This window comes from Callithrix jacchus, chromosome 5 (assembly GCF_049354715.1).
Source record: "Callithrix jacchus isolate 240 chromosome 5, calJac240_pri, whole genome shotgun sequence".
Classification (NCBI taxonomy): domain Eukaryota; kingdom Metazoa; phylum Chordata; class Mammalia; order Primates; family Cebidae; genus Callithrix; species Callithrix jacchus.
This window is the reverse complement of record NC_133506.1, coordinates 106,227,584-106,291,811: the sequence shown is the minus strand read 5'-3', so window position 1 is coordinate 106,291,811 and position 64,228 is coordinate 106,227,584. Positions and strand designations below refer to the sequence as shown.

Below are 64,228 nucleotides of genomic sequence, written 5' to 3'. Positions count from 1 at the left end.
CTTTCTTACTTTGTCGTCCAGGCTGGAGTGCAGTGGCACGATCTCGGCTCACTGCAACCTCTGCCTCCTGGGTTCAAACAATTCTCCTGCCTCATCCTCCCAAGTAGCTGGGATTACAGGTGCCTGAAACCACGTCTGGCTAATTTTTGTATTTTAGTGGAGACAGGGTTTCACTATGTAGGTCAAGCTTGTTCAAAACTCCTGACCACAAATGATCTGCCCACCTTGGCCTCCCAGAGTGCTAGGATGACAGGTGTAGGTACCGCGTCCAGCCTTTGACCCCATCTTTTACATTTAAAAAATAAAAATATAAGCCGGGCGCAGTGGCTCATGCCTGTAATCCCAGCACTTTGGGAGGCTGAGGTCAGGAGTTCGAGACCAGCCTGACCAATATGGTGAAACCCCATTTTAAAAAATAAATCAATAAAAATAAAAATATAAGAAACATTTTAAAAATTAGCCAGGCTTGTTGGCTGATGCCTGTATTCCCAGCTTCTTGGGAGGCTGAGATGGTAGGATTTCTTGAGTCTGCAGTGAGCCATTGATTGTGCCACTGCACTCTAGCTTGGGTGACAGAGCAAGACCCTGTCTCAAAAAGCAAAAAACTACCATCCTGGTCAACATAGTAAAATCACGTCTCTACTAAAAATAAAAATAAAAAATTAGCTGGGCCTGGTCGTGCATGCCTGTAATCCCAGCTACTCAGGAGGCTGAGGCAGGAGAATCACTTGAACCAGGGAGTTGGAGGTTGCAGTGAGCCAAGATCACGCCACTGCACTCCAGCCTGGGCGACAAGAGTGAGACTCCATCTCAAAAAAAAAAAAAAAATTAAAAGACAAAAAACAAAAAACTTGATGGGTCTGGCATTTTAATTAATTCTTCCCTAAATCCTAATAAAATAACAGTAAAGTTGCTTTTTTTTTTTTTTTTTTTTCAATTTTATTTTTTGAGGCAAAGCCTCACTCTGCTGCCCAGGCTGGAATGCTGTGACTCAATCATGGGTCACTGCAGCCTCAAACTCCCAGAAAGGGAGAGGAGTTAATAGCGAAACTTTAGACAGATGCTGGAAAACAGACTGATTTTGCCATGAAGTAGTAACTAAGCCAGCAGCAAAGAAAGCTTACAAGCAACCTGATTTACCCTGAAATTAATAGCATCATGTACAACTGGGGCAAAAGTGGTACTAAAATTAGGATTATTTGAAGTGAGACTCCAGATCTCTTTATTGACTCTGTATATCTTGGCAACTGATCTCCCCCAACCCATCAGAATACTGGAGGTTTCTTTGTTGGAAATGGAAAACAAGTTTTTAGCTTAGAGAACACCTGGGTACAGTTGAGGGCAAGAGTACTGCATTGAAAACACAGATGAAGTGAAAGTTTAGGGCCAGGCAAGTTGACTCATGCCTGTAATTCTAGCACTTTTGGAGGCTGAGTCTTGAGCCTAGGAGACCAGCCGGGGAAACATAGTGGGACCCCACCTCTACAAAACATACAAAAATAGTCCCAGCTCCTTGGGGAGGGTTGAGGTGGGAAGATTGCTTGAGCCTGGGAGTTTAAGAGTGCAGGAGTCCTGATCATGCCACTGCACTCCAGCCTGAGTGACAGAATGAGACCCTGTATCAAAAGAGAAAAAGAAAAAAAAGGCCGGGCTCGGTGGCTGATGTCTGTAATCCCCGCACTTTGGGAGGCCCAGGCAGGAGGATCATGAGGTCAGGAGTTTGAGACCAGCCTGGCCAACATGGTGAAACCCTGTCTCTACTAAAAATACAAATATTAGCTGGGCGTGGTGGCGTGCACCTGTAGTCCCAGCTACTCAGGAAGCTGAGGCAGGAGAATCGCTTGAACCCAGGAGGCGGACGTTTTAGTGAGCCTAGATTGCGCCACTGCACTCCAGTCTCAGCAACAGAGCAAGACTCCATCACAAACACACAAAAAAAGTGAAAGTTTAAGGCTGGACGAGGTGGCTCATGCCTATAATCCCAGCACTTTGGGAGGCCGAGGTGGGTGGATCACGAGGTCAAGAGATCAAGACCATCGTGGTCAACAAGGTGAAACCCCGTCTCTACTAAAAATACAAAAATTAGCTGGGCGTGGTGGTGCGCGCCTGTAGTCCCAGCTGCTCGGGAGGCTGAAGCAGGAGTATTGCTTGAACCCAGGAGGTGGAGGTTGTGGTGAGCCGAGATCGTGCCATTGCACTCCAGTCTGGGTAACAACAGTGAAACTGTGTCTCAAAAAAAAAAAAAGCGAAAGTTTATATACTGAGTGGTAGTTTCCAGAACTCCAGCAACAAGGCTTATACTTTCCAGGTGAGAGACTGGAAGACTCTTCTCTGGGGAATTTGGTTAGTGAGAAAAGACCTCAGTATATGAACATCAGTATATGAACCAGTGAGTTGGCCAGATCACTTCATAGTGAAACTCACAGTTGGTAAGTCCCAACTGTGTACATGGAAACTCTAGTCAACTTCTTAGCACCTCACTCTTTTTTTTTTTTTTTTTTTTTTTAATTTCTTGAGATAGGGTCTCTCTCTTGTAACCCAGGCTGGAGTGCAGTGGCTCAATCATAGCTCACTGTAGCCCTGAACTCCTGGGCTCAAGTGATCTTCCTGTCTCAGCCTCCTGCATAGCTGGGACTACAGATGTGAGCTACTATGCCATGCTAAGCACGCGCTCCTAAATGTCAGCAGAAAGCAAATAAATCTAGGTATTTAAATAAACATTTTGGCCGGGCACGGTGTCTCACACCTGTAATTCCAGCACTTTGGGAGGCTGAGGTGGGTGTATCCCGAGGTCAGGAGTTCGAGACCAGCCTGACCAACATGGAGAAATCCAGTCTCTACTAAAAATACAAAATTAGCCAGGAGTGGTGGCGCATGCCTGTAATCCCAGCTACTCGGGAGGCTGAGGCAGGAGAATGACTAGAACCCAGGAGGCGGAGGTCGTGGTGAGCTGAGATCATACCACTGCACTCCATCCTGGGCAACAAGAGCGAAACTCTGTCTCAAAAAAGAAAGAAAGAAACTTCCTAACATGAAAGAATCCAAAATAAAAAGGGGGCGGTGGGGACAACTATTGAAGCTCTTAGGTAGTATAAAAAAAGGATTGAATCCAAAAAAGCACCCTTGGCCAGGTGTGATAACTTACATCTGTAATCCCAGCACTTTTAGAGGCTGAGGCAGGTGGATCACCTGAGGTCAGCAGTTCAAGACCAGCGTGGCTGTCTCAACTAAAAATGCCAAAATTAGCGAGGTGTGGTGGCACGAGCCTGTAGTCCCAGCCACTTGGGAGGCTGAGGCAGGAAAATTGCTTACCCAGGAGGTAGAGGTTGCAGTGAGCTGAGATCCCACCACAGCACTCTGGCCTGGGTGACAGAGCAAGACCTTGTTGGTCTCACTGGTCTCAAACCCTTGATCTCAAGTGATCCGCCCACCTTGGCCTCCCAAAGTGCTGGGATAACAGGTGTAAGCCACCGCACCTGGCCCCAACATAGATTTTCTTTTCTTTTTCTTTTTTTCTTTTCCTTTCTCCCCTCCCCTCCCCTCCCCTCCCCTCCCCTCCTCTCTTCTCCTTTTTTTCCTTCCCTTCCCTCCCCTCCCCTCCCCTCCCCTCCCCTCCTCTCTTCTCCTTTTTTTCCTTCCCTTCCTTCCCCTCCCCTCCACCCCCTCCCCTCCCCTCCCCTTCTCTTCGAGACAGAGCTTTGCTCTATCACCCAGGCTGAAGTGCAGTGGTGCCATCTCAGCTCACTGCAACCTCCGCCTCCCAGGTTCAAGCAGTTCTCATGCCTCAAACTCTCGAGTAGCTGGGATTACAGGTGAGTGCTACCACACCCAGCTAATTTTTTTGTATTTTTAGTAGAGACAGGATTTTGCCATGTTGGACATGGTGGTCTCGAACTCCTGGCCTCAAGAGATCCACCCACCTCACCATCTCAAAATGCTGGTATTACAGGCATGAGCCACCATGCCTGGCCTCCAGCATAGAATTCTGCACTCCTCAACTTAGCCATGTCACGTTGAAGGCTAAGGATGCCGTGACTCAACAAAATAGGGCTTGCTTCTCATAAAACAGTTCAATGTGGGCAATTCAGTGTGCTCCATGGATCACACAGGGACTAGGGCTAGCAGTGCAGCTCTGCCATCCTTTAGGGTCTTATACTCAAAAGTGTAGTCTCCAACCAGCAGCAGTAGCTTAACCTTACCTAGAAAACTGTCAGAAATGCACCATCTCAGTTCCCATCCCAGGCCTTCTGAATCTGTATCTATGTTTGAAGATCACCAGGTGATTTGTAGTCAGGTTTGAGAAATACTGCTCTAGGGAATTGTTGTTTGCCTTGTCAAAACTGGGTTGCTGCCCTTCTTGGGGCAGCTAGCAGGAAGGGGAAAATGAAAATGAGGAGGCTTAGGGGTCTGGCTAGTAAGTGGCCCATCATTTCTATTCACTTACCATTGAAAATTTAGTCATGGCTGGGCACTGCTGTGGCTCACACCTATAATCCTAGCACTTTGGGAGGCCGAGGTGGGTGGATCACCTGAGGTCAGGAGTTCAAGATCAGCCTGGCCATCATGGTGAAACCCCATCTTAAAGAAAAAAAAAAAATTAAAAAAAAAAAGAAAATTTAGTCATATGATCTTACCTAACTCCTGGGTCCTGGGAAATCCATTTTGTACCAAAGTGGCCAGCTGTCATTTCACTACCAAGGAAGAATAGATCTTAGAGGATATCTAGAGTCTCACAAAGTCAGTACCTGAATTACTAAGGTAGAATAAAGACTTCTTTTGTTTTTGAGACGGAGTTTTGCTCTTGTTTCCCAGGCTGGAGTGCAATGGTATGATCTCAACTCACCACAACCTCTGCCTCCTAGGTTCAAGTGATTCCCTTGCCTCAGTCTCCTGAGTAGCTGGGATTACAGGCATGTGCTACCACACCCAGCTAATTTTATATTTTCAGTAGAGACAGGGTTACTCCATGTTGGTCAGGCTGGTCTCGAATTCCTGACCTCAAGTGGTTTGCCTGCCTCGGCCTCCCAAAGTGCTGGGATTACAAGCATGAGCCACTATACCCAGCTGAATAAAGACATTTTGATATGTACAAGGTCTCCACATTTTTCTCATATGTGTGCCCTGTTTCATGAAGTTCTTAGAGTTAAACCCAGAAGAGGAAGATATGAGATCCAGGATCTAAGGCCAATTCATGAGAGGTGAATGGAAACCCCAGGAGTATGGTGAAGGGAAATCCAAGGGCCAGGCATGAAGAATAACCAGTTGAGAATGGAACCAACTAGAAGGATCCCGGAGAGATTTCGTCAAGAAGATGAAAGAGATGAATATCTGTTTGGAATGAATTGAGAGGATAAATAGATTTTTGAGGGAGAGTATGGGACTGATAACAGATAAATGTTGAGAATAAGCAAATTAAATGAAATTATTCAGGGAAAACAAAGTTTTATAAGGGGAGAAGAGTAATTATAATATGTCACATAACTCAGCTATGAATAACATTTGCATAGGCAATTAGATACTGAATATTGAGTGAACCCCAATTGATACAATTATCTTGGGAATATAGGTGGGATATAGGGGAGGATGGAAAGTATTTCATGATGAGGGGGTTGCAAAAGGGAGCTCTATTTTCACCTTATGTAGTGGGAAACCAGTAGATGATGCTTAAAACAAAAATCAAGTTGTGCGTGGTGGTTCATGCCTATAATCCCAGCACTTTGGGAGGCCAAGGTGGGCAGATCACCTGAAGTCAGGAGTTTGAGACCATCCTGGCCAACATGGTGAAACTTCATCTCTACTAAAAGTATAAAATTAGCTGTGCTTGGTGGTGGGCATCTGTAGTCCCAGCTACTCGGGAGGCTGAGGGAGGAGAATCACTTGAACCTGGGAGGCGAAAGTTATAGTGAGCCGAGATCACACCACTGCATAACAGAGCGCGATTGTGTCTCAAACAAAAACAAAAATCAAGAAGTCACAAATAAGCACCTTTAGAGATAGGGAGATAAATGCCAAAATAAATATCTAAAGGTGGTGAAAGGCTGGGCATAGGCAGAAGCAACATAAGGAGACCCCATCTCTACAAAAAAATTTAAAAACTAGCTGGGCATGGTGTCTTGCACCTGTAAGTCCCAGTTACTTGGGAGGCTGAGCTAGGAGGATCTCCTGAGCCTGGGACATCGAGGAGGCTCCAATGAGCTGTGATCCAGCCAGTGCATTCCAGCCTGGGTGACAGAGCAAGACCCTGTCTCAAAAAAAAAAAAAAAAAAAAAAAAGAGGTGAAAGTAGTTTCCTCTGAGGAGAAGGAAATTAGAGGGGGAAGAGTCTGCTTTTTATTGTAATAGGTCTTATAGGACTATCTGATTCCTCAAACTATGTGTGTATGTAACTTTGAAAACAATAAGAAAAGAAGCAATGAAAAGTAAGAGAGGGCCGGGCATGGTGGCTCACGACTATAATCTGAGCACTTTGGGAGGCTGAGGTGGGCAGATCACCTGAGGCTGGGGGTTCAAGACCAGCCTGACCAACATGGAGAAACCTTGTCTCTACTAAAAATACAAAAATTAGCTAGGCATGGTGGGCAGGTGCCTGTAATTCAAGCTACTTGGGAGGCTGAGGCTGGAGAATCACTTGAACCCAGGAGGCGGAGGTTGCAGTGAGCTGAGATCATATCATTGCACTCCAGCCTGGGTCATAAGAGCAAAACTGTCTCAGAAATAACAAAAACAATAACAAAAAGCAAATAAGAAAGGAAATAAGTGTAGAGGAGAGAGTTTTTTTGATTGTCTCCTTTCCTTCTTCCTCTTTTTTTTCTTCCTCCCTCCCTCCTTCCTTAAATGGAGACTTATGTGGGCTTCTTTATGGAGGAAGAGCCATAGACACAGGTTGGAGAGGGGTGTGGTTTGGTGAATCAAGGTCTCAGTGGAGGTGGGAGGAGAGTGATCTGAGCACAGGTGGAGGGATCAGCTTTGAACTGGAGAAGGCATCTTAACCTTGGTTGTGTAGGAGCATTGGTGTAGATGTCATTGTCAGTAGGAGGTGGGAAATTGAAATCATTCATCTTTCCTTGCCTAATCTCTGTGAAAAACAGAAGTCACTTTGAGCATGAGGAAGGTAGAAAATGAGTGCATAGGTAGCCTGTTTGGGGGTCTCTTCATTCAGAGTTTGCGTTTTAACATTGGGTGCCCAGCTTGGGTTAGAGACCATACATGTTAGCAGCTCGAGATTCATACCCAGTGTCTGGTACCTAGAATATATTCAAAATAGTTTATTGGCTGGGCTTGGTGGCTCATGCCTGTAATCCCAGCACTTTGGGAGGCCAAAGCAGGTGGATTACACGAGGTCAGGAGTTCAAGACCAGCCTGGCTGACATGGTAAAACCCCTTCTCTACTAAAAATACAAACAGCCAGGCTGGGTGGCATGTGCCTGTTGTCCCAGCTACTGGGGAGACAGGCAGGAGAATTATTTAAACCCAGGAGGCGGAGGTTGCGGTAAGGCGAGATTATGCCACTGCACTCTAGCCTGGGTGATACAGGGACAACTCTGCCTCAAAAAAAAAAAGTAATTTAAAAAATTTTGTTGAATGATTTTTCTCTGGTAGTGAGCATCAACCCGTGTGTTCAGAGTAGAGAAGGGACGGGAGATGGTTGGATGGATCCAGGGTGTGGTTTGAGAAAAGGATTGTGAAAGGCGAGGTGGAGTGTGCTGATGAGATAGGGGTTGGTGTGATGACCCTGAAGTACAGGGTGGAAAGAAAAGGAAGTGTCAAGTAGTGAGAAAACAGAAGGGCCAAGAGCTTTGTGATAAAAAACTGAAGAAGCTGGTTTTTTGTTTTTTAAAGTGGGCTGGGTGCAGTGGCTCACACCTGTAATCCCAGCAGTTTAGTCTCGAGGTCAGGAGTTTGAGTTTTTTTGTTTGTTTGTTTTTACTGTCAAAGGTCCTGTTTATTCTGGCAAACCGGAAAGAAAAAGTGTAAATAAAAAAAGAGACATATCCATGCACTCAAATCCTGGGGGTGGGGGTGTGGAGTGAGGGATGAGGAATGGGTGGGAAGCAAGGAGGGAGGGATGGAAGGACAGAGTGAGAGAGGCAGAGTCAGGGAAAGAGAACTGGAGAACCAGAGCCATAAAAAGAAAGACATCCACAAAAAGGCGGAAAGAAAGAAGTGATGTTTTAAAAGCAGAGATCAATAAAGGAGAAGAGTGGATATTGAGAAAATGGAAATACACAGGCAGAGAACAAAAGCCCGGCAAAAAGTGGGGGAGAGATGGTGTGACAGAGAGAGATCACCCTTGAGGGATACAGGCGGAATGAAAGGCCCACCCCACCGCCCCCAGAGGCCCCCCAGGCAGCAGCCTGAGCCATGGCAGTGGCTCAGGGGTCCCCAGAGGTGCTGATGACGTGGGACAGGGTGACATTGTAGAGCACCTGGTGGCCGTTGTTCCAGGTATAGAGGGTGCGCTCCCGGGGATCGTAATCCAGGATTGAGATGTGGGAATACTGGTTGTGGAAGGGCACATCCGTGTACTCGTAACTGGATGTATCCGTGAAATAGGCGAAGTAGCTCTTGGCCCCGGCCAGGTGGGAGTTGGTCACGTAGAGCACACCGCAGATCATGAAGGCCTCGCCAGCACTGTGCTTGGGGTAGCCAGTGTCCCAGGACCGCATGACCTCGAGGGTGTGCGGGTCCAGCCGGCTGACCACGATGTTGCCCGCATTTTGGTTGGTGGTGTACACGGCCCAGAGCCCACTCTCATCTACCATGAAGTCCATGTCGGAGAAGCCGCCTCAGGAGTAGGGGAAAGTGTTGTTGTAACCGGCGCCTGGAAGGCTCCTTTGCACCAGCACGGAGCGCAAGCGGAAGTGGTATGGCCAATATGGCGAAAACCTGTCTTTACTAAAAATACAAAAAATTAGCCGGGCGTGGTGGAGCGCACCTGTAATCCCAGCTACTCCAGAGGCTGAGGCAGAAGAATCACTTGAACCCACGATCTCGGCCGAGATCGCAGTGAGCCGAGATCGCGCCACTGCACTCCAGCCTGGGTGACACCTGGGTGACAGAGTGAGACTCTGTCTCAAACAACAACAGTAATAAAAATTGGCTATTGTAACTGATGACATGAAAATAAAAAATTTTCCTAGTGTATGAACCTAAAACACAAAAAGAACTTTTTGTTGTTTGAGCCAGAGTTTTGCTCTTGTTGCCTGACCTCAGGTGATCTGCTCACCTCGGCCTCCCAAAGTGCTGGGATTACAGGTGTGAGCCACCATGCCTGGCCCCAACATATAATTTTTTTTTGCTTTTTTCTTTTTCTGGAGACAGAGACTTGCTCTAGCACCCAGGCTGGAGTGCAGTGGTGCCATCTCAGCTCACTGCAACCTCTGCCTCCTGGGTTCAAGTGATTCTCCAGCCTCAGCCTCCCGAATAGCTGGGATTAGAGGCACCCCCGACCAGGCCCAGCTAGTTTTTTGTATTTTTAGTAGAGATGGGGTTTCACTATGTTGGCCAGGCTGGTCTCAAACTCCTGACCTCAGGTGATCCACCCACCTCAGTCTCCCAAAGTGCTGGGATTACAGGAGTGAGCCACTGTGCCTGAAGGAAAAAAATTTTTTAAAAATGTATGTATTATCAAAAATACAGGAAGCCAAATGTTTGGAACTAGACAGAGGTGATGGTTGTACAATATTGTGAATATACTGAATACCATTGAATTAGACACATTTATTTATTTATTTATTGAGATAGAGTTTCGCTCTTGTCATCCAGGCTGGAGTGCAATGGCGAGATCTAGGCTGTACTAGAAATATAAAAATTAGTCGGGCATCATGGTACGCACCTGTAATCCCTCAGGAGGCTGAGGCAGGAGAATGGCTTGAACCCGGGAGGTGGTGCAGTGAGCTGAGATCATGCCATTTTACTCCAGCCTAGGTGACAAAACAAGATTCCATCTCAAATAATAATAATAATAAATAATTTAAAAAATAGAGCAGTTTCTCAAAGAGTGTACTAATTAAAAATCCAGATTTTTGGATTCTTCTTGGGAACTTCCAACTTAGAATCTGGAATGGTAGAGGAGCCAGACTCTGGATATTTACCATGGCACCCCGAGGGTTCTGATTCTCTTGAAAAAATGTTAGCTCCATGGGCTTAGAGGTCAAGGAGCAGGTGCACAGGAATCAGAGGGATGCTGGAGATGGTTTTAGAGGGGATGGTTATTCCACATGAGACAGTGCAGGGTCTGCAGGGGAGGCTGCTGCTGTGGCGGGGTAAGCAAGGTCAGTGGCCTTATGGTAGCACTTGAAGCCTGTCAGTAAACAGCGATTTAACTAGGTGGCATGAGCCATAACATAGACTAAAGGTCGGTGCAAGCCAACCCCATCTGCCTCAGCAGCCAGAAGGAACTACTCTGCTTCTGGCTGTCTCTGTCCCAGTCTCTCTGGCCTCTTTAGGTCCCCACATGTGCTGTTTCCTCCTGCCTACACACGGCACTGCCATACCCCAGAATGCTCATCCCTGCAGAATTCCCAAACTCCCCTTTTCTTTCACTTCTCTGCTTAAAGGTCACTTTCTCAGGGAAATCTTCCCCAAACCAAGCCTAGGTCAGAACTCCCTGTCACACATCCTCTTAGCTCCTATACTTCTCCTCTGAAGCATATTGTAGTTAACTAGGGAGGCTGGGCGTGGTGTCTCATGCCTGTAATCCCAGCACTTTGGGAGGCCGAGGTGGGTGGATCCCTTGAGGTGAGGAATTTGAGAACAGCCTGACCAACATGGTGAAATTCCATCTCTACTAAAAATACATAAATTAGCTGGGCGTGCTGGCAGGCACCTATAATCCCAGCTACTCAGGAGGCTGAGGCAGGAGAATCACTTGAACCTGGGAGGTGGAGGCTGCAGTGAGCCAGGATCGTGCCATTGCACTCCATCCTGGGCAACAGAGCAAGACTCCATCTCAAAAAAAAAAAAAAAAAAAAGGATGGGGGATGAATAAATGTTTGTTTCATTATACTGGTATACTATACCTGGGACCTTCTAGGGACTCAAATCAAGATTATTTATGGAATGAAGGAGTTTTTGGAGAAGAGTTGGGCTTCAGGAGTAGGAGCAGATGATGAAGGTGAGAAATGCTAACTCCCTCCAGCCCAGCCTGGGACTTCGGTCAAGCTTCAGGGAGTCTCTGATGAACATCCCAGGAGCAGCACTAGGATGTGGTCCTTAGGACATGGGCCCAGGGCAGCATGACGTTCTTGCTGCCCAAGCCTCGGCTTCTGTGTTGGAATGTAGGTACCAGACTTCACAGAGACATCATGTGGCTGGTCTGGTGAGGCCTGTGGTTGTGGTCCCACCGAGACTTACAGTTGCTGCTTGAGCAACTATAATGAGCAGTGGAAATGAACACGACTCGGTTACAACAGGTCACAAGGTGGTCATGCAAGTCCGCCGCAACAGGGCAGAGCCTGCCTGCCAGCTCCTGTGAGCACCTCTCTGCAGGGGAGTTAGTTATTATGACCCCTGTAAATGACTAAGTTTACTTTGTGGCCTTAACAAGCCTAACCTTTGAGTTTGGACTAGGTCAAGTTTTGATATTCACACAGGCACAGCACAGTCATCCATTAAACATTTATTGATAGCCTCTGTGTCAGGCGCCTTTTGGCTGCAGAAGAGACTGGGTCCTCCCCCACAAGCTAACAGAATCATGGATAAACACACTGTACGCTCTCTAAACACTACAGAGAAAAAACACACACTCATGCCTAGTAAAAGATTTATTTTCTTCTTTATGCACAGAAACAAAGAAACGGCCTTGTCCTGAAGGGTCTCCTCTTGAAGGAATGGAGGCAGAGAGAGTGAGCATGGGAGGTTTTGGTGTGAGCTTGAATGTGGGAGTTTTGTCTCCCCCTTTCCCTCCTATCACTCTTCTTTTCACTGTACCCTTCCAGAAAAATTAGGTATACACAGCTTGCCACCCACTGCGGGGCTGGAGAAGCAGAACTGCAGTCAAAAAATTAATGCCCACATTCAGCAAGAGATGGGTCCAGTGCATATCTTGGGGGGATGGGAGAGAGAGAGTGAAGGGGTTGGTTGAAGAAGCTGCCAGGTGGAGGGGAAGGGAAAAGAGGCTGGGACAACCCCCCAGTGACAGTGGGGTCTTGGTCCTGCCCCTACCTCTTCCAGCACCATCCACTCCCTTCCTCCAGCCCCCCTTCCTAGCAGAGCTGGTCATCATAGTCGTCATCCTTCATCCCCTTCAGCCGAAGCCGGGCAAAGTCCTCAAATACAATGTCATCATCTGTGGCATAGCTTGGTGGTGGGAAAGAGGGGTGTGAGGTGAGGGCATCTGACTCTTCTCTCAGCCTCCCACTCCTTGCCCTCCCCCAGGCTGGGCCCCTGGGACAGAGGTGTTAGAACAGTGGTGGGACCAGAGATTTTTTTTTTTTTTTTTTTTTTGAGACAGAGTCTCGCTGTCGCCCAGGCTAGAGTGCAATGGAGCACTCTCGGCTCACCGCAACCTCTGCCTCCCAGAATCAAGTGATTCTCCTGCCTCAGCCTCCCAAGTAGCTGGGATCACAGGTGTGTGTTACCACGCCTGGCTGATTTTTTGGCATTTTTATGTAGAGATGGGGTTTCACCATGTTGGTCAGGCTGGTCTGGAACCTGACCTCTTGATCTGCCCGCCTCAGCCTCTCAAAGTGCTGGGATTACAGGTATGAGCCACTGTGCCCCTGGCTGGGACCAGAGGTACTTAGAGGAAGGCACAAAGAAGAGGCAGGAAGAGGCAGCCTCCCAAGGCTAAGGCATCTTGATTTGATGCTACAATCCCCTTCTCCCCGCAAAAAGCAAGGAAGAGGTACGAGGGCAGATGTGAATGTTCCAGGAATCTTTGTCCAAAGAGGGTCAAAGTAGGGGAATGAGTTTCTTACTTGGTATCAAATTCGATGAGGTTGGTGTCCACAGGGACGTCTGTTTCTGGAGCGGCTGAGGGGACAGGAAGAGGGGGTGTGGGGGTGGGTGCTGGAAGGGCCAGCTTTCCTCCACTGGCCCTGCTTCAGGCCCTCCCTCTGAGGGCTTCGGGTGGGTGGTGTGCTCACCTGTCTGGGGTCTAGGGAGGGGGATGTGGTCGTGGGGCTTGGGATGCATGAGAACAAAAGGCAGCTCCACAGAGACATCCCTGGGAAGGGAAGAGGCATCATGAAGAGGACTATGATCCGAACTAGAGAGAGCCGCTGTGACCCCCACCTGGGTTCCCCCATGACACTCACCCGCCTCGAGACACTACCAGCTTCACCTTGACCCTGTAGGACACCAGGATTCCCAGCACCTCCTTGTTGGCACCCTCCTTCACGCTGCCATGGAGAGTGGCAGAGTCAGACCAGGGCCCATCACCCTGTCACCTGGCACCTCACCTTGGGGTTCCCATGGGGACTCTGAGCAGGACCACAAACGTGCACAGACCCCTAGGGTCCCCAGCAGCACAGGCGGTGTGGTTATGGTACAGTGTGCACAGCACTCCCTGCTCGGGGCCTCCTGTGGCTTCTCTCGCACTAAAAGCTGACGTCCTTCTCCTCTAACAGTCCTACACTGTCTGGCTCTCCATTAGCCCCCTGATCCCACCTCTTCCTCCTCCTCTCCTGGTACTTAGTTCTCGATAAGTTACCCTCCAGACCTGCTGTGTGTGGCTGTGCAGTGAGAATCCTGAACAAAGGCACCGACCGGGAGAGGTGAAATCCAGCCCTTTGTGAAGCTGGGGACCTCCAGGGCTGCCTCCGGGTGAGGGTGCGAGGGCACTTCACCATTCCTCCAGGACCCCAGGCTGTCCCACCCGAGTCTCTCTGCCCAGAACCTTCCTTTTCTGCTCATCCACACCGCTTACTTCTGCTCGGTCCTTACTCCGAGTTCACCTTTGCATCTCCCTGCCCCCATCCCTCCCTTCTCTGCCTGGCTTTCTCTCCATACTTGTCACTAAACCTGCTGTACAGTTACCACTGATCAGATTTGTCTATCCTCCCTCCCCTGGAATTCAGAGTTGTTTTGTCTCTTGTGTTCACTGATACATCCCTGGCACCTAGGACATAGCCTGGCACACAGCTGGCACTGACCTCTGACCCCTGGCCTGTGGGGGACCCACCCCAGCCCCACCCTCACATGGTGCTGGAAGCCAGGTTGGTGTCCTCGTGCTTGAGCTTCCCATCCAGGGCAAGACCCCGCTTCTCCCGGTTGTCGCTGAGCAGCGGGGTTATGGTGTACACCTTACAGAACGTGGAGCTGGGAGATACCTGGTCACTAAGGGTGGGGACAAGAGAACAAGATTTTTGGAGGGGCCAGGCTGGGTGTGGGGGCAGCCTGTCACCCCCGAGCAGCATCTCCCCCTCACTACTCCCTTCTCTCTTTGGGCACAGGTCACAAAGGAGTAGGTTTTGGCTCAACATGCTCAAGAAAATTAGCAGCCCAGGGCTGCCTGGCTGTGGAGAGAATAACCTTTTAAGTGGAGATGGTGGCCGGGCATGGGGGCTCACGCCTATAATCCCAGCAGTTTGAGAGGCTTTGGTGGGCAGATCACTTGAGGTCAGGGGTTCAAGACCAGCCTGACCAATAGGGTGAAACCCTGTCTATACTAAAAATACAAAAATTAGCTGGGCATGGTGGCACGTGCCTGTAATCCCAGCTACTTGGGAGGCTGAGGAGATTTGCTTGAACCAGCACCCAGGAGGAGGAGGTTACAGTGAGCCGAGATCACGCCACTGCACTCTAGCCTGGGCTATAGAGTGAGACTCTGCCTCAGAAAAATAAATAAATAAATAAATATTCCTGAGGTCAGCATCATTTTTTTTTTTTAAACTTTACTGTGCTGAGAGGTCAGCATCATTAAAAAAAAAAAAAAAAGCCAGGCATGGTGGTGAGTGCCTGTAATTCCAGCTACTTGGGAGGCTGAGGCAGGAGAATTGCTTGAACCTGAGAGGTGGAGGTTGCAGTGAGCAGAGATCGAGCCATTGCACTCCAGCCTGGGCAACAAGAGCAAAAACTCTGTCTCCAAAGGAAAAAAAAAAAAAAGTGGAGATGGCTCAGGAAGGATTCTCCCCCCACCTCACTTTCTCCTGATCCTGCTCTTCTCCCCTAGATCAGGGCCCAGGTCTCTCCAGATACTCACTCTTGTTCGAGCTGAGCCACAGGACACTTGTACTGGGCGGTGCTGAAGAGGCAGATGTCGGCGTACTGTCTCACTGTGGGGTGGGGCAGGGTCAGGCAGCTCTGGATGGAGTACAGGCCACCACGCCACAATTCCAGACCCTGTGGTGTGGGCCCCCCCATGCTCCCCCCAAAGCAGTAAACACTGAGGCTCCGGTATTATTCTGGAACAACCTAAATTCTTTGAGCCCCGGTGGGTCTCCCGCACTAGGAAATGGCCTGGGTTGAGATCAAACCAGGAGCCACCTTCCAGAACTCCCTCCCCGAAGACCCCCTTCCAAACCCCACCTCCTACCAGAGACTTTGATCTTCTTGACGGTCTTGGTGGAGTTGTTGGTGACGTGGACATTTACACTGAGGGGCTCCCCATGGTAGTACAGCTTTTGGGGGGAGGGGGTCATGTGAATTGGTCCTATCATCAGTGTGTCCCCAAACACAGACACATTGTTCTGGCCCCCTCCCCTCAAACCCAAGCCCACAGCAGCTCTCCACACCCAGCCAAGGCAACCTCCTTTACAAATGTCATCCTGACATGTGGCTTCACCCCTCCCCCAGGGTCTAGACTGCACCGTGGCATCTGTGTCACCCTCTCACACCCCACCTCCTTGTCCAGGGAAGCCTCGAGGTGCAGGGACCGGTCAGACATGAGGAAGTGGCGTGTGGTTTCAGCTGAAGGCTGGGGGCCGGGTTTCTCCGGGGCAAACTGCACCTTTCGGATCACCAGCCGCACAGAGTTCCTGAGACGGGGTGGGGGCAGGAGGGGGTCAGTCCTCACACACCCAAACCCCTACTCCTCCCTCCCACGGGGCCTGGGCTCCTGGAAACGGGGAGGAAACCCCCCTCTATGCCACAGAGGAGGTTGTTTCCCTCACCTTTTGTGGCTTTTCTCTTCTAGTGATTTAGCACAGAAGGCTCGAATCTCAAAGTCTACGCCGCAGGCCTCGGGAGGGGGAGAAAAGGCCACATCTCACCCAGGGCTCCCACCAGCATCGCTCCCCTTCCTTCCTCTCCCTTCCCTCCACTTGGGCAGGGACTCTTCTGTCATTGTGGTCTGACGACCTGGGGGACTAAATCATGGTCGTGCAAGGGGAGCCCCATCCCCAGATCCACGCAGGTCCAGAGAGCAGGCGGCAGTGTCACGCATGCACAGTCACCACATCATACACACCCCACTTCCATGGGGGACACTGGCTGACCTTGGCCCCACCCTGGCATCCTGACAGTTTACCCTCTGGCTCAGCGGTGCCTCCAGGCTCCTATTGGCCCCATCCTGCCCTAGGAGCCCTCAGAGCCATTCCTCCCATACCTTCCCCGTATCCTCTGGTCCTGGCTGCAGTGTGACGGAGCATGGCAGATTCTGGGGTATCTGTGGCAGAGGAAAGGGAAGACTTCAGTTCTTCCAGAAAGTCCCCAGATCTTCCTCCAAATCTCAGGAGGCTGGAGAAAGGACTCCTGGGGAGGAGAAAGGAAGAAGGAAGGGGCCCTAGAGACGAGGCAGAGAATCTAGGGCTTCCTGAATGCACTGGGACCCTGAAGGGGGGTGGATCCAGGGTTCCTGCCTCACTGTTTCTTCCAGATCTGCCCATAATGGGTACCTTACCCCCACCCCAGACACAGTCCCAGACCCCTTGCCCTCAGAGGACAGAGGGCGTCCTCACTGTGAAGAAGAAGGGGTGGGCATGCTGGCCCAGCTTCCTCAGCAGCCGGTCCTGCAGGCGGGTGGGGGGCCGGGGCGGGTTGGGCACTGGGGGGAAGGCCTGGTAGGTGGCGATGAACAGGTCTTTGCGGAAGGACAAGCCCAGGACATCCAAGTCTTCGCGGCCATAGCGGAAGGCGCAAGTGAGGGTCACAAACACTGGCAAGGGAAGTCAAGATGAGTGGTCAGGACCTCCCTTCCCCAGTCCCCTGGTACCTAGCAGCCAAGGCCCCTCCCTCTGCAGCATGAGACTTGCTCAAATCCTACTTCTGGCTTCTACCTCCAGCCTCCCTCTCTCTGGGCACCCTTCCAGTGCCAGCCCATTTCACTTCCCTACCCTCTACTTCCCCTGGGTCCCTGGACTTGGAGCCAGTACCTTTGCGGTCCTTCAGGTAGTCAGGGTCCACAAGCACCACGCCATCTAGGAGGGGGACACACCAGCTCACTTCCTGAAAGGGCAGCTCCCCCATGTCCTGGGCCTGGGAACTTCTTCCCCTCTTGGGGAATGAGTTGCCCCTTTCTGGGGAAACTTACCTACAGGGTCCACTTTGTCCAGGTGATCTACGAAGTCCCGCTTGCCCAAGTACACGGTCAGCTGAGGATGTCAAGGGGTCACAGGAAGATTGGGGAGGATGGTGCCAGGGCATCAGAGCCCTCAATACTGACTGCCTTGCCCCAGGATCCCCAAGCTGGGCTATAGGGAGTTTCTCCAGGTTTTTTCCCAGTAGTGTTAAAAAGGAGGGTGGCGGCATTTCTCAGGCTAGCAGACCTTTAGGCTTTTTAACTGCTCCCTAATCTCTGCACACCACTGCCCACCAGCCAGGTGGGCAGGTGTGTGTGTGTGTCCTTAGCCCAACCAGCCAGATGTATGTGTGTATTTGCATCCTCAGGGAGGACTCTGCCAGCTAGGGGTGTGTGTGTGTGTGTGTTGCATGCATGTGTGGTCTGTGAGTGTGTGTCATGAGTGTGTGTCTTTGGATCCTCAGGGAGGACTCAGCCCAACCAGCCAGGTACGTGTGTGTGTGTGTGTGTGTGTGTGTGTGTGTGTGTGTGTTTGGATCCTCAGGGAGAACTCAGCCCAACCAGCCAGCTAGAGAGCAGCTGCCACCCTCACTATGTCCCCTCAAGGGGCTCTAGGATAAGCAGGCCACAGCCTGGGTGGGGGCTGTTAACTCTTCCCAGGGTGGCGCACCTTGGGTTGGCCCCTAGGAGGGCTGTAGGCACATGGCTTGCTTCTGGCCTCCTCCTCTGTGGTCTTGCTTGGGGACCCGGGTCTGCCCCACCCAGCCCTGTGGCTGGCTCAGGTTGAGCAGCCTCTGTGGCAAGGGGCTTCAGGAGGGAAGGAAGTCAGCTCTTAGCTGTCACAGGAAGTGGGGAGCTAGGGGTTGAGGATCATCTTGGGGCAGGCTGGCAATCCTTTAGGGGAAGGCTGGACTCTGTTGGGGCCCAGGGAGGGTGAAAGGGATAAGTGCCATGGAGACTCACCTTGCAGTTAGGACTTGACTTCTTGAAGACCCTAACAAAACAGAAAGGGAAACCCCACTGCTTCCCTCAGACTCAGCAGGCACCCCACACCAGGACCCTGTCCCTCCCAGGCCTGGGAAGCAGAGCTCACCCAGGACTCCTGCCTGAGGCTGCAGGGCTTTGCCCAGCTCTGCCCCTTTCCACTTCTTCCTGTAAAGTCCTTCCTATTTCTAACATGACAGCAAGGAAAAATGCCCCTTCTCTTGTCCACCCTCCTTAGTCCCCTTCCCTCCCTAGTAATGGCCACTGATTGCCCTAGGAACCACCCAGGCTCTTCCCCAGGCACCCGAATGGGCAGGTTGCCGCAGCATCTGGGTAAGACCTAACCATCTTTCCATCGGGTCTACAGCTCCAACAGCTGGAGCATATAAGAGAGCAATGACCCTGGACTTTGACCCTCAAATGGTTTCTACCATAGGCCCTAGCCCAGTTCGACTCTATCCATTCACCTCCAACTGTCCCCATCTCCGACCTTAGCAGCTTAAAAGCCTCTTTGTCTTTTAAGGTCCAGCCTTTAGGAAGCTGACCCAGCCCAGACCCTGGTCACTCCTTGTTTTGGGTTCCTGGCTCAGTTTGTTTATGTTTTACTTGTGGTGTGGCAGGACACAAGGGCAGTTAGCTGCCTCCCTCCTCAGACTGTGAGCCTTAGAGGCCTTATTCATTTAGGCATCTGCAGCACACTGCCAGCCACATGATGATGATGATGATGATAATGCTGGCTAACATTACAGGGTGGGTACTCCATGCCCAGCACTGTTCCAAGTGTTTCAAACGTGTTATCTCTTTTAATAATCTTTTCTTTTGAGACAGAGTCTCACTCTGTCGCCCAGGCTGGAGTGCAGCGATGCAATCTCTGCTCACTGCAACCTCCACCCCCTTGGGGTTCAAGAGATTCTCCTACTTCAGCCTCCCATGTAGTTGGGATTACAGGAGTGAGCCACCACGCCTGGCTATATTTTGTGTTTTGAGACTGAGTCTCACTCTATTGCCCAGGCTGGAATGCAGTGGCGTACTCCTGGCTCACTGCAACCTCCACCTTCCGGGTTCAAGCAATACTCGTGCCTCAGCCTCCCAAGTAGCTGGAATTACAGGTGCCTGCCATCATGCCCAGCTAATTTTTGTATTTTTAGTAGAGATGGGGTTTCTCCACATTGGCCAGGCTGATCTTGAACTCCTGACCTCCCATGATCCACCCGCCTTGGCCTCCCAAAAGGCTGGTATTACAGGCTTAAGCCACCACATCTGCCCTATATTTTGTATTTTTTTAGTAGAGACGGGGTTTCCCCATGTTAGCCAAGCTGATCTCCAATTCCTGACCTCAGGTGATCCGCCCATCTCGGCCTCCCAAAGTGCTGGGATTACAGGCGTGAGCCACTGCACCTGGCCCATTGGGTTAAGCGTATTAAAAGAAGGCTGGGAGCAGTGGCTGATGCCTGTAATCCCAACACTTTGGGAGGTTGAGGTGGGCAGGTCACTTGAGGTCAGGAGATCCAGATCAGCCTGCCCAACATGGGGAAATCCTGCCTCTACTAAAAATACAAAATTTAGCTGGGTGTGGTGGTGCGTGCCTGTAATCCCAGCTTCTTGGGAGGCTGAGGCAAGAGAACTGCTTGAATCTGGGAGGCAGAGGTTGCAGTGAACCAAGATTGTTCCATTGCACTCCAGCCTGGGCAAAGAGCAAGACTCTGTCTCAAAAATAAATAAATTAATTAAATAAAATAAATAAAACAACCCAGTGATGGAGGTCCTAATATCTCTATTTTATAAGTGAGGAAACTGAGGCAGAGAGAGGTCAAGTGTTTTGTTTAAGGTCACAGAGAGAGTAAATGGTGGGAATTCATATAAACCCAGGCAGTCTGGCTCCAAGTCCATACTCTCAATCAATATTATACTATCTGTCTCTGCAGTTGGCATTAATAGTTTGTTGAATTGAAGAGTATTCGCTTTCCAGTTGCTGAAACAACTTCAGCCTGGATTCCACCCATGGCTGGGTAAGGAAGGGTTTGGCAACCCCAGTTAATTGTGGTCTGTTCTTTGAAGCACCACCTTGCTGCTTCTACTCTATTCTGCCTCAGCAGAGATAGGAAAAGGTCCCAGATAGTAAAAAGTGAAATCCTGCCAACTAGCCCATCCCTCCTCCAACTCTACCACCCCATTCCCAGAGGACCCAAATGGGCAGGTTGCTTAAGTGTCTGAGTAAGACCTAACCATCTTCCCATCTGGTCTACAGCTCTGACAGCTGGAGCACATAGGAGAGCAATGACCCTGGCCTTTGGCCCTAAAGTAGTTTCTACCATAGGCCCAGTTTCCGCTACAACTTCACTTGCCCCTTCTTCCCAGAATGTCAAGTTGTCCAAAGCTTGTAAGGCAAAGGGTATGGAGGCCCCCAGGTATTCCCAACCAATAAAGGAGAATAAACATCAATATGGCGGCATCTAGAATAAACACCCTATCTTTTGTTCCAGCTTGGGGGCTTAGTGCCGTGGCATCATCCAGGTTCTCCTGCCTCTTTGCTTCTGGTTTTCCTTTGTCCCAGGGTGTCCTCCCATTAGGAGCCCTGGCACAGGGCTGTGACGGCCACAATCAGTTGGCCCACTGGAGTGTGGCTCTGGCGCAACTGTCCTGGAGCAGCTGCAAGGCACCTGCCCTTTGGATCCTAACCCAGCCACCTTCTGCCAGGCTGGGGAAGAGCAGCGTGCATATACTAGGCTGGACAAGGAGGGGGAGCATGGGGATGACCAGGGAGGTGCCCAGTGGGAGGCAGGGGGTAGCTGAAGCAGACGTCCTTTCACACTTCCTGCTCTTCTGTTTCCTGTGGCCCAGAATTTGATTGGGGTGCAGGAAATTGTGCCAAATCAGCAGTCCCTTTGGTCCATCTGTCCCACTCCCTGAACCACATAATGGAAATCTGGGGCCTCCCACAAGTCAGCAACTTCCCCTTTCTCTGGGGTGTTTAAACCCTAATCCAGGACACCGATTATTTCTCTGATCATCTCTTTCTGATACTCGTTTACTTGATGCACAGAAATCCAGGTTCTCATACTCCATAGGTTGGAAGTGGGGTCGACATGATGTTTTGCAGAGCAAGCAAGAGCTCAGGACCAATCCCCATTCCTGAGCCCCTCTGGGTTGAGGCCTACAGCCCCAACCTTTTCGCCTTTTGCTCCTGCTCCCCGGGACTCAGGCATTCACCCCTTGCCCCTTGGGGGTGTTGAGTCACAACAGGAAGTGGATTTTGCTAGAGACCAAAAAAGAGAACTCAGGGTGTCAGTGGAAGGAAAGAGCCTCGATTGCACAGAAAACATCCGGGGAGTGGACGCGTGCCCAGGGTGAATACTGCCTCCACAACCCACAGAGAGAGGGATACGATCCAGTTTCAGGGAGGGTCGCCACACACACGGCTCCCCCAAGATGAAGCTGTTGCTCCTGGCAACCCAGGGAAAGGTAGAAGTTTGGATGAGGAGCCGCTCGGCCTTGGGACAGGTGTGGTCAGCGCAACTGCCTGGGGGATATTGGACTGGAGGCTTTCCATTGGCTTGGAACGAGTCTAGAGGTGATCCCCCCTTCCGGCATCCAGCCTCCGGTACACGACCCCTCAGGGCCAGCCACCTGCTCCTCCTTCCTCTGTCCCTGCAACGCAGCCTGCACCGGAGAGCCCAGTAGTCCAGCCCCACATCCCTGCGAGAACCCCGACACCGGTTTTCTCATCCCCCGCTCAAGCCTCGCTTTCTGCAGGGGCCCGGGCATTTCCCCCCCACCATTATCCTCGAAGACCTGCGCGTGCGGCCCCGGATGGCTGCCCCTAGGGACCCAGGTGTCCGGCCCCCAGATCCTCTCCGCTGTGTCCTCGTCTGGGACCGTACCAGCACCCGCCCCGAGCCACCGCCCATACCCTGCCGCGTGGCCCCACCTCCCTTACCTGGTGCCGGGTTTCTCCCCCATGGTGCGCGCGCCCGCCGCCCGCTCGGTTCGCGGCTGGCTCGCAGCCTCCTCGCCCGCTGCCAAGATCCCTGCTCCTCCCCGCACCACTGCGCACGCGCGCCCTCCGCGCTCTAGCCTCTTCCCCTCCCTCCCGGCCCGGCTCTGGTCCGGGGGAACCGGGGCCAGATGCGTCAGCCGGATCGCGCGCGCCGCGGCGCAGCCCGCCCTCTCCTAGCAGACACTCGCGCCCATTGGCTCCGCCCCCAGCCTTTCGCGCTGCGTCCCAGGGGGCCCGCTCCCCCTCTTCCCGCCCATCTCCCCGCCCCACCGCAACCCCTTGGAAACCGATTGGACCTCCTTAAACCAATGCACCCGCCTTCCAGGGGATCGAAGTCTTTCGATTGGCCCTGGGCATCCAAAACCTGCAGGGGGTCTCCTCCCTTTGGTTTGCTTTCTCTGTGGCGGCGGGGGCGACGGGGATGTTGGGGCTGCTGGAATGAGCTGGAGAGCCGTCTAAGAAGGAGGAAAGAGGGGATGCACACGTGGGTGAGCGGTTCAGTTACGTGATGCTTGCTTCAGTGCGCGCCGCTCGTCCGCTCGCCTCGGAGCGTGCCGCTTTCTGTGGCCCGGCCTCCCACATCTTTACTGCAGTTTGTCAGCTCCCTCTGATGTCTACATTTGATCTTTGCAGGGTTCCCTGTTCCAATTTCTCTATCAGTCTCCTTCAGCCACTCATCCCAGGTAACATCCACTCACTCTCTCCCATCCACACCCATCTATCAACCCATCCATCCATGCCTATTTTTATTTTTCTTTTATCTAAGTTTTCTTGTCGCCTAGGCTAGAGTGCAGTGGCACGATCTCGGCTCACTGCAACCTCTGCCTCCGGGGTTGAAGCGATTCTTCGGCCTCAGCCTCCCCAGTAGCTGTGATTACAGGCGCTCGCCACCACGCCAGGCTAATTTTTGTATTTTTTGGTAAAGGCAGGGTTTCACCATCTTGGCCAGGCTGGTCTTGAACTCCTGACCTCGCGGTCCACCCACCTCGGCCTCCCAAAGTGCTGGGATTACAGGCATGAGCCACAGCGCCCGGCCATCCATGCCTATTTTTTGCTATTCGCTATGCCAATTGATGGGGACACATAGAATTTACCATGGCCCCTGCCTTCCTAGAATAGTTGAGGAGACACATACACAGGTATTATGATCCCAGGAATGCTATTACAGAGGTCTGAGTCAGAAGACACAGCAGCTAACAGTGCTTGGCCAGGGCAGGGGTGGAGGGAGTGCAGGCTGTCTAGAGTGGAGAACATTTGAGGACAGTGTTTCTGAAGGACGGTCAGTTGAGAAAGGCCATTCCAAAGAGAAAGACAAGGCACATCCTGTTGTGAAGTGTTGGTGAAGAAGCCTGGAACAGGCTGCGGAGGATTTTGTATAGCAGATGGAGTGAGATTGAGGGCCCTGCAGTAGGACACATGGGACCGGTAGTGGTTTTAATTTTTTAATTTTTTTTATTTTTCCGGTAGTGGTTTTTAAAGCAGAGGGGGCTGCGCGTGGTGGCTCACCCTATAGTCTCAGTATTTTGGGAGGCCGAGGCAGATGGATCACTTGAGGTCAGGAGTTTGAGACCAGCCTGGCCAAGAAGATGACATTTAGCCTATAATCCCAGCTACTTGGGAGGCTGAGGCAGGAGAATCACTTGAACCTGGGAGGTGGAACATGGTGAAACCCTGACTCTACTAAAAAATACAAAAATTAGCTGGGCGTGGTGATACGTGCCTGTAGTCCCAGCTACTCGGGAGGCTGGGGCAGGAGAATTGCTTGAACCCAGGAGGTGGAGATTGCAGTGAGCCGAGATTGTGCCACTGCACTCCAGCCTGGCGACAGAGCAAGACTCTGTCTCAAAAAAACAAAAACAAAAACAAAACACACACACACACACACACACACACACACACCCTAAAAATGAGCCAAGTATGGCTGGCTAGTGCCTAGAGTCCCAGGTACTAGGGAGGCTGAGGTAGGAGGATCGCTTGAGCTGGGAGGTCAAGGCTGCAGTGAGCTGTGATTGTGCCACTGCACTCCAGCGAGGGGGAAATACTTTTTCAGCACCAGGTACTGTTCTAGGTGATGGGAATAACATAGTGTAGGAGACAAGAGCCCTTTCATGGAGTTTGTATTTTAGACAAAAGAGAGAGTTAATAAATAAAAGCAAATACATTTCTAGTAATGACATGAATTCTAAGCAGGGAAATGTGATGGAGGCTGATGGGGGTTGGGGTGGGAGCTATCTAAAAAGAAGCCCTCTCAGGATGGCAAGATAGTGTCAGTCACACAGAATCAAAGGACAGTCTCCAGTAAAATCAGCAGCATGTGTAAATCTTCTGATGTGGGAATAGGCTTTGCTGGAGGATAGAAAAAAGGCTAGTTTGGCTCAGGAATAGGAAGAAAGAGGGAAAGTGGTACTTGTGGTATATGTTGAGGTCAGGGAGGTGGGTATGGGTCAGATTGGGTGGATTCTTTTTTTGAGATGGAGTTTCACTCTTGCCCAGGCTGGAGTGCAACGGGATCTCAGCTCACCAAAACCTCTACTTCCCGGATTCAAGCAATTCTCCTGCCTCAGCCTCCCAAGTAGCTGGGAATACAGGCATGAGCCATTACGCCAGCTAATTGTGTATTTTTGGTAGAGATGAGTTTTCTCCATGTTGGCCAGGCTAGACTCCAACTCCCGACCTCAGGTTATCTGCCCGCCTCAGCCTCCCAAAGTGCTGGGCTTACAGGTGTGAGTTGGTGGATTCTTGCAGGCCTCAGTGATGAGATGGGATTTCATTCTCATCACGTTTGGAAGGCACAGAAGGGCTTTAAGCAAGGAGTGACAAGAACTGGTTTACATTTGAAAAGACCACTTTGGTTGCTGTGTGAAGGGACTAAAAGGTGCCAAGAGGGGAGCAGAAGATGGCTTTGTAAGAGGCTATTACTGTAAGAGATGAGGCGAGAGTGGCAGTGGAGGTAGAGAAAAATTAACACTATTGGGTTAATGTATTTTGGAGCAGACTGCCAGAACTTGAAGGGTTGGATAGAAGGCAAAAAGAGGAAAAATGGGCCAGGCACAGTGGTTCACACCTGTAATCCCAGCACTTTGTGAGGCCCAGGCAGGCGCATCATCTGAGGTCAACAGTTTGAGACCAGCCTGGGCAACATGGTGAAACCCCCGTCTGTACTAAAAATACAAAAATTAGCCCAGTGTTGTGGTGGGTGCCTGTAATCCCAGCTACCTGGAGGCTGAGGCAGGAGAATCACTTGAACCCAGGAGGTGGAGGTTGCAGTGAGCCGAGATTTCACCATTGAACTCCAACCTGGGTGACAGAGTGAGACTCCTTTTCGAAAAAAAAAAAAAAAGGAAAAATGATAACTCTTGGATTTGAATCTAACAATCACAAAAGTACACAAAAATAGAGGTATTAGTATGTTCATTACAGTGTTTATATTAGCAAAAAGCTGGAGCAGCGGTCAAGTATTAATTCAGCAACAGAATTATTAAATCATGGTGCACCCACTTCATGGTGTACCACAGTTTAAAAAACAGTGCAAATTAGACCATGAGTGAAAAAAAGCCACACGCAGACCCTAATCTTGTAAATAGACTATGCATTTAAATGTTTGTGCATAGACTAATATTACAAAAGTATACACACTACTGGGGCAGGGCCTTGTGGAGAGAGGCAGTTTTCCTTTTTACATTATGCCCTTCTATATTGTTTGAATTGGCTTCTGCAAGGTGCACATCTTATATCATTTCTGAAATTGCAGATGTAGTTAAAAATGTCTGTGATTTCTGACTCCAAGAATTACCTGGAAAGCTACTGATTCCTCGGCCGTGCGCGGTGGCTCACGCCTGTAATCCCAGCACTTTGGGAGGCCGAGACGGGCGGATCACCTGGGGTAGGGAGTTCGAGACTAGCCTGGCCAACATCATAAAACCCCTTCTCTTCTAAAAATACAAAAATTAGCCGAGTAAGGTGACGCGTGCCTGTGGTCCCAAGCTACTTGGAAGGCTGAGGCAGGGGAATGACTTGAACCCAGGAGATGGAGGTTGCAGTGAGCCGAGATCGTGCCGCTGCACTCCAGTCTGGGCGACAGAGCGAGACTCTGTTTAAAAAAAAAAAAAAAAGAGAGAGAGAGAGAGAGAGTTATTGATTGCTATAGTAAAGGTGTCTTGGGACTCCGCCCGTTAAATGGAAATCGTTCGGACTCTCGCGCCTTTTTTGTCCGGACCACGTGTACCTTAAACATCACGGGACCGCCTCCGACCCGCTTACAACCAGCCCCACCGGCCATCACTCAGGGAACTGAGCGCCTGGTTGCCTCGGCGCCCGGACTACTCTCCCTGCGCATGCTCCTTCCCAGCCTGAGCCCGCGAGTCCAACCCGCCTTCACCCAGTGCGCAGAGCCTCAGCCCCCCTCCCCACGCCCCCTCCCCACTGGGCGGGCGTCGCAGTGTGTTTGCGTCATCGCGCCACGCCACTACTGGAGCCCGGGGGAAGATGGCGGCAGCCGTTCTTAGTGGGCCCACTGCGGGCTCCGCGGCTGGGGTTCCCGGTGGGACTGGGGGTCTCTCGGCAGTGAGCTCGGGCCCGCGGCTCCGCCTGCTGCTACTGGAGAGTGTTTCCGGTTTGCTGCAACCTCGAACGGGGTCTGCCGTTGCTCCGGTGCATCCCCCAAACCGCTCGGCCCCACATTTGCCCGGGCTTATGTGCCTATTGCGGCTGCATGGGTCGGTGGGCGGGGCCCAGGTGAGTCCGTGGCCCTTGTGCCCGCGGTCCTGTGGGGAGGTTGGCGCGGCACCTGTGCTCCGGGATTTCGGTGCAGTGCAAGTGCGATAGAGAGGTTGAGGGAAGGAGAGCTGCGGGCAGAAAGGGGATCCAGTCCGGACGAGATGCACATATTTCTCCTTTATCGGCCATGAGTTTCTCCAGGGGAAAAATGGGCCTTATTTTTCTGTTGTTAGGCTATTGCTCAGCACACAGGAATTGATTAGATTCCAGGCCGGTTCACTCCCTGGTTGTATAATCGAATGCCTCTTTTTCCTCTGGCGATAACTGTTTTGGGGATTCTTTCGACTGACTTAATGACGTATTCAACAATACACATTTACCGAGCTCTTATTGAGGGTTAGATAATATTTTAGGCGCTCTGGTTACAGACGTGATGGCGATACACAAAATGCTGCTAAACAACATGAGAATTGAATGTCAGGGAGCCTCTAACCTTATCTGAAGAATGGCAGATATTTTTCAAAGGAATGGGCGTTTAAGCTGGGACCCTAAAGATGAATAGGTGTTGGATAGGGAAAGAAGATGGGAGGAGCTGCTCAGTCAGAGGAGAGCTCATGTGGGAAGGTCCTGTGGTAGGAAGGAACTGAAAAAAAGGACATCATTCCTGGGGCCCAGATGTGGAGGGGAAGAGAGTGGGTACAGTTGAGACTGGTGGGGTTGGTAGGCAGTGGGTCGGGTCATGCAGAGCGTTTTAGGCCGAGTTAAGGAGCCTTTGGATTGCCGTAGAATGGAATCTAGTATTAATTCAGTTCTGGAATCTAGACACTGAAGTATTCTAAACTCTTTTCTTCCTCATACACCTCCATAAGCAATCTATCAAGTCTTGTTGATTTTATCCTTTGAGTAGTTTTCAGATCTGCTCACTCCTTTCCATCTCTTTCCCATTGCCTCCATTCCAGCTTAAAATCCCATCGTTTTGTCCAAGTGAAGGCACTGATTCTAAGAAGGCATACTATTTCTAGCCCATAATAGTTGCTTCTTTAACAATCTCTCTCCTTGCCTACTAAACCTCCCCAAATTCTTCCCATGCTTCAAGATCCACATACACGAGCTCTTCTGTGTCCACCCTTCATTCCTGGGACCTTTCCAGCTTTATGCTACCTTCCAGGAAGACGGTTGTCACAACCTGCTGGATGGTTCAATAATCTTAGCCCCAGATTTATCAGAGGTAACCCTGTCTGTTTGTCTTTAACATTACTCTGCGTAGTTGAGGGTGACAAAACTATGTCTCTGCTATCTCAGCCCAGTTGCAGAGGCTGGAGCTAATTATATATTTTCTCTTCTAAATTCCCATCTTCTAATTTATGTGTTTTTCATCACTCAATTATATTACAGTGGGGATTTTTTCTGGTTTCTTTATCTCACTATAGTCTCATTTTTTTTTTTTTTTAAACAAGGTTTTACTCTGTCACCCAGGTTCGAGTGCAATGGCATGATCTTGGCTCACTATAACCTCCACTTCCCAGGCTCAAGGAATCCTCCCACCTCAGCCTCTTGTGTAGCTGGGACTACAGGCACGTGCCACCACACCTATTTTTGGTAGAGACTGGGTTTTCCCGTGTTGTCCAGGCTGGTCTCAAACTGCTGTGCTCAGGCGATTTTCTGCCTTGGCTTCCCAAAGTGCTGGGATCACAGGCATGGGCCACCATGCCTGGCCCCCCAGAAAATTTTTTTATAAGTATTTGTGAAATATTATCTGTCCTGTCTATAAATGTATGTTTTCTTTCATCATCTCTTTTAGGACTTCCCCTCCTCCCTCAAAGTCAAGTACATGAACTTAATGTCTTATTTTTCTTAAATGTCTGAAGTCTAGTAAAATTTTGAGTAAAAAAGCTAAGAATAATATGGGAAACTAGGGTCTCCCTTTAATATTTCCTGTGCCACATTTTTAGATACATTCTGCCTTGAATTTTTTTCTACTCATGTCCTTTGTATTGGATCCTCAATACATGGGATTATGTGGAGGGTTTCCTCTGCTTCCCCATAGGTTTTTGTTCAACAAACATGTTATGTTTTAGGTATTGTTCCACGTCTCTAGGTAGATAAATAAGACATGATTCTTTCCCTCAGAGAATTTCTAGACAAGATGAGAAACGAAAGTAAGCAAATAGACCTGGAGCTTGAGAGCAAGACAGATTCACTGTTTGATCCATCCACCTACCCACTTGGCTTTTCCACAGTTACTGCAAACTTAGTAGTTCCAAAATGGAACTATCCTAGCACAGTGCTCCATATCTAGCTTGGAGTATATCATAGCAACAGTCTTTTATTTTTATTTTTTTGTTTTAGAGATGGGGTCTTGCTTTGTTGCTCAGGCTGGAGTGCAGTGGCTATTCACAGGCGTGATCCCACTACTGATCAGCATGGCAGTTTTTATTTATTTATTTATTTTGAGATGGAGTTTCGCTCTTGTTACCCAGGCTGGAGTGCAATGGTGCGATCTCGGCTCACCGCAACCTCCGCCTCCTGGGTTCAGGCAGTTCTCCTGCCTCAGCCTCCTGAGTAGCTGGGATTACAGGCATGTGCCACCATGCCCAGCTAATTTTTTGTATTTTTAGTAGAGACAGGGTTTCACCATGTTGACCAAGATGGTCTCGATCTCTTGACCTAGTGATCCACCCGCCTCAGCCTCCCAAAGTGCTGGGATTACAGGCTTGAGCCACTGCGCCTGGCCCAGCACGGCAGTTTTGACCTGCTCCGTTTCTGACCTCGGCTGGTTCACCCCCGCTTAGGCAACCTGGTGGTCCTCCGCTCTTGGGAGGCCACCATATTGATGCCGAACTTAGTGCGGACACCCGATCAACATAGTGCACTACAGCCCAAAACTCCTGGACTCAAGCCATCCTCCCACCTCAGCCTCCCAAGTAGCCGGGACTACAGAAATGCGCCATTGTTCCCGGCCATAGCAGCAATCTTCTAACTGGGCTCCTTGCCTTCAGTCTTGCCTTCTTTAATCTGTTCTCCACACAGTAGCTGGAGTGAGCTTTCTAAAGTAAAATTCTGATCCTGTTTGCAGCTTTTAAAAATCCTTCAGCTGGCCGGATGTGGTGACTCACACCTGTAATCCCAGCACTTTGGGAGGCCAAGGCAGGCAGATCAACTGAGATCAGGAATTTAAGATCAGCCTGGCCAACATGGTAAACATGGGCTTTCTTTCCTCAGAGCCTTTTTACTTACTGTTCTCTTGGAATCCCTCCCTGTGCAGCACCCCCAGCCCCCATTCTCCTTCCCAGTCTTTTCAATTCTTTGCTTGTCACTGCCTTTGGGATATATTTCTTGACCACCTATGATTGACTGCTCTTTATTCTACTGTCTGTTTATTTATTTCACATATACATACAACCTCCTTCCCCACACTCCACAAGTCTTTGATTTGTTTTTGTATGTAATTTTAGAAACTTATGTAAAATTTCAGATATAAACAAATAATATTTTCACCACCCCACCCTATGCTGCCCTCACCATCCAAATTTAGTTTAACAGTGAACATTTGCCAATGTTATTCATTCCTCCCATACCTTGGCTTTTTTTTTTTTAATGGAACTTTTTTTTCTTTTTCTTTTTTTTTGGAGACAGGGTCTTACTCTGTAACTCAGGCTGTAGTACAGTGACCACATTATGGCTCACTGCAGCCTCTGCCTCAACCTCCGAGGCTCAAGTGATCCTTCCACCTCAGCCTCCTGAGTAGCTGAGATTATACAGGTGTGCCACCACCCCAGCTAATTAAAAAAAAAATTTTTTTTTATAGAGATGGGGGCTCTCTGTGTTGTCCAGGCTGGTCTTGAATTCCCGGACTCAAGTCATCCTCCTGCCTTGGTCCCCAAAGTCCTGGGATTACAAAGGTGAACCACTGTGTTCAGCTTGGTGGATCTCTTTTTTTGTGTGATGGTGTCTTGCTCTGTTGCCCAGGCTTGGTGGACCATTTTAAAGCAAAGCCCATATGTCATTTATCCTGTATGTTCTTTTGAAGGACAGAGACAGTGTCTTGTTCTTTCTTCTATGCCTCAGCCTCCTGAGTAGCTGGGATTACAGGCGTGTGCCACCATAGCCAGCTAATTTTGTATTATTAGCAGAGACAGAGTTTCACCGTGTTGGTCAGGCTGGTCTCAAACTCCTGACCTCAAAAAAAAAAATTTCGTTTTTGGTACAGCTCTACAAAATATGTTTGTGTTTTAAGCTAAGTGTTATAACAAGAGTTAGTTAAAAGTTAAAAACATTTAGTTAGTTATTTTGCCCCGGAAGACCCTACAATAGGACAAGATGTGGAGGATAGTAATTCTGTACTATCCTCCACATCTGTACATAATACTTGATAATAAATGACTGTACTTTTTTTTTCTTTTTTTGAGATGGAGTCTCACTCTGTCTCCTGGGCTGGAGTGCAATGGCATGATCTCGGCTTACTGCAACCTCTGCCTCCTGGGTTTAAGTGATTCTCCTGCCTCAGCCTCCCAAGTAGCTGGGATTACAGGCACATTCCACCCCGTCTGGCTAATTTTTGTATTTTTTTTAGTAGAGATGGGGTTTCACCATGTTGGCCAGGCTGGTCTTGAACTCCTGATCTCATGATCCACCCGCCTCGGCCTCCCAAAGTGCTGGGATTATAGGCGTGAGCTACCATGCCCAGCCAATAAATGACTGTGTTACTGGTTTATGTATTTGCTGTAGTTTTCCTTTTGTCTTTTTTTTTTTGAGTTGGAGTCTTGCTGTGTTGCCCAGGCTGGAGTACAGTGGCACAATCTTGGCTCACTGCAACCTCCTCCTGGGTTCAAGTGATTCTCCTGCCTCAGCCTGCCGAGTAGGTACCCGACACCATGCCTGGTGAATTTTCTTTTTCCTTTTTTAAGCCATCCATCAGCTAATTTTTGTATTTTTAGTAGGGACAGGATTTTGCCATATGGCCAGGCTGGTCTCGAACTCCTGACCTCAAGTGATCACCCCCCGCCTTGACCTCCCAGAGTGCTGGGATTACAGGCATGAGCCACCACACCCAACTACTTTTTGTCATATTTTAGAGTGTACTCCTACTTAAATAAAAAAAATCTTCCTGCCTCAGCCTCCCAAAGTGTTGGGATTATAGGGATGAGCCACTGCACCTGGCCTCTCTTTCTGTTGGATCATTTTCATCAGCATACAGCTCAAAACTTCATTTAAAAAATTACACTCCAAGGGCTAGGTGCCGTGACTCATATCTATAATCCTAGCGGTTTGGGAGACTGAGACAGGTAGATTATTTGAGGCTGGGAGTTCAAGATCAGCCCGACCAACATAGCAGAACCTCATCTCTACTAAAAATACAAAAATTAGCTGGGTGTGGTGGCACAAACCTGTAATCTCAGCTACTCAGGAGGCTGAGGCAGGGGAATTGCTTGAGCCTGGGAGGCGGATTTTGCAGTGAGCCGTGATTGCACCTGTGAACTCTGGCCTGGGCAACAGAGGGAGACTCTGTCTCAAAAAACAAACAAATCACCCCTCCAGCTACTGCCCCATTTGCCATTTGTATACTTCCTTTATGGCAGAAACTCCTTAGAAGTGTTATCTGTACTTTTTGTCTCTCATTCTTCTTTTAACATTACTTTTACAGAAAAGTTGGAACAATATTTGAAAGAATTTCTATATACTCTTCATCCAGATCCTTTTTTTTTTTTTTTTGAGAAGTCTTGGCTCACTGCAACCTCCACCTCCTGGGTTCAAGCAATTCTCCTGCCTCAGTCTCTCAAGTAGCTGGGACTACAGGCTTGCGCCACACACTCAGCTAATTTTTGTATTTTTAGTAGAGACTGGATTTTGCCGTGTTGGCCAGGCTGGTCTTGAACTCTTGACCTCAAGTGATCCATCTGCCTCGGCCTCTCAAAGTGCTGGAACAGGAATGAGCCACCTTGTCCAGCTGGATTGTCCAGTTTTTAAATGAGTATTTATGTTACTCTGATAATGACAGATATCCTAAACTATCATTCTGAGAGTGATAACATAAATACGCATTTAAAAATTGGAGAGTCTGGGTGAAGAGGATATAGGAATACTTTTTTTTTTTTTTGAGACGGAGTTTCGCTGTTGTTACCCAGACTGGAGTGCAATGGCATGATCTCGGCTCACCGCAACCTCCGCCTTCTGGGTTCAAGCAATTCTCCTGCCTCAGCCTCCTGCGTAGCTGGGAGTACAGGCGCGCACCACCATGCCCAGCTAATTTTTGTATTTTTAGTAGAGACAGGGTTTCACCTTGTTGACCAGGATGGTCTTGATCTCTTGACCTCGTGATCTACCCGCCTCGGCCTCCCAAAGTGCTGGGATTATAGGCATGAGCCACCACGCTGGGCCTAGGAATTCTTTCAAATATATTTTCTGGGTCCATTTAGGAGTAAGTTGCAGATATCATGTCCTTTACCTTGACATATTTCAGTGTGTATTTCCTTAAAAACAAGGACATTCTCTTACATAACAACACTCCTTCATCATGATCGGAGAATTAATATTGATACAATAAATTGTTTAACCTATAGATCTTTTTGAAGTTTTACCATCAGTTCTCCTAAAGACATCCATTATAACAATGACAACAACATTTCTAGTCTAGGATTTAATGCAGGATCACACATTACATTTAGATTTTTTGTTTTGCTTTTTTTTTTGAGACATAGGCTCACTCTGTTGCCCGGCTGGAGTGCAGTGGCGCCATCTTGGCTCACTGCGACCTCTACCTCCTGGGTTCAGGTGATTCTCCTGCCTCAGCCTCCCAAGTAGCTGGGGATTACAAGTGCCCGCTAGAATGCCTGGCTAATTTTTGTATTTTTTTTGTATTATTATTTTTTTAATAGCAGTGAGGTTTTGCCGTGTTGGCTAGGCTGGCAAACCTGACCTCAGGTGATACACCCGCTTCGTCCTCCCAAAGTACTTGGATTACAGGCGTGAGCCACTGTGTCCAGCTTGCATTTAATTGTAATGTCTCTTTAGTCTCCTTTAATCTGAAATAGTTCTTCAGTCATTATCTTATGATCTTGATCTTTTTAAAGAGTACAGGATAGTTATTTTGTGGAATGCCCCTCAGATTAGAATCTAATCATGAAGAAACAGCAGACAAACTAGAGATTTATGCGTTTTCAGCAAGAGTACTGCAGAAATTGGCCAGGTGTGGTGGCTCATGCCTGTTATCCCAGCATGAAATTTGGAGACTGATGGGGGAGGCCGAAGTGGGAGGATCACTTGAGCTCAGGAGTTCAAGACTAGCCTGGGCAACATGGCAAGACCCCATCTCTACAAAAAGTTAAAAAAAAAAATGCAGAAATGATGTGTCATTTTTGGTGCCTCATATCAAGAGCGTGTATTCTAGGTTAAGTGAGTATCAGCCAGAGTTGATCATTGTTATAAAGGTATGATTTTTTTCATTTGTAATTAAGTGTCTTGGGGGGAGATAATGTGAATATCTTACGTCTTGTCAACATTTCACCCTCTCGTTTTAACAACTATTGAAGGTTCTTCCCTGAATTACTATGATCGTTGTTCCATTGAACTCATTACATTCAGGCTTTTGGCCTAAACACTGCCAAAACAACCCTTTGCCAGGTGAAATGGTAACTTTTTTTTTTTTTTTTGAGGCAGAGTTGTGCACTGTCGCCCAGGCTGGAGTGCAATGGCACGATCTCAGCTCACTGCAACCTCTGCCTTCTGGGTTCAAGCAATTCCCCTGCCTCAGCCTCCTGAGTAGCTGGGATTACTGGCGTGCACCACCACGCCCAGCTAATTTTTGTATTTTTAGTAGAGATGGGATTTCATCATGTTGGTCAAACTGGTTTCGAACTCCTGACCTTGGTATCTGCCCGCCTTGGCCTCCCAAAGTGCTGGGATTACAGGCCTGAGCCACCTTGCCTGGCCCAAAATAGTAACTCTTGAAGATCACTGGTGTCCATCAAGGCATTAAGTTCAAAGGTCAGTTTGAGTTGTTGTATTTGACTCATCTGTGCCATTTGATACTGTTGATTGTACTTCCTTTGACTTATCTGTACCATTTGATACAGTTGATTGTACTTTCCTTTGACTTATCTGTACCATTTCGTACCTTCCTATTTAAAAAAACTGTCTTCATTTGACTTCTGGGATCTCTCTCCTCTTTTAGTTTATTTATTTTTTTTTGAGACAGGGTCTTGCTCTGTTGCCCAGCTGGAGTGCAGTGGCGCAATCATAGCTCACTGCAGCCTTGATCTCCTAGGCTCAAGCAGTCCTCCCTCATCAGCCTTCTGGGTAGCTGGGACCACAGGTATGCACCACCACATCCAGCTAATTTGTTTGACTTTTAGTAGAGGTGAGGTCTTGCTATGTTGCTCAGGGGGATCTTGAATGCTTGAGCTCAAGCAATCATCCCACCTTGGCCTCCTAAAGTACTGGGAGTACAGGCATGAGTCACCATGCCCAGCCCCTGTCTTCTCTTGATTACCACACTGGTTACTCCTTTCCAGTAAAGACTGGTTCCTTCTCACCCCTGTGACCTCTGAAGGTTTGAGTGCCTACAAACCCAGCCTTTGCACTATTTCTCTTCTCTATTTATACTCATTCCCTTGGTGAACTGATCCAGTCTCAAGGCCAACAACTCCTGAATTTACATCTCTAGCCAGGACTCCTCAGACTTGTCTACCCAGTGCCTATTTGGCATCTCCATTTTCATGTGAAATACATGTCACAGATTGAACAGATCTGAAACTGAACCCCAAAACCGGCCCTTCCTGCATGATTTCCCTCCTTAGTAAATGGCAATTTCATTTCTAGTTGCTTAGCAAAAAACCTTGGCATGGCTGGGCACAGTGGCTCAGGCCTGAAATCCCAGCACTTTGGGAGGCTGAGGTGGGCGGGTCACAAGGTCAGGAGTTCGAGACCAGCCTGGCCAATCCTGTCTCTACTAAAAATACAAAAATTTGCTGGGTGTGGTGATGGGCACCATTAGTCCTGGTTACTTGGGAGGCTGAGGCAGGAGAATTGCTTGAACCTGGGAGGCGGAGGTTGCAGTGAGCTGAGATTGTGCCACTGTACTCTAACCTGGGCGACAGAGTGAGACTCTGCCTCAAAAAAAGAAAAAAACAAAAAAACCTTGGCGTTATCTTGGACCCTTGAACTGCCAGATTGCTTTCCAAAGTGGCTGTACCATTTTATATTTGTGGTAAATGTATGAGAGTATCAATACATCTTGTTCTCACTTTCCTTTAAGTCTCTGTTAAATGGTCTTTTTTTTTTTTTTTGAGATGGAGTCTCTCTCTGTAGCCCAGGCTGGAGTGCAGTGGCATCACATCTCAGCTCACTGTAAACTCTGCCTCCCAGTCCCGGTTCAAGCAATTCTCCTACCTCAGCCTCCCAAGCAGCTGGGATTACAGGCACGAGCCACCACACCCAGCTAATTTTTATATTTTTTAGTAGAGATGGGGTTTTACCATGTTGGCCAGTCTGGTCTTGAACTCTGGACCTCATGATCCGCCTGCCTCGGAGTGCTGGGATTACAGGCTTGAGCCACCATGACTGGCCTAAATGGTCTTTTTTTTTTAGAGAGAAGGTCTTACTCTTTTACCCTGGCTGGAGTGTAGTAGTCTGGTCATAGCTCACTGCCTTGAACGCCTAGATTCAAGTGATCCTCTGCCTCAGTCTCCCAAGTAGTTGGGACTGCAGGCATGCGTGCCAGTGCACTTAGCTAATTTTTTAAAACTTTTGGCTGGCCGCGACAGCTCACACCTATAATCCCAGCATTTTGGTAGGCCAAGGCAGGTGGATCACGAGGTCAAGAGATTGAGACCATCCCGACCAACATGGTGAAACCCTGTCTCTACTAAAAAATACAAAAATTAGCTGGGTATGGTGGCATGTGCCTGTAGTCCCAGCTACTCAGGAGGCTGAGGCAGGAGAATTGCTTGAACCCAGGAGGCGGAGGTTGCAGTGAGCTGAGATCGTGCCACTGCACTCCTGTGTGGCGCCTAGTGACAGAGCAAGACTCTGTCTCAAAAAAAAAAAAAAAAAAAATTTTTTTTTTGTAGAGATGAGATCTCATTGTGTAGCTTAGGCTGATGTCTCACTGTGTTGCCCAGGCTGGTCTGAAACTCCTGGCCTCAAGCAATCCTCCTGCCTTGGCTTCCCAGAATTTTGGAATTACAGGCCACCACGCCTGGCCAAGACAGCTTTATTGAGATATAATACACAAACCATATAATTCACCCATTTTATCTATTTATTTATTTATTTTCAAGACAGAATCTCACTCTGTCACCCAGGCTGGAGTGCAGTGGCACGATCTCAGCTCACTGCAACCTCCGCCCCAAGGGGTTCAAGTGATTCTGCTGCCTCTGCCTCCCAAGTAGCTGGGATTACAAGCACCCACTACCATGTCTACTAATTTGTGTTATTAGTAGAGACGGGATTTCACCATGGTGGCCAGGCTGCTGTCGAACTCCTGACTGCAGGTGATCCACCTATCTCAGCCTCCCAAAGTGCTGGGATTACAGGCGTGAGCCACTGTGCCCAGCCTAATTGGCCTTTTTAGAGTTGCTTTTTGTACCCACTCTCCTACATAAAATACTGTCTCCTACATCAAATACTGTCCGCCTTGCCTACTCTGGGCACCTCTTTCCTTCCTTCCTTTACTTTCTTCTTCTTCGTAGTTTTTAACACCTCTGATGTACTATGTATTTACTTTGTCAGTTGTTTATTTTCTGTCTTCTCTAGCTGGAAAAATAAGCTACCTGCTGCCTAAAATGAGGTCTCATATGAAGTATATGTCAAAGTATTTATTGAACAAATAAATAAACATTTCTCTCCACAAAAGGGAGATACCTTATTAATTTTATTTAGCTCTGTTTTCCTTCACCTAACCTAGTGCATTGTGTGTGTGTTGGAAGAATGAGTGATGCATGCCGTTAGGGAGATGTGGGTGCTGTGAGAGGAGGCTGGCCATTCAGGGCATGGAGAGGTTACTTGAGGGACTGATGAGGAAACATCTTTCATGGGCTTCCAGAATGTGAGAAAAGGGGAGAACTGGAAGGAGGATTCTGGTTGGTTCAGTGTGTGTTGGCATTTTTACAAGCTGTAAGGAAGCCAGGAATAGGAGGAGGAGTATCTGTTTGGGGTTAAAGGAAGGATAGTGGATGATTTCGGTGTCCATTCAATAAGCATGTGTGGATGTCTCTTATGTTAGGTGCTTCCAGGCAATAGGAGGTGAAGCACACCCATCTTTGAAGTCTGGTCATGGGATTAGTTGGGCTGCCCTCTGTTTGGCACTATGTGGGTGGGGCATGGGGAAGGGGATCAGGTGACATATAACTCGAGGCAAGGCCGAGAAACAGCCTTTCCCACTGGAAAAACGGGGAAAAGCCCAAGGCTTCTAGTGGGATGGCCTTTTGGCCTCAGAGGAGATATGATTTCAGTAAAGCTTCATAGGTGCTGGGACAGAGAAAGGCTTGAAGAATCTTCCACATCTTTAATTTCCTATTCCTGACTTGCTTCCTTGTTTTCTTTCCTCCAGAACCTTTCAGCTGTTGGGGCATTGGTGAGTCTCAGTAATGCACGTCTCAGTTCCATCAAAACTCGGTAAGTCTTTGGCCCTGTTTTTCCTCCAGGGGCATGTTCCCTTTGGAAGTGGGCATGTGTACATCTTTCTTTTCACTGTCATGACTCCCTGGATTCAATTCCCAAGAGTGTGGGGAGTTTCATTCCTTTTGTGAGCTCACTTGATTTGAGACCTACCTTTTCCAGTTCCCAGATGTCCTGTCCCCCCGAGGTTACCTCTGCACCCTTTCTTTGCTTCTCCCACCTCACTCCAAGTATTTCAGGAGTTAGAAACTGTGGTGGATCTGGGGGTGAAGTCTTGCTATAGCCCAGTGAGAATAAAAGAGTCATCAGTAACTTTCTCTGAAGTCTAGCCTCCACTCACTTACCATGACTCTTCTTTCTTTGAAGGTTTGAGGGCCTGTGTCTGCTGTCCCTGCTGGTAGGGGAGAGCCCCACAGAGCTATTCCAGCAGCACTGTGTGTCTTGGCTTCGGAGCATTCAGCAGGTGTTACAGGTGAGGATTCAGCTGCTGCCCCACTTCCTCCTCCCCCTTATGCTCCATTTTGGATGTGGTATGTTCTTTCCAACTTGAACATTCAGTTTTGAGGACAGAATAATTGGAAACTGTTCCCTGATAGTGGGGAGGATAAGTTTCAAGTAGAAACTTTTTTTTTTGAGATGGAGCCTTGCTCTGTCACCAGGCTGGAGTACAATGGCATGATCTTGGCTCACTACAACCTCTGCCTCCTGGATTCAAGTGATTCTCCTGCCTCAGCCTCCTGAGTAGCTGGGATTACAGGCCCCTGCCACCAAGCACAGCTAATTTTTGTATTTTTGGTAGAGACTGGGTTTTGCCATGTTGGCCAGGCTGGTCTTAAATGCCTGACTTCAAGTGATCCACCTGCTTCAGCTTCCCAAAGTGCTGGGATTACAGGTGTGAGCCACTGTGCCCTGCCTGTGTGTATATATATATATATTTATTTATTTCAGTAGTTTTGGGGGAACAAATGGTGTTTGGTTACATGGGTAAGTTCTCTAGTGGTGATTTCTGAGATTTTGGTCTATGTGCCTATTTTTATATAGAAATCGTGCTGTTTTGGTAACTGTAGCCTGGACTATTTTGAGTCAGGTAATGTGATACCTCCAGATTTGTTCTTTTTGCTTAGCCTTGCTTTGGCTTTGTGGGATCTCTTTTGGTTCCATATTATGAATTTTTGGATTGTTTTTTCTAGTTCTGTGAAGATTGATGGTGGTGTTTTGGTGAGAATTGCATTGAATTTGTAGATTGCTTTTGGCAGCATGGTCATTTGCACAATGTTGATTCTACCCATTTTTGAGCATGGGATGTGTTTACATTCGTTTCTGTTGTCTATGATTTCTTTTAGCAGTGTTTTGTAGTTTTTCCTTGTAGAGGTCTTTCACCTCCTCGGTTAGGGATATTCCTAAGTATTTTATTTTATTTTTTGCAGCTGTTGTAAAAGGGGTTGAGTTCTTGATTCCATGCTCAGCTTGGTTGCTCTTGGTGTATAGCAGTGCTGCTGATGTGTGTACATTGATTTTGTATCTTGAAACTTTACTGGATTCATTTATTAGATCTAGGAACTTTTTGGATGAGTCTTATAGGGTTTTCTAGGTATACGGTCATTATCATTGATGAATAGCGACAGTTTAACTTCCTCTTTACCAATTTAGATGCCCTTTATTTCCTTTTTCTTTTTAAGATGGAGTCTCTCACTCTTGCCCAGGCCGGAGTGCAGTGGTGCAATCTTGGCTCACTGGAACCTCCGCCTCTTGGGTTAAAGCAATTCTCCTGTCTCAGCCTCCCAGGTAGCTGGGATTACAGGCACCTGCCATCCCCGCCTGGCTAACTTTTGTATTTTTAGTAGAGACTGGGTTTCGCCATGTTGGCCAGGCTGGTCTTGAACTCCTGACCTCAGGTGATCTGCCTGCCTTGGCCTCACTAAGTGCTAGGATAAAAGGCATGAGCCACAGCACCTGGCCTAGATGCTCTTTATTTCTTACTCTTGTCTGATTGCTCTGGCTAGGACTTCCAGTACTATGTTGAATAGAAGTGGTGAAACTGGGCATCCTTGTCTTTTTCCAGTTCTCAATGGGAATGCTTTCAGCTTTTTCCTGTTCACTATAAGGTTGTGGGTTTGTCATACTTTGTTACTCTTTTAACATTTTAATTTTTTCCCCTACTTTTATATCCTTTGATAAGATCTCCACATAGTTATTTAACAAGCATTTTCTGAACACAAATGGCAGGCTACGTACCAAGCTCTAAGGAGACAGTGAGATGTACATGCAGCTTCTTTCATGGTGCTCAGAGTCTAGCACTTTTTCTATGAAGTAAATGTTTACAGATAGGAAATGCTTTAGACTTTTTGAGCCACATATAGTTTTTGTTGTATATTGTTTGTTTTCCAACCCTTTAAGATGTAAAAGCCATTCTTAGTTTGTGGGCTGTGCAAAAACAGGCACCCACAGACCATCATTTGCGGATCCCTGTTCTAGTTGAAGATACTTTAATTCAATAATTCCATAAATGAAGGTGAACTGGTAAGCTGAGGTAGGTACTGTGGTGGTAAGGACTATAGTTCTCTGAGAATATGTAATGGAAGAATCTGACCTCATTTGGGGTGATGTGGATAGTAGTGATCAGGACCAGCAGTCCAGGGAGGGCTTTTCTGAACTGCTGAATAGGAGTTAATTGGGCTAAGAGAGTGTTCTAAGTGTGCAAAAGCCCTGAGAAGAGAGGAGTGTGACCTGCTTGAGAAATCCCAGCATGTGGCTAGAATTGTTAAGATGTGACTGGGAAGATAGGGAGACTGGGGACCACCGAGTCATTATGGCCTTGTGGACCATGCTAAGGATTTTGGCTTTTATTCTTGGAGCAGTGGCAACTCATGGAAGGTTTTTTTGTTTTGTTTTGTTTTTAAACAGAGTGTTACTCTTGTTGCCCAGGCTGGAGGGCAGTGGGGAGAATTCAGCTTACTGCTTCCTCTGCCTCACGCGTTCAAGGGATTCTCCTGCTTCAGCCTCCCAAGTAGCTGGAATTATGTGCCCACCACCATGCCCTGCTCATTTTGGTATTTTTAGTAGAGATGGGGTTTTACCATGTTGGCTAGGCTGGTCTTGAACTCCTGACCTCAGGTGATCCACCTGCCTCAGCCTCCCAAAGTGCTGGGATTACAGGTGTGAGCCACTGAGCCCAGCTCATGGAAGGTTTTAAGCAGGGATGAGGAGGTGGTGGTGGTGATTGAAAATATCTCTTTGCTGCAGGCGTGGTGGCTTATGCTGGTGGGCGGATCACCTGAGGTCAGGAACTTGAGACCAGCTTGGCCAACATGGTGAAACCCTGTCTCTACTAAAAATACAAAAATTAGCCTGGCATGGTGGCGGGTCCGTGTAATACCAGCTACTTGGGAGGCCGAGGTGGGAGAATCACTTGAACCCGGGAGGTAGAGGTTGCAGTGAGCCGAGATTGCACCGCTGCTTTCCAGCCTGAGTGACAGAGCGAGATTCTGGCTGCCTTGTGGATAATAGATTAGAAAGGAACAGAATGGAAGCAGAAAGACCATGTAGATGGCTAATAAAGTAATCTAGGAGAACGTTCACAGTAGCATGGACTATGGCAGTAGAACTGATAAAGGTATAGGTTTGAGAGAGATTTAGTGCTGGAGTGGCAGTTGCTGATGATAGATTAGCATCAAGTAGAATACATGGCCCGAATACCATGGCTATGGCCTTGAGCATTTGGTAGAAGCACCCTTAGTAAGCATCCACCTGATCTGGCATCAGTGGAAGTGGCCAGGCATTTCAGTGTAGGCCTGAGGGTTCAGTGAGTGGAGGCTTTAGCTGTCTGTTTTTTTGAGATGGCATCTAGCTCTTGTCCAGGCTGGAGTGCAGTGGTGTGGTCTCAGCTCACTGCAACCTCAGCCTCCCAGGTTCAAGCGATTCTCCTGCCTCAGCCTCCCAAGTAGCTGGGATTACAGGCGCCCATCACCATGCCTGGCTAATTTTTGTATTTTTAGTGGAAACAGGGTTTCACCATGTTGGCCAGGCTGATCTTGAACTCCTGGCCTCATGTGATCTGCCCACCTTGGCCTCACAAAGTGCTGGGATTACAGGTATGAGCCACCGAGCCCAGAGTTCTTTTGTTCTTTATTAGGCAGGGTCTCATTGTGTCCCTCAGGCTGGAATGTAGTGATGTGATCCTGGCTCACTGGAGCCTTGATCTCTTGTGCTCACATCAGTCCCCCACCATGCCCCCCACTAGCTGCGACTATTGGCACGTACCCCCATGCCCTGCTAATTTAAAACAATTTTTTGTACAGATGAGGTCTTAACTATGTTGCCCAGGCTGGTCTCAAACTTCTGGAATCAAGCAGTCCTCCCACGTTGGCCTCCCAAAGTGTTGGGATTGCAGATGTCAGCCACCGTGCCTGGCCTGGCATATTTTACTAGGGGAAGAGTCTTCAGTGTTTAAACGGCGGTTGAGGCTGAGGATGAGTTTATAAAAATGAGCCCTTTTGTGGACTGGATTTTAATGCACACCACACTTAATGGTCAGGTAGAGGAAGACAAACTTACAATGGAGACTGAGGCAGACCAACAGAAAGAAGAAGATAACCAGGACTGTGGGCTGGAGGGGCCAAGTGAAGACTACCTGGGGGAAGAGGGAGGAGTTGTTTCTGTGTGTGCCTCCCTGAGGTACAAGATGCAGACTGAGAATTGTTGATAAGATTAGCAACATGGGTTGTAAGACCATAGTTAAAGTGCTTTTGCTGTAGCAGAGGACATGGAAGCCAGACTGGTGTGGGATGAGAAGCAAGTGGGAGAAGGGAAATGGAAGTAGGAAAGGTAGAAAATCCTTTCAAGATGCTGGGCTCTAATGATGAGGGAGAGAAATTGGGCGATTACTGGGATTTAGCAAGTGAAGTATGGGCTCAAGAAAAGACTTGTTAAGATGGGAAAGACTTGAGCTGTCTAAAAATCAGTGGGAAGAGTTCGTGTGATAGGGACTGGTTGGAAATTCAGGAGAGAGAAAGCTAGTGAGTGTGTAAGGTTCTAAGAGGAAGGAGGGGACAGTACTTAAGGCACAGTGGAAGGACAGTCTTTGGGTAGGAGGAGGGTAGCAGAGGGCGGATAGGATGAAGATGAAGTTTTGAGATTTGGGAGTGGAAAGCGAAGGCTGTTTTATTAGGTTGGTGTAAAAGTAATTGCAGTTTTTACAGTTATTTTTAATTATCTCTGGGCTTCACTTTTCTCTGTGTAGTTTTAGGCAAGGTTAAACAGAGGTGACAGTGGTTGGAGAAGGTGCGATTTGGAAGTTCGAGGAGAAAATTTAAGTAGCAGAGTTAACCAGAGAAAAATGCAGTAGGATACTGGACAATGATGAGGGCCTATGTATAGTTGGTAGGCCTGCCTCATAAGTAGTTTTGCTCTTAAGTATTCTCTTTTTTTTTTTTTTTTTTTTTTGACCTCCTCTGCTTTTTCCTTAGTTACATGTTAGTTTTCCAAGGAAGTCCTTTTAAATCCAAATCGTTTTTTTCTCCATGAGTTCCAGCATGGGTTTGAGCCAGCTAGTAACAACCTCGAAGAGATGGGGCAGTTTCATTATGGCTGAGGCTTTTTTTTTCAGTTTGAAAAGTACTCTTCTTCCATTCTAGCAGGGAATGATAGTATGAGATCGTCGGAAAATTCTTCCAGGGTTGCAGTGAGCTGAGATCGTGCCACTGCACTCCAGCCCAGCTGACAGAGTGAGACCCTGTCTCAAACAAAGAAAAAAAGGCCAGGTTCTGGGCACTGTGGGTTACGCCTGTAATCCCAGCACTTTGGGAGGCTGAGGCAGGCAGATTACTTGAGGCCCAGAGTTCAAGACCAGCCTGGCCAACATGGCAAAACCCTGTCTATACTAAAAATAAGAAAATTAGCCAGGCATGATGGCCCATACCTGTAATCCCAGCCACTCCGGAGGCCGAGGCAGGAAAATTGCTTGAACCCAGGAGTCAGAGGTTGCAGTGAGCTGAGATTATACCACTGCACTCCAGCCTGGGAGACAGAGTGAGACTCTGTCTCAAAAAAAAGAAAACTCTCCAGTTAATCAGGTCTTTAAGGTATAGCTTTGTGATTCTTTTTTTCCCCACACAAATTCTTAGAACCCCAGATCCCCTTAATAGTAAAATGTAAATACACGTCCTTTCTCTAGACAGAGACGCTACTCTAGGGTACTGCATGTCTCCAAACCCTCTTTTCCTCCAGGTAGTAGCTTGGATGGTCATACTGATATTAACTGGCGTTTCTAGAAACCTTGTTTTGCTGTGCCTCCTGCTGCTCTTTGGTGACAATCAAGGTGAGGCTGGAAGCATGACATGTGTTTTCTTTAGTCCCAGGACCCGCCTCCCACAATGGAGCTGGCCGTCGCTGTCCTGAGGGACCTCCTCCGCTATGCAGCCCAGCTGCCTGCACTGTTCCGGGACATCTCCATGAACCACCTCCCTGGCCTTCTCACTTCCCTGCTGGGCCTCAGGCCAGAGGTAAGACCATAGTCCCCTGCAGTCCTTACCTTCACTCACTGTTTAATTATCTGATGGAAGTGGCTGGGGAATAGAATTGAAGAAGTGAGAAGAGGGAGGGGCCAAGAAAAAGTGATGTCTGGAAAAGGGCCCTTCCAGGGTATGGGGGAAGGAGACGGAATATGGTGACATTGTGCTCTTGGCCTCTTGCTTCTCCTGTTACTTTTCCTATAGTGTGAGCAGTCAGCGCTGGAAGGAATGAAGGCTTGTATGACCTATTTCCCTCGGGCTTGTGGTTCTCTCAAAGTAAGTATTTATGCACTCTCCCCACCAATGTAAGCCTTGAGAGCTCTTACCTCAGATTGCCGTCCTGAGATTCCTAAGCATCTATCTTCTGATTATCCTTCCAAAGTTACCTATCTCCATTACTACACTTCTACCACTTTATAGCACTTAACTCCTTTAATCCTCATTTTTTCAAAGAAATTGGACTCAAGAACCTTGCCTAAGGTCATCAGGCATTGGAACCTGTATCTGTTTGATGCCAAAGCCAGGCTGTGAACCATGGGCCCCTTCCTTTTTCTGCCTTGTCTTTTCCATATCTCTTAGAATGCCCTGCCCACTTTTCTACCAGGCTATCTTTTTTTTGAAACAGGGTCTCGCTCTGTTGCCCAGGCTGGGGTGCAGTGGCACATACTTGGCTCACTGTAGCCTTGACCTCCTGGGGTCAAGCACTTCTCCCACCTTAGCCTGGGACTACAGCATTCACCACCATTCCCAGCTAATTATTAAATTATTTGGAGAGATGGGGTCTCACTATGTTATCCAGGCTGGTCTTGAACTCCTAACCTCAAGTGATCCTCCTGCCTCAGCTTCCCAAAGTGCTGGGATTATAGGTGTGAGCCACTGTGCCTGGCCCCCTTTCTGTCTTACTTTATTCTTTAATTTTTTTTTTTTATTTTGAACCTTCAGCCAACTTACATAATATTTTATTTTATTTTATTTTATTTTATTTATTTATTTTTGAGACAGAGTCTCACTGTTGCCAGGCTGGAGTGCCATGGTGTGATCTCGGCTCACTGCAACCTTCGCCTCCCGGGTTCAAGTGATTCTTCTGCCTCAGCCTCTCCAGTAGTTGGGACTAGAGTCGTGCTCCATCATACCTAGCTAATTTGTATTTTTAGTAGAAATGGGGTTTCACCATGTTGGCCAGGATGGTCTCAATCTCTTGACCTCAAGATCCGCCCACCTCGACCTCCTAAAGTGCTGGGATTACAGGTGTGAGCCACTGTGCCTGGCCATTTTATTCTTTTTTTATTTTGAGACAGAGTCTCTGTCGCCCAGACTGGGGTGCAATGGCGTGATCTTGGCTCACTACAAGCTCCACCTCCCAGGTTCAAGTGATTCTCGTGCCTCTGAGTAGCTGGGATTGCAGACGTGTGCCACCATGCCCAGCTAAGTTTTGTAATTTTAGTAGAGACAGGGTATTGCCATGTTGGTCAAGCTGGTCTTGAACTCCTGCCCTCATGTGATCCACCTGCCTCAGCCTCCTAAAGTGCTGGGATTATAGGCATGAGCCATCTGCGTTTCTGGCCTTCACTTTATTCTTGAAGCTCTTGTAATTTTCTCCCGGAATACTTCCTGACCACTTTGCTAGGACAACTCCCCCAACACCTCTTTCTGCATATATTCCTGTTTGAACTCCCTCTGTCACATCCTGATCCCTTTCTCCAAGTTGTCATGACGCATATAAGGAGACTGTACAACAGAGCTTCAGTAGGTCAGATAGGCAGATCAGGGTGTATGTGTGTCAGATGATAGAGTAGGTCAGGAAAAGAATTACAGTTGTAATTTTAAGGAGATATAATAAAATTTATTTTACAAATTCTACCAAAGCAGTAACAGTTAAAGAGTCATTTGTAATTGGTACATTTGTTGTTTGCAGTATAATCGGATGCCAACTATACCTAAGAACAAGTAGGTGTCCCCCTGTAGATTAAATGTTTTCCCTTACTTTGTTGTATTCACCATTGGTTTGACAAACTGCTGGACACCTGCTTACTCAGAGGGAAGCGCAAATCTCTAGAGAGCTGGAATTTGTGGCAAATTAGTACTTTTTTTTTGTTTAACTGGTGGAGTTAACTGTTTTGGCCATTGGTATTGCCAATCAAGGGGGAGTTTGCCATTCGGGTTGTCTTGAAAGTGAGATTATGAGGTTCTGTGACCAATGCAAGAAAGTAAGCTCTGAAGAGAACGGGTCTTTAGTGGGTGCCACTGTGCCAGTCACTCTCCTGAATGTCTGAGGTATGTTGTCTCATTTTATCATTGTAATTATTCTGTGCAGTTGGTATTGTTGCATTCTACAGAGGAGAAAACCAGCTGAGAGGGACTTAGTGATGTAACCCAGGTTATATTATCTGGTAATTGTAAAACCTGGGCAGATAGTAGCTCTGCTCGTTAATGGCTGTGTAGCTCACTGGCTTGGGAAGGACCATGAATCAGAGTTCTGCCGGCATGAGCGCTGTGATCAGGCAGTGGTGCCTGCAGTGGCTTTAGTAACTGGTTACTTGAGGTGTCTGAAAAGTGCCTGAGCAGATGCTAGTTGTAAGTGAGCATGGGGTTGTGTCCTTGCTGGTTCCTGTTTTCATGTGAATGCCACTGATCACAGCTAATAGAATCTTTGGGTAGGCAGGGCTGGACTTTTTGTCAAGGAGGTATTTGGAGTGACTCAGGGATTTTATTAAAGATGAGCAGAGGTTTTTTTACTGAGGTTTTGCTAGGTTTCGTAAAAACTGGTTATCTTGTCAAATATCCTGTAAGTTAACCTCTCAAATGACACAGGCCAGCAGTTTGTCCTTGAACAAAAGATTGGTTTTACTGCAAAAGTCTATTTTTATTCAGTTCTGTTTGGTATTATTTTTATCTATCTGCATCCCCTCATGAAAGTGGAGGGGAAAGTGAGGGTCACCTACAGCGTGGAAGTATGAATAGTAATAGTTAAGGAGACTCAAATGTTAAGTGTTCTGCTGTTGCCTCTTTATTTTCAGTGTGAGTAGTCAGGAGAATTTATATACAATTCACAACCTATTGTTAATTGAACTTAAGGCCTGCATTTTGAGTACCCTTTCCAAAGTAACAGATGTTTCTGTGTCCTTCCAGCAAGTGTGTACCTTTATTTCCCTAAGAATAAAGTATCATCTGCCAGGAGTTTGAGACCAGCCTGCCCAACATGGTGAAACTCCGTCTCAACCAAAAATACAAAAAAATTAGCCTAGTGGGGTGGTGCATGCCTGTGGTTCCAGCTACTTGGAACACTGAGGCAGGAGATCTCTTGAAGCTGGGAGGTGGAGGTTGCAGTGAGCCGAAATCGTGCCACTGCACTCTAGCCTGGGTGACAGAGTGAGACTGTCTCAAAAAAAAGAAAGTCATTTGGAGAACTTCCCTCTGTTGAGGGTTTTGGCTTTGTCTGTTGCCGACACCTCAGATAAGTATCTTTTATACAAATGCTCCAGGGGCAGTTTGTACTTGGGAAATCCTGTAGACTAGTTCTTAGGAAAATGGAGAATTGCTGTTTTAAAGTGTCTGTTTTACGTCTCGGGGTAATTGCTGACTGCAGGCTCAGGATTATGCATCCCAAGTGATGTGAATCAAGGAATTGTCCTTGAGGTCAATTCCTGCAGAGACTTCTTTAACTCACTTCCCCCTGCTTGCCAAATTGATTAGTAGTTCCTCGGAATGAATGGGAAGATATACCTGACTCTCGAGAGTTATAGCCAGGACATGTTTGTGTGTGTGTGCGCGCTCGCGCGTCTTGAGTGAGCTGTCTCAAGTGAGCCATCGCTTTGGTTTGCTTTGTGGGTCAGCCAGGGTAGGCCATGTCACTTCACTCTACACTGCTTTATTGCGGTCACATAAGCAGGCTGCTGTTGGCCTTAGCCCAGTTTTTTGAGCCAGTGTCTCAGGGAAAGCGTGAGCAGAAGTTGGCCAAAAGAGCTCAGTGTCACTATAGTTAGGGATTCAGAAGCTTTCTAAGAACTGTCGTCCTTGGAGAAGCCAGTGAATCAGGAGGCCTTGAGTGGTTACTCTTCTTTGGTTTGAAATATTCTGAAATTCTAGCATATCAGACATAAAAGTCCTTTCCATGTTCTAAGGGAAATTGTTCTAGATCTTCTCCTGCCTGGGATTAGTTAGAACCATCCTTGTTTCATGGTCAGTAAGAATCCTGAAGTGTAACATGGGACACTGAATGCCGTTCCTGCCACGGGGTAGAAAGGAGGAAGTCCTGGAGGATTGGTTTGTGAACTACACACTGACAAGCTTCTTTCTGCTCCTTGTTTCCCTCTAAGTCCCCTGCCGTGTGTGTGCTGGGTGCCACTGCTCATTTGTTTTCCAGAAGTTCACGTTTGTGCATGTGATTCCCCTGCTGCCTGGTTAGATTCATACTCACTAGCCTTGGATTTAAAGTCTTGGTCTGTTTCTCCATTGGCGTCTTCTGATTCTGGCACTCTACTTGGTGCTTCTCCCTCCCTGTTCTTATTATCCGGACTCTCCCCTTTCTTCTAAGCCCAGCACTGTTCCCTCTTTATCTGCTCTTTCCCCTTCTCTGTATGTTGCCAGTGTTACTCCAGATTCTTGTTTTTCCATGTGCTTATCTTGTCCTAATTCTTTTTTTTTTTTTTTTCCTGGGATGGAGTTTCACTCTGTCACCCAGGCTGGAGTGCAGTGGTGCCATCTCGGCTCACTGCAACCTCTGCCTCCCGGGTTCAAGCAGTTCTCCTGCCTCAGCCTCCCAAGTAGCTAGGATTACAGGCGCATACCACCGCGCCCAGCTAATTTATATATTTTTAGTAGAGACGGCCTTTTACCATGTTGGCCAGTCTTTTCTCAAACTCCTGACCTTGTGATCCACCCGCCTTGGCCTCCCAAAGTGCTGGGATTACACACGTGAGCCACCGCTCCCGGCCTTTCCTTACTAATTTTTATGTCCCTCAGAAGGTGAAAGTCCTGTTTTCTTCCTTTCTGTATCTGTAGTGCAGTGTTCTTAATCTTTTTTGTGCTGTGGACCTCTTCTCAAAATAATGTTCTTAAATTTATAAAATAAAATGCATGAATTGCAAGGGAAACTGATTGTGTTGAAATGTAGTTATCAAAATGGTTGTTAAAAATAGTGATACGAGTAGTTTGTACTTTTTTTTTTTTTTTTTTTGAGAGAGGGTCTCATTCTCATCCCCAGGCTGGAGTACACTGACTGGTGTGATCTCAGTTCCAGGCTCGGGTGGTCCTCCCACCTCAGCCTCCCAAGTAGCTGGGACTACAGGCATGTGCCACCACACCCAGCTAAGTTTTTGTATTTTTAGTAGAGATGGGGTTTCGCTGTGTTGCCCAGACTGGTCTCAAACTCCTGGGCTCAAGTGATCTGTCCACGTTGGCCTACTAAAATGCTGGGATTACAGGCGTGAGCCTCTGTACCTAGCCTGTGCTTTTTTATTGACATGTTAAGTAATAAGATCTAGAAGCAGGTCTTACAGTGACTATAATTGCAAATTAGTGATGCATGTGAATGATATTTCAGGATATGTTACAATTATCATGTGAAATGAAAATGATTCTATTAGTGACGGTCACAGGTCCTGCTGATACTACTATGGCTATTTGTCTGCATCTATAAGTGAAGGAAACACTACATTTTACAAATAGGTTAGTGAAAATAATGGTGTAATTTTGCTTCCCATTCATGTTCACAGGCCCCTTTGATTGTATACCCAAATACATTGTGGTTCTTAGGTTAAACACTCCTGCCTCAGCACGTTCACACAGCAGGCAGGGAAGGTGCTGAATGACAGGTTGCTGCTCTGAGAGTTGCCGCCTTACTTCTGCTCTCCCACCCTTCTCTTTTGACATTGTCCTGCCCTCATGCCTGCGGGTAGTGTCTTAACTCCCAGCTTGGACCCTCGTTTTTGTGTATTAGCAGGTAGAAAGTTGGAGTGTGGAGATTGGTTTTTAGTACTATGTCCTTTTGGCTTGAGGGAGATGACCCATCATTTTGCAAAGACTCAAGAGGAAGCCCAGCTGTCTGTGGGACAGGGGCCAGACCCTTTCCCCCTAAGCAGGAAGCTGAGGACCAGAGCTGGCATTGAGGAGTCTTTCTACCATGAAAGCATGTCTGTGCCAGGTGTTGATGCCCCATAGAGGGTTTTGCTTCTTGTGTCTACAGGAAAGAAAAAGACCTGGGCTTAGAATCTGCTGCTGGGAATTGATGGGGTGTACATCTCTGGCTCTTAGAGCTGGCTCACCAGCCTCTTCTTTTTTTTCTCCACATCCAGGGCAAGCTGGCCTCATTTTTTCTGTCTAGAGTGGATGCCTTGAGCCCACAGCTCCAACAGGTAAAGGGCAGGGCGGGACATGGAGAGCCAGGGTATCTGAGCCTGGAGTATCTCTTATTGTTCCTCCTCAGCTTTTCTGTGTTAACATTTTGGGACCATGTTTCCACTTCCCTCCCTCTTAATACATGCAAGTCCCCACTCTTGCCTTCAGGTGCCCATCTGGGTCCTTCAGCCTCATTGTCCCATCTCAGGCTTCCCTCTCTTGATCTCCATCTCTTTTTGGGCATTAAGGGGGCTGGGGATTCTGTGGCTGGGCTGGATTCCCAACTGACCAGGTTTCTGCCCTTTCTCCTGCAGTTGGCCTGTGAGTGTTATTCCAAGCTGCCCTCTTTAGGGGCTGGCTTTTCCCAAGGCCTGAAGCACACCGAGAGCTGGGAGCAGGAGCTGCACAGTCTGCTGGCCTCACTGCACACCCTGCTGGGGGCCCTGTACGAGGGAGCAGAGACCGGTAGGGACCATGGCTGGTAGTTAGTGGAATAGTGGTGAGGAAGCTTGGCAGGAAGGAAAAGGAGGCAAGCCCAGAGACTTGGGGCAGTTGGTTTTTGGGGGAAATGGGTTAGAATACAGGCAGATTGCCTGCTAGAAATGTCAGAGGAGGGGATGGAAGAAAGAGAGTGTACAGGGTAGTAATGCTTCTGCCTAGCTCCTGTGCAGCATGAAGGCCCGGGAGTGGAGATGTTGCTGTCCTCAGAAGATGGTGATGCTCATGTCCTTCTCCGGCTTTGGCAGAGGTTTTCGGGACTGGCCCACTGCCTAGGACTCATGCTCAGGTGTGTGTGGGTGTTGGAGGGAGCGGAGGTGTGTACCTAGAGGGGTCAATGAGGGAGTGTTGTTGTCTTCATCATGAGAAAGGAAATGGAGATGGGTATGGGAGTCATGCCAGGGAACCTGCTCTGAGGGTCTCCCTGCTCTGATTCTCTTTAGCTCTGAGTTTGGGGCTCCCGTGTCCGTCCCTGTGCAGGAAATCCTGGATTTCATCTGCCGGACCCTCAGCGTCAGTAGCAAGAATATTGTAAGTGAGATTTGTCATCTCTTCACTGCCCTTGCTCAGGACACCAGGCAACCAGGAAAGCACTGGGGACCTGAAGTTCCCCAAACAGTGTCATCCTGGAGTTGTCCCAGACAGCTTCCTACTTCTGTCCAAATACCATTACTCTCTGTGTGTCCCGACATAGGTGCAGGCCATCAGAGTGTAGCAGATGCTTCCTTGGGGAGGGTGAATTTGGGGATCAGCTGAGTCACTGCTGAGAGGCCCAGCCATCCTTCTTGCCTTCCATCTAGGGTCTATTTTAGAGGATGGGGGTTTGATTTTGTTTGGAGAGCTGAGATCAGGGGATAGGTTTCTTACCTATGTGTACATATGTAAATAGTCTGTCCCTGTTTCTGGTTCTCTCTGTCTCTCACTTCTCCCACTCCTTATCTTTACCACTTTTTTCTCCAGAGCTTGCATGGAGATGGTCCCCTGCGGCTGCTGCTGCTGCCCTCTATCCACTTGGAGGCCTTGGACCTGCTCTCTGCACTCATCGTCGCGTGAGTGGGATTGGGCAGGGTGTGGTGAAGGGCTGGGGCATGCCAGAAACAAGGGTCACCATTCCTTCTCTATGCCAGGTGTGGAAGCCGGCTCTTGCGCTTTGGGATCCCGATCAGCCGCCTGCTTCCCCAGGTCCTCAATTCCTGGAGCATTGGTAGGGATTCCCTCTCTCCAGGCCAGGAGAGGCCTTACAGGTAACCATCTAGGAAGGGAATAAAGAGGAGAGTGGGTGAGGGGGTGCAGGTGGGCTGGGGCTTCTGGCATGTTGACTCTCCATTCTGACTGCCCTCTTTGCTCATGACACAGCACGGTTCGGACCAAGGTGTATGCTGTATTAGAGCTGTGGGTGCAGGTTTGTGGTGCCTCTGCCGGGGTGCTTCAAGGAGGAGCCTCTGGAGAGGCCCTGCTCACCCACCTGCTCAGTGACATCTCTCCGCCAGCTGATGCCCTTAAGGTGAGTGAGGCCTCGGTTCTGTCCTAGGACTCATTCTGTGCCCTTTGACCAAATGTACCTGCTCAGCAAACACTGTCTGCTGTGGCTGTCCTGCCTTCTTGTTTGCCCGTGGATGTGATTTATGTTTTCCTCTGCCACCAGCTGCGTAGCCCGAGGGGAAGCCCTGATGGAGGTTTGCAAACTGGGAAGCCCAGCGCCCCCAAGAAGCTAAAGCTGGATGTGGGGGAAGCTATGACCCCACCAAGCCACAGGAAAGGGGATAGCAATGCCAACAGCGATGTGTGTGCGGCTGCACTCAGAGGTGAGTGAGGCCTGTGCCCTGGACCACGGAGGCTCTGGGATGGCCTGAGTGATAGCCCAAACAGTTGGTGAAGTGGAAGGTGCTTATAAAATGCAGAGCCAGGCAAAAGCCTGCAGAGAGGCTGGGAGAATGAGCAAAAGCAGCCACACTATTGCCACTGCTGCAGGTGGACTTGGGTCCTGCCATTAGACTGGGAGCTCTGGTAGCCCTGACCCTCCGGGCCTCAGCTTTCTCATTCATTCATTTGCATATCCACTTTATATTCTGGTAGAGTTCTAGCACTGGGGAAAGTTCCTCCCTGTGACACTTACATTCTCCCCGGGGTGGGCTGCCTGGTGGAGCTCCCTGCTCTCATTGTAACCACTGATCGGTCAACCGAGGTTACTAGATGGACACTGTGCAGTTAATGGATGACTTTCCTTTGGGTCCCATATATTTTACTGCCTGCCACCCCATCCCATGGGAAGGGGAGAGCCAATTGTCCCCAAATATATAAATGCCAATTAGATAATTTATAATTTTTTGACTTACATTGCCTCAATTATTGTCAGTGGCCCTATCCAGTAGAGGTACATTTATGACCCGCATTTTAGAGCTGGGAAAGCAAACTTAGAGAAGTTAAATGACTTGCCCAAGTTAGCTAGTGGCGAGTTGGTGCCCACCTTGGGCTGTGTGCCTCAGAAGCCGTTGCATGGGAGCCTGCCCTTACACACTATTCTTTCCTAGGCCTCAGCCGGACCATCCTCATGTGTGGGCCTCTCATCAAGGAGGAGACTCACAGGGTTAGTGGAGCCTGCTCCCTGTGGAGACCGGGGAAGGGCTGCTGCTCTGTATGCATTGGGGGGGTGTGCCTCAGAGGTGGGTCCATTCAGACCTGGGAGTAGGCTCTGGAGAAGCGTTGGGTGGTCTTGGGGATGTTTCCAGGTATGTTCTATTCTTTTCAGAGACTGCATGACCTGGTCCTACCCCTGGTCATGGGTGTACAGCAGGGTGAGGTCCTGGGCAGCTCCCCGTACACGAGCTCCCGCTGCCGTCGTGAGCTCTACTGCCTGCTGCTGGCATTGCTGCTGTCCCCTTCTCCTCGCTGCCCGCCTCCTCTTGCTTGTGCCCTGCAAGCCTTCTCCCTTGGCCAGCGAGAAGATAGCCTTGAGGTAACTGTGACGGGCCAAGCCCCTCTGTGGTTCCTGGAGTCTCTTGTTTCCAAGAGCCAGTATTTCTGGTGCTCACACCTGCCCTTTCTTCTTCCCTTAGGTCTCCTCTTTCTGCTCAGAAGCACTGGTGATCTGTGCTGCTCTGACCCACCCCCGGGTTCCTCCCCTGCAGTCCATGGGCCCCACCTGCCCTACTCCTGCTCCAGTTCCCCCTCCTGAGGCCCCATCACCCTTCAGGGCCCCATCCTTCCATCCTCCGGGCCCCATGCCCTCAGTAGGCCCCATGCCCTCAGCAGGCCCCATGCCTTCTGCAGGCCCCATGCCCTCTGCAGGCCCCGTGCCCTCAGCAGGCCCTGTGCCCTCAGCACGCCCTGGACCCCCCACTACAGCCAACCACCTAGGCCTTTCTGTTCCAGGTCTAGTGTCTGTCCCTCCCCGGCTTCTTCCTGGCCCTGAGAACCACCGGGCAAGCTCAAATGAGGACCCCATCCTTGCCCCCAGTGGGACTCCCCCACCTACTATACCCCCAGATGAAACTTTTGGGGGGAGAGTGCCCAGACCAGCCTTTGTCCACTATGATAAGGAAGAGGCATCTGATGTGGAGATCTCCCTGGAAAGTGACTCTGATGACAGCGTGGTGATTGTCCCCGAGGGGCTTCCTCCCCTGCCACCCCCACCACCCTCAGGTGCCACACCACCCCCTGTAGCCCCCTCTGGGCCACCAACAGCCTCCCCTCCTTTGCCAGCCAAGGAGGAGCCAGAAGAACTTCCTGCAGCCCCAGGGCCTCTCCCGCCACCCCCACCTCCTCCCCCGCCTGTTCCTGGTCCTGTGACGCTCCCTCCACCCCAGTTGGTTCCTGAAGGGACTCCTGGTGGGGGAGGACCCCCAGCCCTGGAAGAGGATTTGACAGTTATTAATATCAACAGCAGTGATGAAGAGGAGGAGGAAGAGGAAGAAGAGGAAGAAGAAGAAGAGGAAGAAGAGGAAGAGGAAGAAGACTTTGAAGAAGAGGAAGAGGATGAAGAGGAATATTTTGAAGAAGAAGAGGAGGAGGAAGAAGAGTTTGAGGAAGAATTTGAGGAAGAAGAAGGTGAGTTAGAGGAAGAAGAAGAGGAGGAGGATGAGGACGAAGAGGAAGAAGAATTGGAAGAGGTGGAAGAGCTGGAGTTTGGCACAGCAGGAGGGGAGGTAGAAGAAGGTGGCCCTCCACCCCCGACCCTGCCTCCAGCTCTGCCTCCCCCTGAGTCTCCCCCAAAGGTGCAACCTGAGCCAGAACCAGAACCAGGGCTGCTGTTAGAAGTGGAGGAGCCAGGGGCAGAGGAGGAGCATGAGGCTGACACAGCTCCCACCCTGGCCCCTGAAGTGCTCCCCTCCCAGGGGGAGGTGGAGAGGGACGAGGGCAGCCCCGAAGCAGGCCTACCTCCCCAGGAGCTTGTTGAAGAAGAGCCTTCTGCTCCCCCAACCCTGCTGGAAGAGGGGACTGAGGATGGGGGTGACAAGGTACAGCTCCCACCAGAGACATCTGCAGAAGAAGAGATGGAGACAGAGACAGAGGCCGAAGCTCTCCAGGAAAAGGTGAGAGGGCCCCACAGGGAAGACTCCTCAGGTGAGAAGGAGGGGCTGGCATGAGAAGCGGGAGAAGGGATTGCAGCCACTTATGTTATGAGAGAGGTTTGCCCCAGCCTGCACCATTCGTGTGTGTGTGTGTGTGCCTATTCTGAATCTTGTATCTTTGTGCCTAAAAGGAGCAGGATGACACAGCTGCCATGCTGGCCGACTTCATTGATTGTCCCCCGGATGATGAGAAGCCACCGCCTGCCACAGAGCCTGACTCCTAGCCATCTTCTGCACCCCTCCTTGTTTCCAATAAAGTTATGTCCTTAGATAACGACTGCTGCTTCTGCCTTTTGCCACACCTGGGTCCCCAACCAGAAGTCCAAGTATCTGCTGGGCTTTGCAGGCTATCCGTAGTATTCCCCAAATGTTTCCATAGCTGTCCTTGTCAACTATCCAGAGAGAAGCCAAGCTGTCCTTGTCACCTATCCAGAGGGGGTAATGTACTGTCCTGTCACTCAGCACATTGGTGTCAGAATTGTAGGATGGATGCTAAATATATGCAGGATTGTGTGTATGATTAAAAATGAGGAGTTAGAGACATGGCCCTACTTTTGTGTTTGTATTCGGGGTGGGAAATGTATGGAGAATGTATAGGATTAAGTCTCCTAATGAGTGAACCTGTGTCAGCATACACATGCCTACATGCATGTGTGCCTGCTCAAACACATACGGTCCCTTGGTCTGAAACAGCAGGTGGAGTGATTGCTCGACCTATGGAAGTTCAGAAAGTTAGGAAAAGGTGTAGAGGGGTTTAGTCATTGAATTCTGGGAAATTTGGACCTTGCCCCCAGTTAAAAGGGCATCTATAATGGGTATGTTCAGGATGAGCTCTGTTTTGGGGCTGGTCCTCCTTATGTCGGTTCCCCCCACAGCTCCCTGGCAGGTGTTTAATAAGCTCACCCCAGGCCTTCCTGCTCACTCTTGAGGTCTGGACATTTCCCACCCAGTGTCTGTTTTCTTTAAGCACTAATCCCATTCTACGCCTTGTTGGGGTGGATGTGTGAGCATGAACCGAGAGAGTGTCTGCGAGAGGATACCAAGATTTACGGGCTTGAACTAGCGACCCATGATTTTTTTACTCAGTTGAATCTTGAACATAAGTAAAGTGCCTTGGAAATGCAGAAAGGCATTTGGAAAATTTCTTCTAGGTGGAGAAGGCCCTGGAAGGTTTAAGGATCACTATAAGGATAAGGGTGCAGAAATGTGGAAACTACAATAGTGGTTTTTCAAAAAGGGAAAGAACCTGAATTCTGTAAACTGGAAATAGGTAAAGTTGACATTGATTCTGGGGAAGAGGCTGGAACAAAATTTTTTCTAATTTAAATTGTATTCTGAATAGATAATTACATTCACTTGGTTCAGAATTCAAGAGGTACAGAAGGTTTGTTGAAAAGTCTCACGCCTCTAGCCACTGAGATTTTCTGCCTAGAGCAGCCAGTAATGATCAGTTTTTACAAAATCTGGATATGTATGCATATACAAATATATTTTATTTTTTATGCAAATGGTAGTATATTATCACTTAATATAAATCAGTTTCACTGTCATGGGGATTTATTCATTCAGCAGCTGTTTTTTAAATACCAGTTATGTAGTAGGCACCAGCCAGGTGTGGGGGCTAATGCCTGTAATCCCAGCACTTTGGGAGGCCAAGGTGGGTGGATCAACTGAAGTCAGGAGTTCGAGACTAGCCTGACCAAAATGGTGAAACCCCATCTCTACTAAAAAACAAAAAACATGTATATATAAACATATAACATGTATATATTAGCTTGGCATGGTGGCATGTGCCTGTAGTCCCAGCTACTTGGGGGAGGCTGAGACAGAAGAATTGCTGGAACCTGGGAGGCAGAGTTGCGGTGAGCCAAGATCGTGCCACTGCAAATCCAGCCTGGGTGACAGACTGGCATTTTGTCTCAGAAAAAAAAAAAAAAAAAAAATATATATATATATATATATATATATATATATATATATATATATATGTATGTGTGTGTGTATGTGTATATGTATTTATGTATATAGTAGACACCATCTTCCCAATATAGATATTTTGAAATAACTGTAGGTCCACAGGCGGTTGCAGAGATGTTACTGAGAGGGTAGGGGTGACAAGGTGTTCTTTAGCAGTTTCCCCCATGTTTGCATCTTACATGATTATGGTAAAACCAGGAATTTGATGTTGGTAGTGGTAGGCACTGTTCTACAAACTGGAGATAAGAGTAGTGAACAAAATGCAGAAATTTCTGCCCTGCCCTTGTGGGATCTATATTCTAGATATTTGGGGTGTGGGGAATAGACAAGTAAAATGCATATTTGATGGTGAGCACAGTGGTTAAATAAAGCAAGGAAAGGGATAGGTGTATGTGGGCGTATTTCCAATATATTAAATTTTTAATTTTAATTTTATTATTATTATTATTATTTTATTTATTTATTTTTTTGAGACAGAGTTTCACTCTTGTTACCCAGGCTGGAGTGCAATGGTGCAATCTCGGCTCACCGCAACCTCCGCCTCCTGGGTTCAGGCAATTCTCCTGCCTCAGCCTCCTGAGTAGCTGGGATTATAGGCACGCGCCACCACGCCCAGCTAATTTTTTGTATTTTTAGTAGAGACGGGGTTTCACCATGTTGACCAGGATGGTCTTGATCTCTTGACCTCGTGATCCACCCGCCTTGGCCTCCCAAAATACTGGGATTACAGGTGTGAGCCACTGCACCAGGCCGTATTTTTTTTTTTTATTTTGGGATGGAGTCTCACCCAGGTTGGAGTGCAGTGGCATGATCTTGGCTCCCTGCAACCTCTGCCTCTGGGGTTCAAGCAGTTCTCCTGCTTCAGCCTCCTGAGTAGCTGAGTAGCCAGGCACGTACCACCACACCTGGCTGATTTTTGCATTTTTAGTAGAAATGAGGTTTTATGCTGGCCAGGCTAATCTCGAACTCCTGACCTTGTGATCCACCCACCTCGGCCTCCCAAAGTGCTGGGATTATAGATGTGAGCCACCGTGCCCTGCCTGTTTTCAATATTTTATAATGGAAAATTTTGAACATTCAGAGAAGTTGAAAGAATGACACATAGAACACCCGTGTCTACCATGTTACTACATTTGTGTGAGTGTGTTTCTGCAGTTTTAAGTACAGTGGTTAAGGAAGCTCTTGCTGAGAAGGCAAAGTTGAATAAATAAAGACCCTAATGAGTTGAGAGAGAGCTATGTGGAGTTCTGGGGACCAGGCACAGCAAGTACAAAGATCCTGAAGCAGGAGCATTCTTGCTGTGCTGAAGGAAGCAAGGAGGCCAGTGAGGCTGGAAAAGGGAATGAGGTCTGAGTGATAATAGGGTGAGAGAATGGCTGGGGGATGGGAGTGCGGGGAGGTAGGGCTTATGGTTTCTACTTGGCCAGGTGGGAAGCGGCTGGAGGGGTTTACGCCAATAATTGATGTAACATAATTTATATTTTCATAGTACCCATGTGACTGCTCCTGGGGAATAGACAGAAGGGAGTGAGTGACTAACTAGGTAGCAGATTCAGCTAGAAGAGATGATGCCTTCGACTAAGGTGCTGGAGAAGTGGGTGGATTCTAGATAATTTCTGAAGGTGGAGTTGGCAGAATTTGAAGATTATTCTATTTCTATTCATACAGAGCTTCCTCATTCTCGTTGACAGCTGCCTAGAACCTTATTGTATCATAATGTTTTAAACTAGTCCCTTATGATGAATATTTAGGTTGATGCTCTATCTTTTGCTGCCATAAAACAGGCATGTTTATATAAATGACATGTGTACATGTTGTTTTTCACATAAGTAAATATTTGTAGAATAAATTCCAAGAAGCAGAAATGCTGGGTTCTTTCTTGGATATTGTATCAATTTTTGCTCCCACCAGGAGTAGGGATGTTTCCCCAAACCTTTGCCAAAGTGTGTTCACAGTTAACTTTGTGATCTTTGCCAGTATGTTAAATGGAAATTGGCACATCAATATGTTTTAATTTACATTATTCTTGTGAGAGAGTTTGAGCCTCTTTTTATATGTTTAAGATCTTTTTGCCAGCCTGGCCAACATAGTGAAACCCCATCTCTATAAAAATACAAAAATTAGCCAGGCATGATGGTGGGTGCCTGTAATCCCAGCTACTCAGGAGGATGAGGTGGGAGAATCGCTTGAATCTGGGAGGTGGAGGCGGCAGTGAGCCGAGATCGCACCATTTTACTCCAGCCTGGATGACAGGGTGAGACCCTGTCTCAAACAACAACAAACAAACAAAAAAGACCTCTTTGAATTTCCTTTTTTGTGAAATGTTCATATCCTTTGCCTATTAAGTTGATTTTGTTTTCTCAGTTCACAGCTCTGTATATTAGGAACATTAGCCGTTTTTAACAAGAGTTGCATTTTTTTTAGCAGTTCATTTGTCTTTTGATTTTTAGTGGGGGGTTTTTTTGACCATGCTGAAAATTTAATTTTTATTAGTTGAATTTATTATTTAAAAGCTCCTGGATTTGGTATAGTATTTTTTAAAGGGCTTGGAAGATTATTGGAATATTTTCACATTTTTCCTGACATTTTAATGATGCTAATAAGCATTTATAATGCATGATTGCTTTCACAATCCTAATACTTTTATGGTTTTAGTATTTCTGTGCAAAGCTTTCATCCATTTGGAATTTATTTATTTATCTTAGTGTAAGGCATGAAGTACAAATCTAACTTTACGGTTTTTGTCCAAATGTCAGTAAATAATCCACCCTTTCATGATTTGAAACACCACTTTTATTATATTCTAAGTTCCTGTGTGTATTTGGATCTGTTTCTTGGCCTTGTGTTCTATTCCATTGATCTGCCTGGGCACACATACTTATTGTGGTTTTATGATATGTTCCAATATTTGGGAGGAAGAGTAGGTTATTGAGGTATGTTTTGGCTTGATCTAGGGAAAAATACGATTGGTAGGGACCAGAATGGGTCCGCAGTTTCAAACAGGGCCTGTCAGGCTAGTCCTGGGTTTTGGGATTGCTAGCTGGAAAAATATGGACAGCATATTGATTTCCACAGGCTCTCAATAGTCTTTCATACTGTTTGAGGACAGGGCTGGCTGAATGTTAGGAGTTAACTAAATTATCCAAACAGTTAATAATCATACCCAAAGGATAATAGATCAGGGTTATCCTGGAGGTTTCTTGGGGTGTGCTCTAAACTTTGCTTAAAATTACTGTTAAGTACAACGGGTGCAGTGGTGCACACCTGTAGTCCCAGATCCTTGGGAGGCTGAGGCAGGAGGATCACTGGAGCCGAGGAATTGGAGACCAACCTGGACAACACAGGGAGACCTGTTCTCAAAACCAAAACCAAAACCAAAAACCACTACAACCACTATAAGTAGCTTGTATGTAGATCTGTTTGTTAAATTTACATGAGTGCATGAGACACAGTTGGATGGCTAGCATCTATTTGGAACTGTCTGATAAGGATTTTCAAAAAGTTGCATGGTGAAATTTCACAGGGTTTAGACGATGGTTCTGTCTTTGAGCCCCTAAGTTGTTTAAGTGCAGGAGAAAGCTCATGGCTTAGCAGAAATAGGACAGGGGCTCAGAAATGGGTGGAGACCTTCAGGGTGCCTTGCTGCATCAGTTCACTATAGTAGGTGATGCAGGAAAGGAGGCGTGAGGATGTGGCCAGACAGGTTTATGGGGGTCGGCATGAGGGCCTCAAAGGCTGTGCTCAGGAAGTTGGGCTGTGTTCTTAGTAGCAGGCATTTCTTTACAGTTCGTTCTTGAGGGAAGTGATTCCTATTTTTGATCACCTTTGACAGCCTGTGGAGGAGACCTAGGCCTGAGAGAGCAGAGGGATGTGCACAGGTCCACGTGGAGGCTGGTGAAGTCTTGCTTTGCTTAGGAGCCATCTGCAGGGATGGGGAGGTGGCGCTGCCCTGACATATCAGAGCACCCTTTGGCCTGTTGTCGTGGGCTTGGCTGCCACATAGGAGTGTATCAGTTTCTGCTCCTTTTGCCAAAGACTGGCAGGACCGAATAATCTCAATCTTCATGCTCTTCCCCTGAAAGAACCAGCTGCCTAGTTCAGGCCATTAACCTTGTCACATTCAGTATCCTTATTGCTTATACTTCCCTGGAGATGGGGGCTATGGGAGAGTAGATAGCTGGAACCTAAAGATCATCCCCCAAATGAAGGGCCTGTAGCCAAGGCAGGAATAGTTTGGGGTGGGGAAAGGGAAAGGGAAAGGAAGAACAATTTCAACAAGCATTTATTGAATACTTATGGTGCACAAGCCAGGGCACCAGGCATTGGGGAAATAGTATATTAATACAAGATGCCACTCCAAAGGAATTCATAGTCTGACAAGAATGTAGAACATTTTCAGAATGAATTGAGCGGTACCTCTTGGGTAAAAAGCAGCTGGGTATGTGAGTTTTGTAGTTGAGGAGAGGGTTCAGGGCTGGAGAAGATTTGGGAGGAGGCAGGTCACACAGGGAGGATGACTGGAGTGGAGAGACACTGGCTTAAGTGGAAGCACATCACACCACATGTTGGGGGCAAGAGAAGCTCCTTTAAGAAGAGTGAAGAGGGGATCCAAGATGGCCGATTAGGAGCAGCTCAGGATTGCAGCTCCCAGTGAAAGCACAGAGGGTGAGTGGATGCTGCATTTCCAGATGGATTTGTATTGCCCACAGACCAGGAGATTCCCAGGTGGAGAAGCCCCACAGGTCACCAGTGTGACTTGTTTGATCAACGCGGTTGCTTTGCCGGTGCCCCAGGGTGGTAGTTCTCCATACAAAATACACGGGTCCAGGCACCATTTTAGCTGGTGATTGGAGCTCCGGGAAGGCAGAGTCACCCATTCATCTGATTAAAAAGGGGACTGACACAGGGAGCCAGGCCAGGAGATTCCCAGGCAAAAAAAGTCTCAAATCTCAGCGCCGCTGTTTCAGCCAGCACAGTGGGTCACAGGAAATCACACAGATCTCGGTGCCTTTTCAACAGGTGACTGGAACACCTGGGAGAGAGTCGACCATTCAACTAAAAAAAGACTCTGAGGCAGGGAGCCAGGTGATCAGGCTCAGCTAGTCCCACCCCCACAAAAAACAGCAATTGGAAACACTCTGGGTTGAGAGTTTCATGGCAAGCACAGCTGAACCTGGGAAGGTCCAGCTCTGTAGGGAAGGGGCGTTCGCCATTACTGAGGCACTCCACCACTACAGAGGTAGTCCGCCATTGCTGAGGCAGCCCACTGTTGCTGAGGCAACCTGCCATTTCAGAGAGAGTCCGCCATTACAGAGGGGGGCCAGCTTTGCCGAGGCAGTTCTAACTACACCGGTATAAACAGGACTGCAGGGAAGTTCACATGGCAGCTGGGTGGAGCCCACAGCAGCTCAGCAAAGCCTCTGCAGGCAGACAGTGACTAGGCTCCCTCCTCACTGGGCAGGGCAGCCCTGATAAAAAGGTAGCAGCACAACAGAAACTCATAAATAAAGCCCTAACTACCTGGGACAGAGCACCTGGGGGGGAAAAAAGGGGGTTTATGAGTTCTGCTGCAGCAGACTTAAACGTACCTGCGCAGCAGCTCTAAATGAACAACAGAGATCACA

At 48.3% G+C, this 64,228-nt stretch overlaps 2 protein-coding genes and 1 pseudogene across 7 annotated transcripts; 1 reads left to right on the top strand and 2 right to left on the bottom strand.

Moving 5' to 3' along the window:
• Positions 1-8,151: 8,151 nt before the first annotated feature.
• LOC103793214 (noelin-2 pseudogene) lies at positions 8,152-9,922 on the bottom strand (annotated as a pseudogene). The gene is made up of 2 exons (XR_013535832.1): positions 9,835-9,922; positions 8,152-8,894 (listed from the first exon to the last, which is right to left on the bottom strand). The product of XR_013535832.1 is annotated as a noelin-2 pseudogene (transcript).
• Positions 9,923-11,749: 1,827 nt separating this feature from the next.
• On the bottom strand, positions 11,750-22,434 carry ARRB2 (arrestin beta 2). 4 transcript variants are annotated; one of them, XM_078374009.1, is made up of 16 exons: positions 22,322-22,434; positions 18,364-18,394; positions 17,413-17,473; positions 17,255-17,299; positions 16,841-17,037; positions 16,489-16,548; positions 16,055-16,122; positions 15,784-15,919; positions 15,478-15,562; positions 15,145-15,217; positions 14,142-14,279; positions 13,259-13,342; positions 13,088-13,167; positions 12,920-13,010; positions 12,165-12,299; positions 11,750-12,044 (listed from the first exon to the last, which is right to left on the bottom strand). In XM_078374009.1, exons 1-15 carry the CDS (start codon positions 22,342-22,344, stop codon positions 12,206-12,208), a joined length of 1,266 nt encoding a protein of 421 aa, XP_078230135.1. In that variant the 5' UTR covers positions 22,345-22,434; the 3' UTR covers positions 11,750-12,044; positions 12,165-12,205. The 4 variants fall into 4 exon arrangements, with proteins under 4 accessions (XP_078230135.1, XP_035156885.1, XP_078230134.1 ...); XM_035300994.3 differs by having other exon boundaries at positions 12,920-12,974; XM_078374008.1 differs by having other exon boundaries at positions 11,750-12,299.
• Positions 22,435-22,767: 333 nt separating this feature from the next.
• On the top strand, positions 22,768-56,901 carry PELP1 (proline, glutamate and leucine rich protein 1). 2 transcript variants are annotated; one of them, XM_035300993.3, is made up of 17 exons: positions 22,768-22,869; positions 38,646-38,710; positions 39,080-39,185; positions 45,064-45,213; positions 45,427-45,498; positions 51,516-51,575; positions 51,873-52,023; positions 52,219-52,345; positions 52,500-52,587; positions 53,017-53,105; positions 53,184-53,300; positions 53,413-53,560; positions 53,702-53,861; positions 54,588-54,643; positions 54,806-55,012; positions 55,113-56,588; positions 56,759-56,901. In XM_035300993.3, exons 1-17 carry the CDS (start codon positions 22,858-22,860, stop codon positions 56,849-56,851), a joined length of 3,177 nt encoding a protein of 1,058 aa, XP_035156884.2. In that variant the 5' UTR covers positions 22,768-22,857; the 3' UTR covers positions 56,852-56,901. The 2 variants fall into 2 exon arrangements, with proteins under 2 accessions (XP_035156884.2, XP_003733021.3); XM_003732973.6 differs by lacking the exon at positions 22,768-22,869 and adding an exon at positions 26,843-27,115.
• Positions 56,902-64,228: the final 7,327 nt, after the last annotated feature.

What these genes read in the sequence shown, in the direction of transcription:
- PELP1 (XM_003732973.6), top strand. Translation starts at nt 26,867, where the DNA reads ATGGCGGCAGCCGTTCTTAGTGGGCCCACTGCGGGCTCCGCGGCTGGG. An exon ending in GGTCGGTGGGCGGGGCCCAG is followed by an intron (nt 27,116 to 38,645) that starts GTGAGTCCGTGG and finishes TCTTTCCTCCAG; the next exon opens with AACCTTTCAGCTGTTGGGGC. An exon ending in GCGTCAGTAGCAAGAATATT is followed by an intron (nt 52,588 to 53,016) that starts GTAAGTGAGATT and finishes TTTTTTCTCCAG; the next exon opens with AGCTTGCATGGAGATGGTCC.
- ARRB2 (XM_078374008.1), bottom strand. Translation starts at nt 22,344, where the DNA reads ATGGGGGAGAAACCCGGCACCAG. An exon ending in CTACCTGAAGGACCGCAAAG is followed by an intron (nt 17,038 to 17,254) that starts GTACTGGCTCCA and finishes TTCCCTTGCCAG; the next exon opens with TGTTTGTGACCCTCACTTGC. An exon ending in GACCAGAGGATACGGGGAAG is followed by an intron (nt 16,123 to 16,488) that starts GTATGGGAGGAA and finishes CCCCCTCCCGAG; the next exon opens with GCCTGCGGCGTAGACTTTGA.